The sequence below is a fragment of the Salarias fasciatus genome, chromosome 11, assembly GCF_902148845.1.
Source record: "Salarias fasciatus chromosome 11, fSalaFa1.1, whole genome shotgun sequence".
Taxonomy (NCBI): Eukaryota; Metazoa; Chordata; class Actinopteri; order Blenniiformes; family Blenniidae; genus Salarias; species Salarias fasciatus.
Window position 1 is genome coordinate 18835998 of NC_043755.1, and position 70508 is coordinate 18906505.

The 70508-nt window shown below is 44.0% G+C and overlaps 4 protein-coding genes across 10 annotated transcripts in view; all 4 read right to left on the bottom strand.

The window, feature by feature from the left end:
- Positions 1-12366: 12366 nt before the first annotated feature.
- faxcb (failed axon connections homolog, metaxin like GST domain containing b) lies at positions 12367-25092 on the bottom strand. The gene is made up of 6 exons (XM_030103418.1): positions 24631-25092; positions 20877-21012; positions 20170-20366; positions 15670-15887; positions 14127-14243; positions 12367-13353 (listed from the first exon to the last, which is right to left on the bottom strand). Exons 1-6 carry the CDS (start codon positions 24888-24890, stop codon positions 13022-13024), a joined length of 1260 nt encoding a protein of 419 aa, XP_029959278.1. The 5' UTR covers positions 24891-25092; the 3' UTR covers positions 12367-13021.
- Positions 25093-28575: 3483 nt separating this feature from the next.
- Positions 28576-37788, bottom strand: coq3 (coenzyme Q3 methyltransferase). 2 transcript variants are annotated; one of them, XM_030102688.1, is made up of 7 exons: positions 37533-37788; positions 34379-34516; positions 31975-32074; positions 31216-31320; positions 30042-30305; positions 29281-29440; positions 28576-29047 (listed from the first exon to the last, which is right to left on the bottom strand). In XM_030102688.1, exons 1-7 carry the CDS (start codon positions 37709-37711, stop codon positions 28875-28877), a joined length of 1119 nt encoding a protein of 372 aa, XP_029958548.1. In that variant the 5' UTR covers positions 37712-37788; the 3' UTR covers positions 28576-28874. The 2 variants fall into 2 exon arrangements, with proteins under 2 accessions (XP_029958548.1, XP_029958549.1); XM_030102689.1 differs by lacking the exon at positions 31216-31320.
- A 2696-nt stretch (positions 37789-40484) lies between these two features.
- pnisr (PNN-interacting serine/arginine-rich protein) lies at positions 40485-47302 on the bottom strand. 3 transcript variants are annotated; one of them, XM_030102102.1, is made up of 12 exons: positions 47182-47302; positions 46573-46681; positions 46311-46487; positions 45963-46201; positions 45434-45599; positions 44223-44413; positions 43993-44133; positions 43799-43898; positions 43119-43172; positions 42532-42726; positions 41346-42438; positions 40485-40835 (listed from the first exon to the last, which is right to left on the bottom strand). In XM_030102102.1, exons 2-12 carry the CDS (start codon positions 46658-46660, stop codon positions 40802-40804), a joined length of 2478 nt encoding a protein of 825 aa, XP_029957962.1. In that variant the 5' UTR covers positions 46661-46681; positions 47182-47302; the 3' UTR covers positions 40485-40801. The 3 variants fall into 3 exon arrangements, with proteins under 3 accessions (XP_029957962.1, XP_029957961.1, XP_029957963.1); XM_030102101.1 differs by having other exon boundaries at positions 41346-42441; XM_030102103.1 differs by lacking the exons at positions 40485-40835; positions 41346-42438; positions 42532-42726; ... (1 more) ...; positions 43799-43898; positions 43993-44133 and having other exon boundaries at positions 44278-44413; positions 46027-46201.
- Positions 47303-51831: 4529 nt separating this feature from the next.
- The window catches only part of usp45 (ubiquitin specific peptidase 45), a 30623-nt gene continuing 11946 nt past the window's right edge, over positions 51832-70508 (bottom strand). For 2 of the 4 annotated variants that reach the window (XM_030102390.1, XM_030102391.1), the window contains exons 6-18: positions 69891-70042; positions 68007-68102; positions 67668-67798; positions 61209-61296; positions 59058-59139; positions 58614-58705; positions 57887-57943; positions 57523-57636; positions 56252-56924; positions 55053-55150; positions 54874-54960; positions 54540-54684; positions 51832-54356 (exon numbers count right to left, since the gene is read on the bottom strand). In XM_030102390.1, the coding sequence (XP_029958250.1) occupies positions 54226-54356; positions 54540-54684; positions 54874-54960; positions 55053-55150; positions 56252-56924; positions 57523-57636; positions 57887-57943; positions 58614-58705; positions 59058-59139; positions 61209-61296; positions 67668-67798; positions 68007-68102; positions 69891-70042 (1946 nt within the window). In that variant the 3' untranslated portion in view covers positions 51832-54225. The remainder of the gene's footprint in view (positions 54357-54539; positions 54685-54873; positions 54961-55052; positions 55151-56251; positions 56925-57522; positions 57637-57886; positions 57944-58613; positions 58706-59057; positions 59140-61208; positions 61297-67667; positions 67799-68006; positions 68103-69890; positions 70043-70508) is intronic. The other 2 variants (XM_030102392.1, XM_030102393.1) reach the window with 2 other exon arrangements.

Consider the following 70508-nt stretch of genomic DNA (forward strand, 5'->3'; position numbering starts at 1 on the left):
GCCGGAGCTAATAAGTGTGTAACATGATAGAAAAGAAAATTAGTTCATAGCTGTCATCTTCTTGATGAAGAGGCAATCAAAATCAAAGTGAATCATTCTGTGAGGAGGATTGTGTTTTGGAATTCAAACGGGCAATGCTTCAATATGACAAATCAGCCAGTGTGCTGCATGTTGATTGATTCCGTCCATGAAAACCTAATAGATTTAGCCCTCTGTGAATTTGGCTCTCATTAACCTCGCAGCGTTTTCATACCAGAATGTATTGGAGCCATTTTATCCACCACTCAAAGGCAATTCAGTGGGTGATAAATCCTTTGGCTTATCTGGCTGCAGGTGACAGCACAGCAGAGCACTCAGGCAGACTGGGGCACAAACACACACACACACACGCACACACAGACACACACATACAGAAATGCATGCACACATATTCACATTTCAGATAAACACAAACACACACTCTCTGCTGAGTAACACACACACACACACACACACACACACACACACACACACACACACACACACACACACACACACACCATTTTCTTGAAGGGGTCAACACGGTGACCCAGGAGCGGAAAAAGCCTGCGAACCAACCGGAACCGAAGACATGCTCCTCGACCTGCGCGGCCAGCCGCGGCAGGAAAATCTTCCTCTCGGCTCCCAGAAAAGAAGAGGAGGAGGAGGATGAAGAAGAAGAAAGAGGAGGAGGAGGAGGAGAGGAGGGAGAGGAAAAAAAAAAAGCAGAATTCAATTACACAGTCGAAACCCACTCCTTGCCCTCCGGGAGTGATATCAGCACCATTTAAAAGTCTGATTACTCACAAAACCAATAACATTTTGACTCCTTGGTAATGGACCAGTAGATTAGAAAATTTAGATTACATTTAACTGCCTGTAGATTCTCATTAAAACGCCACCAACTAGTTAGAAACAATAGGTAATTAAGAGTGTAATGAAGCGCACTAGCGTTAGCGCACGCCGGCTGTATGCTACTCTAGTGGGACCCAGCCTTACTTTGCACTTATCCTGCAGCAAAGCCATACCAGCGTCTCATTTGGGCAATACCACATATTTAATTAGATTAATGAATTTCGGTGGCGTCTCCACGGGGTTGGTTGTGCTCCTTGCGGTGACAGTATAACAACAGATTATATATTAGGGGAGGCCTGCGAGCTGCAGGCAGGCCGGCGCAGGTTGGTCCCCCGACAGAGGTGCGACGTGTGACAGTTTGGGTGGAACCTGTCTCAGGTTTACTCCTGCTAAATTGTCAAATGCAAATAATCATAAGTAAACGTGCTGCATGAGCAGGCACAAACTCTTATCCAAAACTCCAGATTTGATTTCACAAAGTGAGGCCTATTGAATTAAACATGATTGATTGTAACATGGGGGAACACAAACAAGAGGCGAGAAAGCCCAGGGTGATAAATGGCTTAGCGCTTTAAGCTAGTCTCTGGCTGGAGCCGGCCACAAGTAAATGCTTCGACACAAAGTAAAGACTGGAGGAAATGAAACGGGGCGCGGGTCTCTGAGGCCGATAAGAACTTGTTTGAATTACCGGGGAAACGTCTGGGCATCATGCAGAAGGAAAAAGCAACAGTAACTTTTTACAACGTGATGCAACATGCTAATGCTACATGTAAAGCTAGTTATTCAAAGGGTATATTAGAGCAGGCCTGCTAATTGGGTTCATTCAATGGCTAAACAACATTCAGTGATGATCATGAAGCTAGAAAAATGAAATAATATTCAAAAAGTGTGGAACAGTTTGAAATGCTGTCACATGTTGCCCAATTAATGAGTCCTGTCACTTGGGCGTTTGAGACAGATAGATTTGATCTTATTTTCCTCAAATCAAAACACAGTACGTCATTACATTGGACCTGGTTTTGCCTGATCAGCACATGCATACATTATATCACTTTACCTGAAAATAGTTGAGTTTGTGCTAGATGTAATATTTCTGACATAAAAAAAAAAAAAATCCACATATTTAATGGAAGATGACTTTACACTCCTAAAACACACAATCCTCTCAGTTTCCATCAGTCAACAATGCACCATGTGGGAAGAAGCCATGAGCTGGAGCAGGCTAATGAGTGCGATGCATCACACGTGGCGGAGATAAAGTTTCAGTTTAAATAAACTGTGCAATGAAAATGTGAATGAGAGCTCAGTTGTCTGCAAAACATGCTACAATGTACGAAAAAAAAACTAAATACAGAATATTTTCAAATTAAAAATATGTTGCTTCTTTAATCAAACACTGATATGTGATTAAAATGTGATTTATTCATTACAAAGCTCTTAATGACATGACTTTTTACTGGAGTCCACCATTAGTTTTAGGTTTTATTTTAGTTTAAGTGTTAGCTTGACATCTAAAGCTTAAAATATTTAAAAATTTGTCAACTTATGACATTCTTGAACTTGTATGACATTTTTACTTCAATCACAACATAAATATATGCTATTACTGGAACATTTTACCAAAAGAGAAAGCTGTAAGTAATCAGATTATATACAGCAAAGGTTTGCTGCTGACCAGAGCATCAGATATGATGTTTCTTTTAAGCCAATAGCTTCAGTTTCACAGTATAACTTCATTTAAATTTCAACACACTGCCTCTGAGTGATACTTACTGACAACACCATGTAAAGTAGTACTTCAACTCAGTTGTGTTTCTGTGCACTCCTGAGCGTCTCTGTAGCTTTTCTTCTGTAGTATCACACTGCCCTCTATAGGTGTGCACCCTGCCTGCACTGGCCTCAGCACAGAGCTGTGCATCCCCCTCATAAAGCCTCCCCAGCTGTTTCCTCAGCACTCTGCAGACCCACGACTCCCAAAAAAATTACATTTCACCCACAAGCCGTTTCGCAACATTTTCCCCGGCTGAGCCGTATTCAGTGTCTACTGTAGACGACTCACTGTAATATAACTTTTGCTCTGGTTCTCGATGACAGGCACAGATGTTGCTCTCTCTGTGTGTATAGACACAAGCTGCATGCGAATCACACGGGGAATATGCCTGGAAAACACATACAAACTCGCACACCTCCAACCTGGCAAAGTGTTTGTGCTTGTAAACACTTGAATAATTGAGCCAGATTCAAACACACCGTCTCTATGAGAGGAGGAGGAGGAGGAGGGGGAGGAGGAAGAGGAGGAGGAGGAGGAGGAGGAGGAAGGAGAGCAGATGGCCCAGTGCAGATAGACTCGGAGACTGGGAGCGAGGAGTGTTCTCTGAAGGACGAGGTCTTGTATTGTTGTGGCTGCAAGGGCCGCTCTGTCACACGGCGTACCAGGGGTCCCCAAAGAGCCGGGGTCTTATGGTGTCAGTGTCCCCCCAGTCCTCATCCCCCAGCCCTGGCCTATTGTGATTCCTGTTTTTTAATTTCTCAAACGCAATCAAGTGTGACACAAACTGTTTACCTAGCGTGTCTGCCACGACCAGGAAGAGAAAAGGAGAGGAGAAGAGAGGGGGGGGGGTGCAGGCACACAAGCCAGGATCTCGGCACAAAATAATCCTCCATAATACCAGAGAGTTTAAAGAGGCTTTGCCAACACCTCCCCGAATCCCCCCTCCACCTCTCTTTGCTCTTATGAAAAAAGGAGGGGGAGATAAAGAGGGGAAAAAGCAAGGGAAAAAAAAACACACATCAGAAGAAAGCTGTTAAATTCGCCCCTCAGTCTCGTTTGGGATTGCTAATTATTGTTTTTAGACCCCAACAATTGGGGTATTAGGGCATAAGCGGCTGGAGATAACATCCAGAGGAAGGCAAGGGGAGGGAAAGGGGAGAACAGGGAAGAGGTGCACAGGGGAGGCAGATAATGGGTTGACAGAAGGGGAGCTATGATAGGGTCTGCTCCATGACGGCGTCTCTGTCTCTGCGCTGCAACACGCCGCAGTATCAGGACTTTTCACACACTCACTGTGTCTCCAAGGAGGCTGAAAAGTGGAGGAAAAAGTTCCTGATGTTTGACGATTCATCATGAAGGTGAACAAAAGTTACCACGTTCTCAGCCGACAAAGAAGCTGCGAAAGATAATACGGCATTAAAATTCTATTTAGGAATTTTAGTGAGGCTGAGCGGCTAAAACAATCATGTTGGCATCAGTGATGTTTGATTGTGTGTAAAGTTTCAGGGATTCATCACATCCTGACACACTTCATCAAACTGCACACAGAATCAAACCTGGAATCAAACCTGTGACTTTCCCATTGTGAGTGGAGTGTGCAAACCACTACACGTTGCTATTGACAGTACATCAATATTTTGTTAGATTTTTTTTTTTAATTCTCTGGTAGTTCAGGACTTCGGCTGTGTGTAGTGGTAAGAACTCTTACCTCACAGTAAGCTATTCATGGTTCAAGTCTGCATGTTGTCCCTGTGCATGTAAGGGTTCTCTCACTGTTTGCTCCCACAGCCTCAAAACATGTGTATGAGTTAAACTGGTGACCCTGAGACAAAATCAGGATTTCTGCAGTTGATTTAGAAGCAACTAGTCCAGAGATGTGACCTTTGCCCCCTGAACCTCAGCAGACAAGTGAAAACACAGCAGAAGATTGAATGTGAACATGTGTGTAATCCTCTGTCTTCATCTCAGGTTCTCTTAAATGTCCTCTATACCTTTACTCTCATTTAGTCCAAAGAATCTAACTCTTGTCTGCTTAAAAAAAAAAAAAAAAGTGTCTCATATTAACTTACTAAACACAGAGAGGCCAACAAACAGTTTCTGACAGCTGGTAAACACTGAGCAGAGCTTCGATTATATTAGATTTGTATTCCCCTGGCAATGGAGACAGGACTTCAGATAAAGACTAACAACGCTTTGTGTTGATCTGCTGCATGTGTAAATAGTAAGTGTTGAGACATTTAAAATGCAGGGTTAAACCACAGCATCGGAGCTCTGCTGATGCCTGTAATGTTTACTGTGGTGGGAGACACACACGGCAGGTCAATTAGCTGCACAGATCTGCTTCTAATTGTTTAAACAAGGCCAGTTCAACTCCGTTTGTTGAACTTTATCCCATTACAGCAGGAAGATGGTGATCGAGCTATATGCCCGTCGTCACCAGAGGCGAGGCTTCAGCCTCGGGGTTGGGGAGGAGCCGGCAGGCGGCTATACGCTAATCCAGGACTGGTGTAGGCAACGTTAATTCAACAATGACCAGGCCTCTGGGAAATGTCCCCATGCTGCTGACAGTCCCTGGTAGTCACATACAAGCATGTTAACTGATCTCACACACACACACACACACACACACACACACACACACACACACACACACACACACACACACACACACACACACACACACACACACACACACACAATAGCTGACTTTAGGGATGCATTAAATGTTTTCCTCTGGCAGAGAAACTGTTGGCAGGATGCATCCCCCCGCAATGAGAGAGAAAAAAAAAATCTCTTTTTTTCTTCTTTTTTTTTTCGTCTGTATGGTATCATCTTGACTGCGAGTTTATTCTGAGTAGGTGTAAGCACAGGGCTTCAGCGTTTGGCTGATTAACACTGCCAGCAAGTTACACAGTACTTCAGAGCAGCTGTTTACTCACCAGTGTCAAGGAAACTTTGCAAATCCAGCATCAAACTTGACTTCTTCTGCCGCCTTAAGCTAACTCCAGTTTTCGACTGTTTTAAGACTGTTTACTACTAAAACCTGAAGTGGTTTCTTGCACAGAGCAGGACAGTGTGGTGAGATGGGTAAATCACTGTTTCATCCCACCAAGGCCAGCACCTCCTGCTTCTTCCTCCATGGGTTCAATCAATACCAAAATATCAGTATTTCCAATACCATGTGTTTGTTTTTGGATGTTTACATTGCAGTTACTATATAAATGTGTTGTTTTCTATGAAAGTCACAAGTTCTCTGGTGATTCAGGTCCAGTTTCCTGCTGGCTGGTGTAAACACTTCTTCCCAGGATGATTATTGGTGTTAATGCAGCTGTATCAATATCCCACTCATGCAGTGCTATCAGAGCAGCTCAACCTAAACGAAAGAAAGATGTTTATCCTCAATAATAAATCAGTTTAGTCAAATTTCTAGGCCAAGGCACTTTTAAAAGTAAATACTGATGTAACTTCATACCTTTTAGTACATTAGATATTAGAAATGAATGTGGAAACACAAATCTGAGACATTAATTATGAAAGCATCAACACAAATGTCCCATCACCCCTCTGTGAGCCATTTTCACCACAATAAATTCATTATAAAACTGATTTATGCTGATGACATATAGTTCTCTGGTGAGATTTTCAAAACGTCAAGATGCCCTGCAGACTAACTTTTTGTAAGATTCTCACTTTTCTTCCAGCTGTGTTCATGCTTTATTGGACACTCATTGAAATAATCTTAACTTTGACCTTGCTCCTACTTTAGAGACTAAATGACTCACATTTCTTGTGTGTTAACTTGAAATGTTATAAAACTACAGGAAGATTTGTCAAAGGGAACATATTAATTACTCAACATACTGGATGCTGCAGTTTGACAATACAGCATGTTATATGTGAAAAAGTAAAAGAATATTAATTTGGCCTATGCTTGAAAAGGGACTTATTGTAAGTTGCATGAGTTTTATATATACAGGGCATATAATTTATAGAAATTCTGCATGAGCTGTATTTATGGTAATAAATGCATTATAATGCATATTGATTACATTTCACAATAATTTTCAGTTGTGCCTTTTAGCTTTCCATTCAGATTGTTTGGATCGATAGACAAAACAGCACAAGATCATCATCAGGATGGTAAAGAAACACTCACATGAAGTATGCATGAAAACACAATAAATATTGGAAAAGCATGAGTCCTAAAAGGCAGGTGATGGCTTGCGCTCCACAGGAGAAAAGAAAGCATCCTGGAAACAGCTCTCACACACTCTCTCTCACACACACACACACACTGGAACACACTCACACATTGGCTTCCATCCTGAGAACGGTCAGGCCAGCCAAAGTCATCTGGAAGCTTCCACATGCCAATGAATAAATAAAGCTGTAATTAGTAAAGAAAACAGCGCCACCTGTTGGCGTCCCACCCCTGTGAACTTAGACTATTATGTGGAGCTGTGGGAAACACCTGAGCCTGCACAGGCTCGGTGTTAAAGAGCTGGCACACGTGCGCGATGCGTGGGTGTGTGCGGGGAAGGGTTTTCTCGGTGTGGACCACCCGTGTAACCATGTGTGCCGCGGTGCTTCCATTTGTAAAGAGGCTTACCGAGCATATGTGTTGGTATTGTGCGAGCGTGCGCGTGTCTGTGTGCTCGCTCGTGCACATGTGTGCATGTGAAGGGGTCCAACTGCATGTCCTGGGGCCCACCTGGCAGCGCTGTGCAGATTCTGGGGGTCTGAGCAGCTGGCCTGGGGGCTGGAGACGGTGTTCGGTTGTGATGGGGGGGGGAAGGTTCTGAGGGGGTCTTCCATGGCCCACCCGTCCCACCAGACCCAGACAGTGGGAGGCAGATGGACAGGCCACAGCCACTGCCAGAGGGCCAGAGGGGCCACGGGGGCCGAGGGACAGGGCCAGCCAAGACTAACTGAACTGAATCAGTGAGAAAAGAAACAAAAACAGATGAAATACACACAAATTACAAAACTTAATGTGTTAAACTTATTGGAACATATTTGAATAGAGGGCCTGAACATGGTAAATATGAGCTCCTTCCAGTAACTGACAAGTCATCTCTTCTGAGCTGGTGCATCGTCGATAAATCAGACTTTTTTCCTTCATGGTTTTTTGACATCATGCAACTGTGCCAGCATACACAGAGGGAGAACATCAAGTGTGTAGGATTATCTTTATGAATGAGTGACAGAACAACGGGAAAAGCAGGTGCGCATCACTTAATTGGCACCTGAAATGGACGTGTTGGAGTTGCAATCTTTTTATGTACGACACACACGGATGCTTCAAAAAAAAAAACATACATCCCCAGTCATCAAGTCTCTTTCAAACCTGCAGAGGAGACCATCTCCGAAACAGCAGCATGCAGTCTTCAAAGGAGGCTGATTCAAGAGAAATATGCATGAGTGTACGATGGATACAGTTTGGTGCGGCGGTGCACCATGGGTTGCTGGTGGTGTGGGAGGTAGCCACCGGCTCCTGTAGGCCAGAGAGCCACAGATGCTCCACTGTTTGTGTGTTGACTCTCTGTAATTTGTTTGCTCTAATTTGTTTTGCCGTGCCAGGGGAGTTCCGATTTTAATTTTGCTCTGTGTGTGTTTACCCCTCTTTGTGGATCGCTGATCTGTTAAGCACAGCGAGCGAGGGAGAGGGAGAGACAGTCAGTGCAGAGGGTGGGCTGCTCGCGGAGCCAAATTAAAAAAGGAGCAGTGCAGATTGTTTTAAGCTCTGGCAGCCCCTTCAGGCCCAAAGGCCTCGCTCGCAGCCCGCACCTGCTCCGTCCCCGGGGAACCTGGTTCCTGATCCGTGGCCCTCGCATCTCCTCCCCGGGCCCCTAGCCCAGCCGCTCCATCCCCTCCTTCTTCTCTCCGACTCCTTTCTCCCTCTCTTCAGTCGACTCGTTCTCCCCCTTTCTGCTCAACTCTTTCCTTTCCAAAAGCTCCCGATGCTCCTCTCCTCTCTCCCCCTCCCCAGTGACTCCCCCACTATCCCTTCACTCCACAGTCCTGGCCTCTTCACCCCTTCTCTCCTCTCCACCACCTGCTCCTTTCCTCCTCTTCCTTATCCCTCGCTCTCCTTTTTAGCTCCTGGTTACTTCCCCTTCTTGCCCTGGCTCAACTTTCTCTTTTCACCCCATTTATTTGGATAGGTTTTTTGTTGTTGCATCAGTCTCCTCAATAACTTTTCTTCTTCTGCTCCTCTCTTAAAGCTGCTGGCAGACTCAAATGAAGCCCCCTCTCTGCACTGGAATGATATGGAGGTTTTAGCCTGATTTATAAAAAAATAATAACGAAAAACAAACAGCAACTACTCACTGAAAGTAGTCAAATATGTCAATAAAAAAGATATTAAATGCTTTGTATGCCCACCCAACTGCATCTGATTGACCGCAGTGTTCACCTTATTGGTTTGAAATGATATTGATCAGTGTGTGAAGGTTCTCTCCACCTTATGGTAAAAAGGAAATGAAAGTAACTTAAGCAAGAAAGAAAAGCAGGACAGAACTTGTCTGGTACATGAATTTACATGTACTGTAACGTAATGATTTTAGATGCTGTTTTAAATCCAACTTGTGAGAAATGTGATTCTTTACAGGATCACATTCAAACAACGCAGCTTCATTTTATAAAGCTCATACTGTCCATTTAAAAGATTCAAAAGGTTCATGTGTGCCTCAGTCTGAGTGTAGTTTGAATAATCTGGATCTGGCTGGAATAATGGAGCTACATATCACAGAGTCTGTCTCTGGGTTAAAGAGACACGTTAAATAGATCAGGTCAAATGATGAATCAAGGTGTTTTAAACAGTCCCAGGTTTAGCTTGAAGAGTATCACTGTTCTTTCAAAAATTCTTTCCTTTTTAAAAAACTCAGTTCTGAGTCCCAGTTATATCTTAAAAACAAAAACAGAAGCAACTTAAGCTGCTAGAGGAGTCGCAGTGCCTCCAACAGTCCAGATCAGAACCTAAATAGTGTAGTTTTTAGAGTGTGGGGATTGTCAGATGTGTGTTTTAAAGAGTCCTGGTGTCATTGAAAAAATCAAGGTGGAGTTTAAAGACTTCAAGTCCGTAAGTTAAAGTTTCAATGTTTTAAAGAGTCTAGATGTGCTTTGAAAAGTCATGTGTTAAGTGTCCAACTGTTCGACTTTAAGAGCCGTGGGTCGTGTTTAGAGACTCCAGGTGTGTTTTTTTTTCAACATTTAACTCTTGAAGAAATCATTTTTCCAGAAGTAATTCATTTGTAGAATTAATTCAGTTCCATCTCATGTCACTCTTTGAAGCCACCTGATTCCACCTTTGTGTTGACTCACAGGTAGGAAACACTGAACTGGTAACAACAGTGTGTTTAAAATTGTCACAGCTATTCTTTATTGAAATCATCCATTCACTCCAGTTTGCATGACTGCACAGCCGTAGGTAGTTTCATCAGTCAGTCAGCTCTACTCACAGAATGCTCCACTTTTGGTCACACACACACACAATATTTACATTACACCAGATATGACATGGTTCCAATAACAAGACATCTAGTTTGAATATGGCTTTGTTAAAGCAGTCCGACTGTAGAAGACGTCCCGACCTCTGGAAAGCAGGCGAACCCGGCACGGGGAGGGTCGGACGGGGATGAGAACCACATGAGGACATAATGGATCATGGTTGTTCTTACCGAGTCCCAGTATTCGAGTCATGATGTGGCCTTTGGTCACTACCCACGCTTCTTTCTTCATTCGTTCCCTCCTCAACAAAGCAAAAAGTAACACCAACATTCATCTATAAAACCGTACAGAAACATACAGATAGTTTGGGTTTGCATTATCTGGGTTTTTACTCTGTCATCACATTATGGTAAAGGTTTATAGATTAACATTTGTAGCACGCATACCATTTAAAGCAACGGTTTATTTAGCTAGATGAGTGCTGAAAAACAGATTTTAGATACAACACTGCTGTTGGGAGAGTTATCTCTTGAACCATAAAAAAGAATAGGTTAATTTCATATGATAAGCTTGTGCAGTTTTTGTCGCTCCTTGTAAATTCAAACACAATTCATGTAGTTGCTAAAGATGAAAGAGGAAAAAATGCACCACAGAATTTTGCGAAATTTCAACATAAACCAAGTCGAGAGCTAAAAGATGCAAACACACTCAGTCAGACTAATGAAAATGGTTTCTTCGTGCAGCGATTTTAGAGCACAGCTGAATAGATCAGCAATTATTTGAAAACCAATTTATGCAGATGAACATATCAGAAAATGTGTGATTGTGCTTCCCTGGTTTTTAAATGCAATGATGAATCAGCACTTTGTCACAAATATGATAAAGCAAAAGAGATTCACTTAATAAATGACTCAGGGGTAAAAAGGTAATACATCAGTGTCACGCATCACTGTGTTTTAGATTTGATCGTGTCTTATTTTAATCCGACAGGATCAAGAAAATGTAGAATAAAGCTGCTGTCTTTATAGATTGATGGGTTGTTTAAAAGAAGATGCTGATTTAGCTTTAAATAGTTCTCCAGAAGCTTCTCTGTTTGCTTGAATCTGCACACTTTGTCTCCCCTTTAATGTCGATTCAGTAGCGTTTTGGAAACAATCACATCTCCTGTCAACACGCTGGCGTGCTGCATTCAAGCTCCTTTGAAGGATTTAGTCGTCATTTGATGACATTTCTTTTGACATTCTCAACAGTTTTTCCCGGAGCTACTTTTCAGTGATGAAACAGGCGAGATGAAACCTGTTGACAATGAGCTCCCTGGGTTATTCCGAGCAGCAGGAAGAGAAGAAAATTCAGCACGAGAGCCACAAAAGTAAAATCCTTTTCCTCAGCACTGTTTCAAAGTAAGGATTTTAAACCCAGAGAAATGAAAACAAAACTATCTGTAGGCTTTAATCCCCCTGGCAAGAAAATGTACGGTATTTTGTAATTTCTGCGAATGGACCCTGTAAGTCTCACCTACTCTATATGTACCACCATCTCTTTTTTTGTCTTTCTTCCCCGCAGCCATCACATTTTTTATTAGGAGCTCTTCCACCGAGCTCGGCCAACAAAAGCAAACAGCAGACATTTCAGTCCGACTTTCTAATCTACTCAACACATTTAGCCGGAGTCATTTCTATTTGATTTGGTATTCTGACTCAGTCCGCAAAGACTTTTTCATCAACTGCTTCGCTGATGACATTCACACCCTGAAACATTCACATCCAGCACGAGCAGCACGGCGTCTGCCTCCCGCCTCCCCCCGCTCACACGAGGTGAAAAGAAACTTCCACTAGTGCAAAATCAACGTCGCTCTTTGAGAGCAGTAAGGAAACAAAGAATAACCAAACATACATGTATGTTTGTCACATACAAATAATAGAATGGCACTGTTAAGAAATTACATTAAGAAAAAGAAAAAAAAACTGTGGTTGAGTGTCTCCACCCATGATTTTTAATATTCTGAACACTAAGGCTGATTTGCTCACACACACACACACACACACACACACACACTACTACAGTGCGTGTAGTTCACCAGTGACCTTGACATGAGGAGGATGGATGCAGACTCCATCTAGTGGCCACATGTAGGAACTGCAGCTCTTCAAAAAAGAAAAGAAAAGGAAAACATTGTAGAAAAACAAACAAAAAAAAAATGCTGAACTGAATTTCTAGAAAGTCCAAGTTCGACATGAACAAAGTGCACGTGGATAACTGGTTAGTGGAGAGAATTAAAAGATGATGACCAGTAAATAAAACAGGCACAAATCTGCTCATCTTTCCTTCTGGTTTCTGCTCGAGCACATTGAGGGTCAACACATCTCCACACAGTTTCCCCACACAGATCAACACAGAGGAATTTGACATGGGGATCGATCTCGGGTACGAGCTGGCACACGCGGAGTCATGTGCGCTTCCTTCCTCGCCACACGGATGGTTACCAGCAGAGGCACAGCAGCTGTTCCTTTTTAGCCACATGATCAGTCTCCACCTGTTTGAGCGGGTTTGTGCGTTGTGACACATGGCAGAGTGGTGATTAGTTGCATCATTTCATAGCAAGCGAAGTGCCACCTGTCTCGTTCGCAGAGCGCCTCCGCCGCCGTCGCCTCGTCTCACGAGACGGTTGCGCTTTCCTTTGCGGGTTGACCTCTCTCACACCGGCGAGACAGATAAGGCAAAGAGGAACCGCCGAGGGGGGGGACAGTCCGGACGTCACGGGAGGGGGACACAAAGCGTCTGTGTTAGTCTGAGGTTCGGTTTGAGTCATCTGCATATAAACACCCGGTCTGTCCGTGAGGAGAGTGTCAGGATGCGGCTGGAGGAGTTTCTCCAGCTGTCCGGACGGGTTGTTCCTGCTCCAGTCTCAGCCCATCAGCCAATCGCGGGTCAGACCTCCAGGTCCGGCATTAACTCCTCTTTGAGCTGAGTGTCATTGTCCGAGCCCGTGCCCACGTCCGAGTCGAAGAGCGAGGGGTCGGACTGGGGCGAGTGCGTGTGCGCGGCGGAGTGGCAGCTGCCGCCGTCGCTGTCGTCCAGCGTGTCAGTCCTGGAGAAGAGGCCAAAGTCCAGCAGGCCGGTGGGGGAGCCGGCGCCCGCCCTGCTGCTGCTGCTGCTCTCGCTGTCCCCGTCGTAGAACAGGTCCTCCACCTCTACGAACCACTCGGGCCAGAACTTCCTCCGCATCCGCTCGCAGAACATGGCCAGGTTGATGAGCTCTCCTGAGGAGACAGCATCACACACAGCAGCTTCACAGAGAGGAACCGCAGCAGGAGGCATCTCTCATTTCACTTTTAGTCCTTTGTGCTTTTCCTCACAGGCTGTTTGATCACAAGTTATGCTTCAAAACACTGAATCTTCATTTCTACCTCTAGAAGCTCTGATAATGCTCTCTGAAGACATAAAAGAACAAAGTATTGCATTTTAGAAGGAGGCTGAGCAGCCAAACGTCAAAGCCTGTGAGCTCCACTGCAGTGGGACATCACTGCCACCTAGTGGCCAGCAGCAAAGCATACACCACAGCAAGTGTTAATTCATGTTTTTAGATTTTACTATGGGGGAGTTTCACCAGACTTGTGAGAGACCCCTCTCCTCTTCAGGAGACAGAAAGTGGCTTCATCATAGTGAGGATTTTGTGTCTCTCTGTGGTCTTTTTGTTTCCCTCTCCAGCTGTTATATGCATTTTATTGTGTTTTCACGTCTTCTTCATTTCATTATCAACACTTTTCTGTTTTGTTTTGTGCTTTTTTTGAGATAGTGGGAGTCACAGTCACCTTGTTGTTGTTTTCTGGTCACTTTTAGATCACTTTTGTGGATGTTTTGTATCATTTCTCTCTCTCTGACTCTTGGACCGGCTGTATATTTGTCCAGTGAAGAGACTCACTGATGCCTCCATGAGTTCAGTGGAACAAAACTTGTTCAACACATCAGCAAGCTACATAATATTTTGGAGTTAACCATTAGAGTGAGGAGACTACTGAGCAGATGGCCTCACCTTTGATGAGCTGTTCTGGTCGAGTTCCCGGCAGAGTCCACATGGCCTGAGCCAGATGTCCAAACACGGTGGCGTCTAACGTTGACATCTTAGAGCCCATGAAGTATTTCTTATCCCCTGCAGGAGAGAAGAAGCACAACAAGGTTTACATGGAGAAATTTCACAGCCTCAACAGCAACAAATAAACACGAGCAATGATTTCAAAATCATTGTAATTGCTTATCTAATTCACTGGGAATATTTTAGTGAATGCTTCTTTTATAGAAGGTACCTAAAAAAATACAAGCTTTTCTCATCGGTTTTCCTGTTATTGTGTGGCTACCCGTTTAGAGAATAAACGCTGATTCTGTTGATTTAAAAAGAATTATCTACATGTAGCGTCCTTTGAAAGTTAAGAACACTGATGAACCATGACGCTAAATAAAAAGAAAAGAAGTAAAATAGTGCATATATACGTATATTTATTAATAATTAACATGTAACATCAGTGAAGAGTAAAAACAGGAAAGGAATAAATAAGCTGAGACTTCTCTTTGTTTTTTGAAGCAGGTACACTGTAATTTGCTTGTTTAAAAAATATTAAAGGCTTAATTAAAACAAAAAAAAAAGATTTGAAACCCATTTCATTTGGTTCCTAAAGCAGCCTACAGGCATTTGGAAACCGCATCTCTCTGTGTTTGATGTGGACCTGGATTTCACTTTAACCAATTACATTGTCCTAGGATTTGCAATATTTAGTTATATTTTTAATGGTTTTATTCATATTGGTTTAAAAATTCATTTTGCTATATAGTATGCTCCCATCACTGCTGAACGACAGTTTAGTGTAACGGAAATCAAAGTCCTGTCACAGTCAAATGCCTGTCTGAAAACATAGTTTAAACGTGAGAGCAGAATAGAAAACGTCTTTTTTCCTCCATAATTTATTTCCAATCATTTGGTGTGCTCCTTTTTTGTCTGGCTTTTTAATCCATTTTTCATTCTGTGTTTTATTTTGCCCGAGAGAAGAATATGAGTCAAAACTCTTGTATAATCCAGGAAAAAAAGGCAAAGCAGTACACTCAGGCCGAAAAGAGATGGGATTTCCTGCGACCTCAGATGACACACTTCATAATGTGCTCCCATCATGCTGAAGCTGTTCAAAGCTGCGCCTCTGCTAACCGCTCCAGGTCTTTAAACCCTCCATCACGGCACATTCAGGAGGAGACGCAGAGGAAGACTGATGCTTTCACTCTGGAAGCTGCTTTCCATTTTACAACATGTGGTCGTTTGCTGTCATAACACAAACAGATCGATGCAAAGTGCTCTCGTTTTTCTTCCGTCTCGAGCATCCGATGCCGTTTCCTGGGCGTCTCACTTCCCGAACGTTCTCCGGCTTCAATCATTTCTGTCTGCGCCTCAGTAAAAATTTCACTTCAGAACAGGTGGCTGTGGAGCTTTTTTTTTTTTTCTACAGACACATAAACACATGAATCTGAGTCCTGCTGCCCGTCAGTAAGGTGTGTGTGTGTGTGTGTGTGTGTGTGTGTGCAGGTCTGCTCACCCAGCAGAGTGGCCAGCGTCCTCATGTCCTTCTCCATCAGCGCGTACACCTCCTCCTTGGAGAAGCGTCCGATGCCGTGGCCGTACATCTCCCTGCGCACCATGCTGCCGTTCAGGTGGCTCAGCAGCCACTTCAGCGTGTCGCTCAGCGGGCCGCTCATCGCCAGCAGCTTCTGGGTCTCCTCCAGGTTGTCCACCCACTGGCAGTAAGCTATCGTCCTGACGGGAGCACACCGACGAGGACAGTTTAACATACAGTTACTCTGTTCTCGTTCCTTCTGCCTTTGTTTATTTATTCCTTTGGATTATTAAAATCTTCCATTTATTCTCTCCTGGTTTAAAATTTTAACTTGAAAAACATTTAGAAACCACATCTAAACTATTGCAATGTCATATGGTGCAACACGTATCCTACCTACTTACAGAAATTACAAGTTATACAAAAGAAGGTTAAACGTGTTCTATCATGGGCAGAGTTTAATGCTCCCTCTGATCCTCTCTTCTATAGGTTTAAGCTTCTGAAACTCTCAGAGATTAACACTCTTCACAATGCTGCACTCATGTATACTGTGGTTTATAAACTAAACCTTAGACTTTGTCAACTCATTCCTCTGAGGCCTCTCAGTCATGAACGTCATACGAGGAGAAAACAGCTTGTAAGAGGGAAAAAGCGAAAGCTGAAGTGTACCAGTTTCACTGTTACATGTAAGGGTCCTGAAATCTGGAATGAGCTCGATAAATCCATCAAAGAATCCACAAGCCTACATCTATTTAAAAAGAAACTAAAAGCAGAATTACTTCAGAAATATGTGTGATCCAAACCCCAGGTGGCTGATGAACTTCATTATACTGTCTAAAGCCCTATAATAATATTGTGTTTATTGAGATGCTGTCTTAATATTGTAAATATAATAATATTGTAAATTTAAGGAATACTGAAAAGAATATACATTAACTGTAATATACATGAATTGTAATTATAAATTGTCTGATGTGTGAGTTTGTATGCAAGGTTTGTGCGTTATTTTTTTGCTTTTTTCTTTCCTTTTCTTCTCTTTTTTTCCTTTTTTTCTAGTGGATGTGGGATTCAATTTGTGCGATTCATAAACGTGAACGGGTAGATTTAATAAGTTCTTCGAACTTCTCCCTGCTCCTTTTTGAGCACAGTTCAAATACTACTGTACTACTACTACTATAAATGGACAATTGATGCTATTATTGTTGCTCACATAAAGAGATTGATTGATCGATTGATTGAAACAGTTTTGACGTCTTTCAACTTGTGCAAATAATGATCACATAAAACTGATCACACAATCGTATTTAAAGAGACAAGCAGACGAGCTGAGCACTGTTTCCAGAGCCATGCACTCATACGTAAACACTATTTTTGAGTTTGTGGGAGAGAAACGGTCTCTTACTTATGCTATTCATGCACACTTGCACCTTAATTATATTAAATATAATTACAATAAACCTCTATCATTGTACTGGAGCAGTGCTGTGTAACACGATGTTTCACCTCCCATCAATATGTGTAATAAAACAGATGTCTATAACTCATCACTTAAAAACATGGGGGGTGACTGATGCAGAGTCGCGTCAACAGGACCATTAATCACAGCTTCATGCAGCCTCCTGCCAGAAAAGCTTTATGTCTATGAACAATTAACCTCATCCTAATCAATAAAAGTGCAGCCACCTCTTCCGTCCATCCATCAGCTGCACTGCCGGCACGCAGCATCATACATTTAGTCCCTGATACCTTGTTTGGAGTTTTTTAGGTCTCCCTCGCAGAGAAATAGCACAAAAAAAATAGAGAGAGGTGACCACGTGTGCACATTTGATGCAGATTTGGATTAAAAGCCGCTGAACAAAAACACCCACTCTCTTCTTGCTGCATTGCGCCACCTCCTTTAAATCAATCCCAGCTACGAAACAAGGTATAGATTCCCCTCTAGCTTGGAAGAAAAAGGAGATCTGTGCAGATTCTTCAGCTGCCCTGACGTCAAGCGGAGATTTGCGCCCGGACAGATCCTGCGTGTGTTTGTGTGCAAACAAGCCTGAGTCAAAGCCTCACAATCCCACTCCCACTTATCTGTAATTCCCATTGTGTGACCAGCACCGATTTAATAAAGTAAACCAATAACAGTCTGCTGTTTTAAGTGGATTCCCCTCGTTCATAAAGAGAATGGAAAGGAGCAGCTCTCCCTGCCGGCCGGCACAGCCGTCCTCCTCCCTGCTCTGTTGTTTTTCCTGTTGCGTGTACAGGCTAACCAGATTAAGCTGCTACATCCTTACACATTTGCACTTTCCTCACAGCAGCCCTCAGCAGACTGCGCTGCTCCCTTTCAGTCCAGCTGAAATCCTGATGTCATGTCGGGGCTGATGGGAGCTGACCCACAGGCTGCAATAACAGGAAAAAAAAACCTTCTCCTGGATTACTGTGCCGGACCGCTGGCTCCCTGGAAATTGGATAAAAGCGTGTGGCCTGTGTTACATCTGTCCTATTGTATTAGATGATGTCCCAGGAGGATATCCTGTTGTTTGCACATTTCCAGGGGACACACACACTCACACACAGTGGTGCAGCGGTTAGGATTCCAGCATCAGGGCATGACATCCCCTGGTCTCTCTGTTCTACCTTTCTTTCTTTAAGATCATGTCTCCTCCCACGGTCCACAAACACGTGTTTGTAGCTAATGAAAGCCTTAAAAAATCATCCTTCAGTGGGAATGTGAGAACGTGGGATTAAAGAAATAAATACATAAACTTCAAAACTGTCATTTTGAATTTGCACAGCATAAATGCACTGAAATAACATCAGATTTGCAAAATTTGATGCCATGCTGGAGTGATGGTCTCTCTGTATTTGTCCTGTGATTCGACTTGTGTCTTCACAGTCAGCAGGGATCTGCTCCAGCACTTTAAGCAGCAGTATAAAGGATTTCCAGATTGTAGCTTTAAATAAAGCCTCGAGCCAGGACGACACAGGGGAAACTCAGTTCTTTTAGGCTTCTCGTCCTCTGAACAGGAAGCATGAGCATCAAATTAAATCCTCCTCTGTTTTCACTGAGCTGCAGAAGGAAATAATCAATTTGTGTTTTATCTCCATGCTTCAAATCTGAATCCTTTAAGTTCCTAAAGCCCGATTTAGCTTTCTCCCCATCACATTTTTTTATTTGTCACTATTAGATGTCATGTAAACCAGTTCGTTTTTCTCTAGTTTGACATTAGTCAGTCACTCCATAGTTGAGAGGTTTCATCTCCTACAGCAGCCCGACGCTAAACACAGGTTTATCATTAGAGCAGTATCTAGTATCTACTTTCATTAGCATAATAAAGTGATGAATGAGTTTGAAAAGATGCTCATCATTTTACTGAACTGCCGTGTTGTGCTAAAAAAAACCCTGCACTTTTATTAAATTGACTGTTGACATAAAAATATTGATCCATGCATGTATTAGAGGGATTATTGACAATATAATCTTCTTTGTGATAAATAAATATTTCAAAAGCCTTTTCAGACAGCAGTGGTCAGAAAGTATTACGGCTCATAAAACACAGCTGTCGGCAGCTCTTTGGAATGGGTATATCAATCAGCAGTGCGACTGTGTGTGTGTGTGTGTGTGTGTGTGTGTGTTGCTGATGCCTTCGTCTCACCACACAGACAGCGCCTCGCTGCCCCCCTGCCCTTCCCCGGCATAAATAATTCAATCAATAGGTCTATATGTAGGTCCGACCGTGGCGCGGGGAGGATGGAGCAGCAGAGGGAGGGAGAAAGTGGGTTACATGATTGACCTCTGCTGCTTTAAAGAAATCCATCGCAGCTCCTCGTGTACCACCGTGAGCTTGCGATCATCTTTCCTCGCGGCTAAAATCACTTCAAAGACTACAAAGCCAGAGTCGACTTGAAAGTGTGTCCTAACCATGTTAAATGGCGGACAATAGGCTGCATCCCTCTGGATCACACGGGGTTACATCAGTGTGTGAGCGAGGGGAGAAAGGACAGAGAAAGATGGATGGAGCTTTTAGGTAATGGAAAACACTGTGGGCCGGTCTGGGTGTGGGAGGAGTGGTGGAAACGATTTCCTAGCAGCAGCAGCAGCAGCAGCAGCAGCATGTTTCTCGCCCGGAGACACTGAAGTGACTCACCACTCAGAAAGATGGCAACACGGCAGAGGAGCAGTTGTGGAGAGGACAGTGTCAGCCTGAGCCGCAGGACTACATATTTACATAATGTGTGAATAAAACAGTAAAAATAGACTGAAGACTGTAAACCTTCCTTTTGGTTGGGTATTATTGTTTTTTTCTGTTAAAGGAATCAGCGGTACGTGGATCCATAATGTGGATTTATGTATGTATTTTACACGGAGATATTTTTCTTCACCGTCAAACACAATATGAAATAAAGAATATCTTCAATATTCTATTTAAAGCAGCTGCTATCTGAAAGGCTTTTTAATACCGATCGTGCAGGTTTACATGAGGGCCCTTTTACCAGTAGAGGTGCTCTTCGACCATCTTGGTGACGGCTCGGGACACGGCCCTCTCCTGCGGGGTGAGGTTTCTGTTCAGGTTGACCCCGAGCTTCTCCTCCAGGAAGTCCACGATGAACTCAGAGCCCGACGCCTGCTCGTGGTTGTACTCGATCCAGGGCATCTTTCCCTGCGGCGACAGCCTCCCATCAAAGTAGTTCTGCAACGGGAAGAAGGGGAACAGAAGTTCAGTAAATTGCATCCAAAGTATGTTACAGAATAAAGAGTTACTGTCACGATGCTACTGTTGGCCTCCAATGTTGGTCACGAAATTAGAAACATAACTAGTTTAAGTTTAAAAAGTAACTCGGGCACTATTTCACTAAACTCCTGTTTACAGGAGTCGACGTGTCTCATTTAAATAACTCATTCAGTCCTGGGAGTTCGATTAACTTTACTGGACACTGACATTTCCTTCCTTAGCATAAACTGTCTCCAGCAGTTCACAAATCTAGTTTAATTTACAAGTTTGAACCACTTGAATCTCAGCTGTCACCTACAAATTACTCAACTCTGAAAGCAAAGATGCGATGTCTTTAGAAAACATTCGATCCCAAATAAGAAATGTTTTCCATCCCTGGGAAGATCATTACTGAACTGAATAAATTAGGGAGAAATTGTGAGTGACCACTGAAAGAGACTCAAGTTTCATTCAGACAGCTGTTCTCACCTGATAGGGCAGGTCCACCATGCGCAGGTACGTCTCGATCTTGAGGCAGAAGGGTGAGAGGCTGGGCACGCCGTTCTTTGGCCTGGAGAACTGATGGAGGATGATGGCGTCTTTAGAGTCCAACTCCTGCTCCTTCCTACAGGCACAACGAGCACAGACAAACATTCTGTTAAAAAAAAAAAAAAAACAAACAAACTGTGCTGTCGCAGCTCGAATACAGGGCAGATGGAAGGTTTTCAAACCCTTTCCAAGTTTTCCACAGTTTATGTTTTACAGTTATTTTTACATGGGTAGTTTTATCCTCGCTGGGATGCACATAATCCTCATCTGTAACAACATAAAACAAGTTTTTGCAGTTCTCCTGAAGTAACCATTAATGGAAGTGTTTAAGTCTGTTTATCAAGATCAGATGATGTTAATTCGGTGAATCAGTACGCTGAGGAAATTAAATTCCTGTCAAAGGTGCAGGACCGATTGCGTCTGAGGTCAAGAGCTGTTTAGTGGGTCAGCCGGTGCTGCGAGGTCAAACCAGAACTAATAGGCCTCATGAGGGGAAGCATGTCACACCTGTGGGTTGATATCACCTGGTGACTCAGCAGTAAGTACCTTTGTCCCTGAGCTCTGGAGTTTTAATGAGTACAGCCCACTAACAAGCACCTTTTTTTGTCTACAGTGACTCATTTGGGTCATTAACTCTCAAAGTGTTTGTTTTGTGCAGAAAGTACAGACCCAGATTTTATGATGCTCAGCTATTTAAGCAGTTTTGTATCTTTTGTAATAGATCATTTTATTTTAAATTGACAATTTTCTGCTTTCCTCCCACGATTTCTTCAAAAGTATTTTTATCATACAAACTGCAGCTGTTTTTGAGGATTATTGTCCTTTGATGTGAGGAGGAGCAGAGCGACTTCAGAGTTTAGTATCAGAGAAAATTAACGATCCTCTTCCTCGGCTTCATCTGAGAGGCATCGGCCGCTCCTCTTTGAACTGAAATTGTTGACTAAATGAGTCATCACGCTGCTCCAGTGTTAAGGTGGACATTTCCCATCACACCGCCCTGCACGCCTGCTGTCTAATAACACTTAATGATAAAGTAGTGCACTCTCATAAAAGGGGTTTTCAGTGTGTTCTCCTATTATTACCACCAGGCCAAAGATATACTTAGTGGTGAGGCTACAAAGAAGGCTAACATACCTATCCAATAAGCACATAAAACTGCATAAAAATGCCCTGATTGGATCACTTAACATCTCTTTCTCTCGCCATTAAGTGATCAAACAGCTAAAAAGAATTTGGATTTGAGATGTTAATGGGGTTTTCATCATTTCCAAGGAAAATACAGTTTGATCAGTTCAACTGAATGATTTATCCCAAAATAACATGAACAATCAATACAGTAGTTTGGCTAACTCTACTGTAGACTGATATTCTTTAAAAAAAAAAAAAAAAAAAAAAAAAAAAAACAGCTTAACAGCCAAATATGTTAAATGTGACACACAATCGATTTTTTTTTTCCTTTTTTACAATTACATTTTTACAAATTAGAGTCAAATTATTTCATTTCGTTGTGAATAAAAATGTTTTTCGGATACAGATATACTTTGAGTTGCACTGACAGTCTGTCCAGGGTGTAACCTGGCTTTGCTAAAGTTAGCTGGCATCAGCTCCAGTGACCCTGGAGAGGACAAAGCCATACAGAAGATGGATAGAGGGACACTTCAAGAAAGGCAATAACAATGAATTGTGTAATGTATTCAAAGCTCATATTTTAACTGGGTCTGATAAAATACAAGTTTGCTGCCTTATTAGAATTACACAGCACAGTGGCCGCTCATTTTAGATTAACAATGACTTCTTCAAGACTGTTAAGGGTTCATACTTCATTAACTGAATCTCGAACTTGTAAGGAGGTTCACAGTAAAGCCAAGCTTTACCGCTAAATTTCTAATTATGCAGCGATTCAGTGATCATTCTGATTCAGAGAGACACTCAGGCAGACTCAGCTGCAGTGGAGAAGTGGGTGAAGGCTTCCTGTGTATACACAGAGCCAAGTACATTCACTGAAGGTACCTGTATTGAGCAACATGCAAACTGATTTAAAGCACCAGGGATTGTTTTTTTCTTTTTACGAAACGGATTAGAAATATGCTATTACACACAAAAATATGTTCAGAGTCAGTAAACGATGAATGCAGTTCTCACTCTCTTTACTCCTGTTTTTTTTTCCCAACACAACTCATTTTACAGCATTTCAAACATTTTAAACACTCAAAGTGAATTACACATGATGACAAACATTCAGAGATTTTGTGGAGTTTCAATTAAGGCTGACCTAAAAACAGATTATACCATTTAAAATATAAATATATCTGTCTAGAGATGAAGCCAGCACAAATACAAGCAATATAATTGTATATGAGATAACACACTTAAGGTTCTAATGACATCTTCATGCATTTTGCTTGTTCTGTCTGTGCATGTATTGTTGTTCTCTGAAAACTCTGGATTTTCCCCAAGGTCCAAAATTATGTGCCAGAGGTCTAATGATGTCAGACGATATGTGTGTGATTGTCTCAATGAGCTGAGACCTGTCCGAAGTGACTCAAAGACTGGCTCCAGCTCTTTCTGACCTTAACCTGGATAAAGTCATACAGAAGAAGGATTGATGGGGATTGGTTTTGAAACAATCATTAGCAATAAAAATGCAGAAGCTGAGGTTAAAAAAAACAACTACATAAAGAAAGTCTTTGGATGCTTGAGGTTTTCTTGTTTATGTTAAAGGAAATGTTTTCCCAGCACTACATTTCCATTTACCGACCCACGGTGGAGACTGAGCCTGCTGTGTCGCTGTCCACTGTCTCGTGGTGCTGAAATCGCTCCAGCGCTAACGGGGCAGTCTGCAGAGAAACTCATTCATTCCCCTGACTCCAGCTGACCTGTCCTGCACCCCATCCATGCCTCTCACACCCAGCTGGTCAGACTGAGGAGACACTTAAAGCCGGGGTGGCTCTCAGGGAGGACACAGGGAGGCTAAAAGCAGACTACTAGCAGGAGTGGCTGCCAGTGCCAGCAACACATCACATGGCACGAACAGATGATGCCGGCAGGCTGCGGGTCCAGCCTCAGCAGCCTGCACGTGATTCAGCACACACACACACACACACACACACACACACACACACACACACACACACACACACACACACACACACACACACACACGAAATGCAAGGTTACGCAGCTTATCATGGAGGAGGGGGAGGGAGTCCAGGCAGAAACTACCAGGCCACTGTGACAGGATGTATTTACTGCTCCCAAAAATAATCCCTTCCATTGACAGGCGCGTGCACCCGGCAATAGTTAATCAGTTTTACGTCGCATCTCATTCATCCGCTTCCATCAGAGGGGAAATCTGAGCCCCGGCTGTGTGGCTCCTTGCAGTTGTTGTGTATTAAAGTTCATTAAAGGTCGGACTGGCGCTGCTGCGCCAGGGGAGCGCTCAATTTACGCACGCTCAGGTGCCGGCGGAGCTGGCACACGAGCGGACGCGTGACTCGTTTAATTATAAATTTATTTTTTTTATATCTCCGCCTACTGTCGTGTCCTTGGAGGAGGGAAAACAGGGTGAAAACACGGCACCCCGCAGAGAAAACCCTGTGTCCATTTGTGAGTCTGGATAACATCTGCAGGTGTGGTCAGGAAATGAAACCCGCAGTTTCGGAGTGTAAATAAAAACAAAGCGCGTGCTTCCTACCTGATGGCGAGCAGCTCGTGCAGCAGGTAGGCTGCGGCGGCCAGCAGGGCCCCGCCGGTGATGTACAGGGTCTTCTTCCACCAGGAGTCCGAGCCCAGAATCGACATGATGCCGCCGTAGTCCTGCAGGGGAAAGGCGATGATGTAGCCATACAGCGAGTGCTGCTGCTCGGAGCCGCACAGCCCGAGGGGCAGGCTGTGGTTCCGCCCGAGCTCCACCACGCACGGCCGCGAAGAGGCGAAGCCGGCCGCCCAGTACATCCTCCCCAGCCCCCGCGGTTACAGCCGCCCCGCGTCCGCCCTGCCGCAGTCCCCGTCGGGCTTCATGGTCTACGGCATGGCGGCGGTGTGGACGCTACTTCCCCAGGACGGCAGAAGGGGTAAACATCCTGACTCAGCCCTCCCCGGGAAGACGATGCTCAACACTCAGCTCGCTTCCCCTGTGCGGGGGCCCGAGATCACAGTCAAGCCAGCCGGAAGCACCACACAGCAACTTCCGGTTACACACGTTCAAAATAAGTGTCAAAAGTGGTTTCTTGTGTATTACTTCACATTGTATAGGTTATATAAGAATTAACTTCACTCATACTTTATAAATGGCCATTCACTCTAAACACGGGTGTCTACCACTGTGTGATTCAAACTTGGGATCCCACGGTAGACAGATCACCACTGAGAGTCCCTGTCCAAGACCCATGACCCCCATCTGCCCCCCATCTAACCCCCTGAATTCAGAATGAAGGAATTTCTCCAAGGAACATAAAGTATGATGAGTTCAGTTAGCTTGATTTCAGTCCTCTCAAGTATTGTGGGAGCCTCACTCATGCAGTTATATTTTCTATTAGTTATATTTGATAAGATTCGATTAGGGCCGCACGTTGGCGCAGTGGTTAGCACTCTTGCCTCACAGCAAGAAGGTCCTGGGTTCAAATACCGGCCGGGGCTCGGGGCCTTTCTGTGTGGAGTTTGCATGTTCTCCCCGTGTGTGCGTGGGTTCTCTCCGGGTTCTCCGGCTTCCTCCCACGGTCCAAAAACATGCACGTCAGGTTAATTGATCACCCTAAAATTGCCCCTAGGTGTGAATGTGTGCGTGAATGATTGTATGTCTCTATATGTCAGCCCTGCGACAGACTGGCGACCTGTCCAGGGTGTACCCTGCCTTCGCCCACAGCAGCTGGGATCGGCTCCAGCCACCCGCGACCCCGAAAGGGAGAAGCGGCAGAAAATGAATGAATGAATGATGAATGAAAAGATTCGATTAAAGGCTCATCATCCTGGCAAGAAAGGGCATTGCATGTTTAAAGAGGCCAATCACAAAATTTGAGTAGTGCTAGTTTTGTACACTGGAAGGCAATAATGACCTGGGTTAGTGCCTCAGCTCAGGGATTCATCATGCCTTGGGGTCATGTTTAACTAAAGTGGCTAAAGATACGTTTAAACACGTAACATCACAAGTAGTTCATTTATTTGCACATGTGATGTTAACTACAAGTGAATAAATACGATCGTCTCCAAGTGTCTTACGGAGGAAATATATGTCTGTGGCTGGAAATAGGGATGAGTCAGAGTGAGTCCCAACCACCTTCGGTGTGTCTCAAGATGTTTCTGCAATTTAAGGCTATATCAATAGAGAACTTCAAGGTGTTCAACTGCGGACACACTTGATGGTAGACCGACACCATCTTGTAGTTGGAAATGGTACTGCAAAACAGGACAGGCTGACCTTAGACATTCACTTCAACAGACATCCCAGCAGTGTAAGAGAACTGTTGATAAGATCAAGACTGCTTTACTTTTGTGACCAAGTATAGAAAAAAATACAATGTGCCTTTAAAGTATTCTGTTTATGTCTGTTTCCATCCAGCAGTTAAGAGGGAGCCACTTACAGCGCCTGTGGTAAAACTTTGGTGTTTCAAAACGTCTTCTTCCATCAAACACTCTGATCTCAAACTGAATCTTCAGAGTGGACAAATAAACTTTTTAAAGAAAAGAGCAGCATAATTCAAAATAAACATGGGTTGGATTAGACATTCAGTTTTTCTCCGCTAGGTTTCTCCTGAAGGTCTCAGAGCTCAGAAAAGTTCAGCAGCTGAACCAAAACACCAGGGGATTAAACCAGACAAGCTTCAGTCTGTGACAGACAGACAGGTGTAAAATACCTACAGCAAATCTGGATACTCAGGCTACTATTGTGTGTTTTCCATGCTTAATTATTGTAATAACTGTGCCACAAAAAAAGCAATGCAATTACATATATGTTTAACAAACTCCCCATTCTCCTGTCAGAGAAAATATTTGGCAAAACGTGTTTAATAATATTGGGTACTTATGCATATGTTGTCATTTTTCACAAACTGTAAAAGGAAATAACCAATAAAAAAACTGAGTCAACACAGTGGCACACTCATTTCAGTATTATTACACCTTTTTTAGTTTAAACAGTTCAGCATATCCTACTCAGTAAATGATACTGCTATTACCATGTCTTATTTTCAAGGCACGTTGAGGCGGTTTCCTGTGCGTACGTGTTAATCTGTGGTGTTTTGACGCAGGCCGCCTATTGTGTGACTCCAGTGGAGGAGACGGCCACCCCACCCCGCCCTGACGAGCCCCTTCAGCCCAGTGGAAGCTGCACCTCACCGTTTATTGCACAGCTGATTGGCCAACAACATGAAGACACGCACTTCTGACAGTCAGACAATATTAAAGTGTATGATTACAACAACACAGCCCAGCAGTGACAGCTTGACACACTTTTACTTTCTTACTATAAAGCAACTGAACAGATTTGAGCAAAAAAAGATTGAGATTTGGTCATTTTTAAAATAAAGTTGAATGAGATGAAACACACAGATCTGAACACACACTACCTTAATAATGTGGAATAATTAAGGAGCCGATGGGAGACAGGATTCTACTCACTCTGGGACAACTTCTGAAGTGGAGGAAGACGTTCATCTTGACGCACGGGTCCTGCAGGTGAGTCTGGGATGTGTTTGTGGGGCATGCCGGGAGCTGGACGCAAACAACCTGAAGGCAGGCAGAAAAGAAAAGATCCCGCGTGACCCGACTCCAGGTCAGTGACAGCTGCGGTGTTTAAGGCGATGTCCCGGTGCGCCTTTAATCTCCATCCCGGCGATGCGCGCCGAGGACACGGCCGCAGCCAAGTGGCGCGCGCTCCTGCTGCACGCGGGAGCGTGCATTACGCCAAGGTGGTTTGTTATTGTACAGCTGGAGCAGCGTGGGAACATTTCAGTCCCTGGCAGGAGCTGAGCAGCAGTGAAACGGATTCAGTCACGTTCCCGATATAACAGAAAGTGCAGGTGGAGATCATCAATCCCATCCAGGAGGTTGTTTAATATCTGAGAGCACAGACCTCTGGAGTGTATTCAAACTGCTGCTGCTGCAAAGGAAATGTGACTTATGCACACATTTATCAACCATGTTATTTAAGAGCATCATGCAAGCATGACTTATTCCCGCCACAGGGAGAGATCTGCATTATATAACATTTCCACATGAGACCCATTATAATCCCAGAGGAAGGGAGCGCCCCCTCCTCTGTCAACTCGTAAGGCTTTAGCTTCTAAAAATGGAAAGGCTGCATATTTTTTGGCCTGCAACAAAGGTGACAAAACACTTACATTTTTGTAGATGTAGCCTATAAATGAAACTCAATCAGGATGATAAACTGAATATTTGGAATTATAATGCTTCTTAAAAGAAAATATTTTTCTATATTTGTACTAAAACAAGTTTCAAGAATTTCAGATTACTTCACTGTGTAATTATGATATCCTATTAAAAAGACAACCAATCTTCTGAACGAATTTTTGGAGATATTGCATATTTTTTTGGAACTACGACATGATTAAGATCATAAAGAATAAACCACCGACAGGAAATTTTCCAGTTTAAATTATCACAAAATACAAAATATTGCATTGCATACATTTATTTTTTTATCATTCTTGAAATGCTGAAGCATGGTGGAGCAGCTCAACACACAATAAAAGGAGGAACAGCTGCTTTGCACATGAAATCAAACATCAAATTGGTTCAACCTTCTGTTTCACTGCAGCAGCACAGTGTGGTCTCATTGTGAGCGCGGTTGGCCGACAATGGCACATCTGTCTCTTCCCTCCAATAAGCGGGGATGTTACGTCACATCTGTCCGGTGGGATGTCAGGCCTCGATCCTTCACAGTATGTTTTGATTCTCCGCCTTGTTCTTCGATGCGGTGTTTCAGCCGTGCGTGGCTGCAGCGTGAGTCTGCGGGTCGAAGCCGCTGTGGTCGATTTCGTCGGCCACTTTGACAGCGTGCAGAGCGTAGTTGATGGCAGTGCTGTTGGTCCAGGACCAGGCTCCTGACACCGGGTTGTACAGCATTCCTTTGACAGACTCTACCGAGAAACCATCTGTCGAAATGATACGGGGAACAACACAAACGCTTCATTAATTTGAATGGTTTTATACAGAAAAAAAGTACATATATTCTTATTGGCATGTGCTGCAAATGCACTTTGTGACTGTGATCAACTGAATATATTTTTTTTTAATAACACTGAATTTCACGTGAACAAACTTGCAAACTGGAAAGAAAAGAAAAAAAGTGTGACATTCTCCCAGTGTCGCTCTCAGTGGGGCTTACTGGACTCCAGGAGGCGCTCCAGATCCACTGGGCTGATGAACTTCTCCCAGTCGTGCGTCCCTCTGGGAACGAGGCGCAGCAGCTGCTCGGCCGCCACGATCCCCAAAGCGTACGACAGGTTGGTTTTGTTTATTGTCGTGATGAAGAGCGAGCCACCCGGCTGCAGACAGAAACACACAAAAGCCGCAGTTTGACTTGATTTCTAACTGCTGGGTAAACAGCGGATGTCATTCCTTACAGGTAGACACAGGTGAGACGTGCCAAGTTACCGGGTATTTATAGACTGGATTTATAGAGTCTGGAGGACAGAAGCCAGTGCATGAGACCGAAAGTAACCAGCCTCCAGGTTAAACTCGATCAAGCACGTGAACAGGAGGAGGAGGAGAGTGAAAGAGACAGCAGAGTGCAGCTCACAATGAATCCAGCAATGCAAGAATTGACATTGAAGCATCTCTGTCTACAGACCCTGAAGCAATGCACTGAGTGTTTTCAGCAAAAAAGAAAACAGAGAGCAAGAGAGATTTAGGAAAAAGGGCAGATAGTCCAGTCTTGCTAAATGGAGAAGCCTTAAATGGAGATCAGTCTTTCTTTGTTCCGTTCTTGACTGCTTTGACCCACTGACCTTTCTGCTAACCGTCAGTTTTTGAAGCTCAGCGTTCAATGAAGTCTCTCAACATTCAGAGCAAACTGCATATTAAATCAGGATGTGCTCAGATGAACATGGAGGCACGTGCGCTGCGTGAACGCCGCGCGGGACGCACCTTCAGCACGTGGCTGCAGCAGAAAGCAAACGTTTCCAGGTCGGCCAGATGCTCCACCACCTCGGACGCCACCACGGCATCGAACCGGGCCGATTCCTGCTCCTCCTCGCCGACTTCTCTCCCAGAGAGCTGCTCCAGGGTGCAGGCCTGGTAGGACACCCGCTCTCGGAGGTCCGGGTCGTGGGAGGAATGTAGCTGCGCCGTGCGGATGCTGTCCTCCACTGGATCGATGCCCAGCACGCTGGCTCCCAGGCGGCCCAGCGGCTGGACAGGAGAGGGAAGACAGGAGGGGAAAAGTATTTATATTCTGTCTGAAATTTTATTAGTGACTCTGTAATGACAATTAAGTGAGTGAATGTAAACAAGTTGAGTGTTATTTTTATTTATATGTATGTTTAATAATAAATTAATGGCACAATGCAGCTCAAAGTGCTTCATTTTCAGCTTTAAAAGCAGATAAGAACAAGAGAAGAAACCAGACAATATACAAAATATACCGAACAACTTAAAGTTGAGTTCAAAATGATTAAAATAAAACGGTAAGATTAAATATAAAAGACAACAGTTTAAGAGGAGGCTAGCTCAAATAAAAAGGCTTAAAGCTGGCTTTACAAGTTAACAGATGACAGCTGAAAAATATGAAGTGGTAAAGAAGTCCATGTTTTTGGTGCATAAAAGCAGAAAATAACTTCACCGCTCCGTTTATGGTTCATACTAGGAACATTTAATAATCTAAATGTGTAGTTTTTTTATATTTTCTGTTGGGCAGAAAGATGTTAATTCATAAAGTGCTTCATGAACAACAAAAAAGAAAGAAATCTAGTCCAATAGAAACAGGTGGCCAGTGTGGAGATGCTCAAACAAGCATTATATGTTCCCTCATTTTTGTGTAAGTGAGGACTCGAGCTGCAGAATTATGAACCAGCTAAAGTCTCTTTATGGACTGATGTGTCTCTCCTCTGTCCTCACCTTGGCCACAATCTTCAAAGATTCATGCTGAACAAGAGTTTTAGTTTATCCTCACTTTAATCCAGCCATGTCCTGTAAAGTTCCATTTGCAATCACTGAACTGTACTACTGCCTACTTTGTAATAAATGTGGAAACACTAAGTTAAAGTATTTTAGCCAATGAGCAGCTGAATAATACAGTGATTAATTTTGCTAAATAACCCACTTTCAAGCAGTGGCCTGAATTTCCCTGGTACACACACAGGTAGAAATGGACTGTCGTCCTCTCAGTCGTGTCTCTTGTGTTCAAAACACGTGCATCTCTTGACATCTGAAAATAGACATAATATGCACTCAATAAAGGTTAAGTGAACTATATTGCCCTCTTCTGGACAATAACTAAACCTCTGAGTGAGAACAGAGAGCTGCTGGCTCCCCCGAGGCTGAGATCAGCCCTCTCACAGCTGATCCCCTCTGATGGAAGGACTTACAGCGACAAGACACCCAGACACACAAAAACATCCACAATCTCAGCAGACACTTTTGAGCATTTTGTGTTGTGTGCATCCGTGTCCAAATACGACAACCTGTGTGACAGAGCTCTGCAGATACGGGACCTGATTTTGTCTTCCCAGATCACAGAAGAGAGCTGGTAGATCCTCAGCTCAGATGAAAGCTCTGTCCTGGCTGCCCGGCTAACAAACACATAAACAACTGTAAACGACCCACTGTCCCGTCCACCACACTGCGACCAGTCACGTCAAGAGGAAGCCAGAACCGGACTGACGTCCAAATGTGCCCTCTGAATATGAAGACCGCCACTGAGAGCACATATTTACAAACTTGCATCGCAGGGAAAAAAAAAAGGATTTGATGATACTTGAAAAGTGGCATTGCAATTGTAAAGCATCGGGGACACTGTGTGTGTGAGAGAGTGAGAGTGTGTGTGTGTGTGTGTGTTTTAGCTTGAGCTGGTTCTTTTTACCTCTGTGAGCAGGCCTCCTCCACAGCCGACATCCAGGATCCTCAGTCCAGTCAGAGGCTTCCCGGGGTGACACGCTCGGTGCACGTTCAGCAAATTATCCCTTCAACGGTTAAAACACACACAAAAAAAGAAAATCACATTCTTTCCACCTCCACATATTCGAAATTCTCTAAAACCACAACCTCACATTCACAATGAAAGTGCTGTGAGCACATGTGAGGCCGCGGCTGAGCAGAAACCGACGTACACACCATCCGCTGTCACCCTGCTCCACAGTCCGCCCCGAGCAACAGTGTCAGCCAGCTAACGACCACGAGTTACCCTCTGCTCCCTCCTCCCTCCTTCACACGCAGTCTGACAGCTGTCTGCCCCGGGCGGCCGACATGCAGAGCAGGCCGAGGATCTGCGTATGCATCACCCTCATTAAAGCTCCGCCGGGCCGCTCGGCCGCTCGTGCATCCATCGCACTGCATCAGCAGCACGTCGCCACGGCGCAAGAAGAGGCAGACAAGAGCCACACAACTAAACACTGTGTGTGTGTGTGTGTGTTCAGTCAGCACTCACAAAAAAAAATCTGTGTAAAATCGAGACAAAAAACAGCAATGATGTGAAAATATAAAAATAATATTAGAATTTCAATGTTACAAATTCTGTATTTGATGTCAAAAGATCATAAAAAAATAGAAATTACAAGAGGAAAAAGCTGAAAATGAAAAAAAATGCTTTAAATGTATTTTAATTTGTATTATTTTTATGGTGCCATATACATCTCTAGGATTACAGATACAAGAATATTTAAATTGTAGGAGTTTCCAACAATTTCATTATTGCAGTGAAGACTCCATGATGATGAGCAATATTTTCAGGTTTGGCAGCAGCATGCTGCCGATATATTCTTCACAAGTTAAGCTGAATTTTGCACTGGCCTGCAGTAACAGAGTCTGGAAGCTTTGCTGGCCAGCGTACAGTTCATTCATACCTGTAAATGATGCGACGCCGAAGGAGGCCAATAAATCTACCAAGACCGGAAAAGACATTTCACCAATGTGTTTGTAAGCAGAATGTCTTTTCCTTTTTTTTGTCTTTAATTCAGAGACGTTGTGCATCTTAAACTGTACAATGATCAGCATTAGAGCAACGAGGCACTAACCACGGTTATAGGCCTACAATTAGAATTTACACCTGCATGAAGTCCCTTCACTTATCAATGCCACACAAAACTGGACAACAAAGTCAGTTTTTTTCTTCTTCTTTTTTTTTTTATTACTACATTCTCCCACAGAAACCAATCAACATGTTCATAAAAGATTGTTACTTTATTTTGGAATGTGTGGTTTGGTGGTATTTCTGAGCACTTTCATTTATACTGATCATATTTCCATTTAGTAGATTTCCAGTTCATTCTCCAATTCTCATTTACACAGAAATTCCTGAAGGGCCGAATAGCTCTATGAAAACTGAATTTTTAAATCTCAAATCTCACACAGCCTCCCTACTTTTAAATGAGTGATGGTTCACAGTGTGTTTAATCAGCTCAGTGTGAAGATTTCTTCAAGCCATTTAACGGAACTCATTTGTTTCTGTTGTGAAATTCAGTTTAATATTATCTGTTGCATTAGAGTCAAAGGTGTGAACACATGATAGACCACTGAACAATCCTCAACTTGCCACACATGAAAAAAACATGACGCTTTTATGAATGTTTAAGTATAATTTAGTCCACTGATCACAGATTTTAGCTGCCAGATGGTTCACTGAAAGGTAATAAAAGTGAATTCTGCAGGCTGAAAGAGACTCGGATTTAAACAGAGACTCGGAGTTGAACCATCCCAGAGTGTAAAACATCCAGCAGCCGCAGCGGTGCTGCCGCATCCCATTTAGATTCCCCCCCCGAGGGCGGAGACTTATCAGGCAAATCAGCCACACTCAGCCACACAGGCAGGGAGGCTGTCAGGCTGTCACCATACACACACATCATCATCACCACCGCTGCCACGAGGCCCTCCGAGAGCGAGGCCCTCGGCTTTAAGGCTACCGTCATGATCGCGGCAGAGGGCTCCGACAGCAGATCTTATCAATCAAAACAGCCCGAGCCAGACCCCGCATCAAGCACATATGTGGCGCCGGAGCAGCTCCGACGCTACTGGCTGGGAACGTGCCGATGGTTGGAGCAACTCTGTCACTTGAAATTTCTGTAACATTTATGCATCCCTGGCGTGTTTCTCTCTTTTTTTTTTTTGCTGCAATCAAATGCCACAAAGCGGGACCTCCGTGGGTTATATGCTGACACGATTCATCGGCGCCTCTGCTAATCAGTCAGCGCCGCTGACAGCGGCTCAGACGTGACATGTTGGCATTAAAGAAACAGCAAGTATAGAAATGCACATTATGGACCAATGCATACCGTACGAACGGCACCCTCAGGTCATTCATGGCGTGAAGAGCTGCAAATTCCCCCCGTTCGTCCCACCACTTGCTGGCCAACGCCTGGAACCGCTTCACCTCATCTGGATCCACTGTGGACTGAGAGGCTGACCGAGCACTGCCCAACATAAAAAAACAAAAACAAAAACATGAACATAAAAAGAACTGGAAACAAACAAGTGAAACAATTATTTAATCATGACCAAATTCTCAATGGAATTATTTAACACCATATTAAGTAATCTTTACAATTCTCTTGAAGGGGAAAATAACTCGTTTACTTATTCAGTTTAAACCAAGCTGCTGGTTTACGAAGTCATGAATCTCATTCAATAGTTTTAGGGATTTTTAGTGCGTCTTCCTCTTGGAGGAGCCAGAGAGCTGCAAGAGGAGAAGCACAGCAGCATGAAATCTCAGAGGGTCATAGGGATGCTCATCTTCCTAGCATGAGTTTTAATTTTGAATTTTAAGATGAAATCATGGGAAAAAAACAGGGGAATAAAAGAATCAGTTTATTAAAGCTGCAAGCAGCCTTGAATGCGTCCTCGCTACTTGCAGGACTCTGACTGAGGCTGTCGGTTGTCATGTGTGCCTCAGGGCCGGACTCCTATCAAATGTCTGAAATTTGAGGACGGGCCGGTTATGTGGGCCTGTAATGTAGTTCCTGTTTGCAGCAGGTGGTAGAATGGAAGAGTGTCCATATTGTCGCTTGGCTGTCAGCAGGTCTGGACTGTGATGCAGTGTATAACGTTTGATGGGGATCGGATCACGTTCAGGTTCATACACTGCACTCCCGCTTTCACGGTGAAACGTCAAACTTTGTGAATATCTGAAGGCTTTGCTCTGGCTGTACCACAGAACTTTCATAACTTCTGTTCACCAATCCCTTTTGTATCAACTGGCCAACTTCACTCTCGGAACCTTAACCCTATTTCCTGTTTCCAGCAGGTGATCAGGTGAGCTCCCTCCAAGAGGAATTTTGAAATTTGGGTCCAAATTGGCCAAAATCTATTATAATGTTCGATATGTGTACCTCAGACTTTTTTTTTTTTTTTTTTTTTTACATATATGCCAAATTTCACAGCTCTAGTGTAGGCGAGCCGTGATACCAGGGCTTGATTTTCTCAAATTTGCAGTTGGTGCTGTTGAGTCATTCTGCCAATCCCATGTGTATTTCCCCCAAAATATCCAATTTTTTGCATGTGCAAAGTTTTGTACATTTTGGAGCATGTCTAAGTCGTCAAAAAAATACCCAAAAAAATTAATAAACAAAAGCTTAACTGTCACAAAGAATTTTTTCAATATTTCTGAGCAATTCCACAAGGTTCCCTAAATATTGTGTCACAACAGACACTTTCAGAACTGAATGTATTGTAAATGTAATGAATCTAAATTTAGAGTTTTTAGAGAAATACAAGTGAAACAGCTATGACAGTTAATTTACATTTATTTAATTTATATTAAAAGCATCTAAATAGCACAAGCTGGGTTTTATAATGTTTATAAATCCCAAATGCAGTGTGTTAAGCTCTGTTAGACAGTCCTGGAGTAACACAGTCCTGCTTTAAACCTTCTTTTACTCATATGGTTTCATTATTCTTGTAGGCAAGTCCTTTCGGGGAAGAAAGTTTCCTAAGGATTTGGAAGGAACAAATATGAATGTCAGTAATGCTTGATGGTGTCACGCTATCAATATAGAGATGAAACATTTACATTTGAACATTTTAATCATTTAAAAACACTGAAACAAAATCTCTTGTGGAAGTTAATAAGCGTAGCTTCAGTGCTGTGGTTTGACCTAAATCCAGACTGAAAATCATAAAAGCAATTTTCCTCTGCCACAAAAGTTTAGAGAGATCAATGCTGAACTGAAGAATTAAAGTGCTGAATGACATTTATGTGAGCAGTTACACATCTAGAGTTTCAGTGTAACTGGATCTCAGTGCTGCTTTCTACACAGATAAGAACGCACTGGCACTGCATTAAACTGAATTAAATCTCACTTGCAAGATGGGGACTATTTATCAATAGGTAATTATGAATTTAAGCATATGAAAACATATTCTTGTAAACTTGGCATTCCTGAAGGCGCCATCTTTGGACTCTTACATTTAAAATCTACATGCACCATCTGGCTGAGATCATGGAATATTACAACATCTCCCATTATAAACACACAGATGACACAGCTCTATATACCAGTATCAGTGAATGGTCACAGGTTTTTATTCCTGCTGAGCAAGAGCATAAATAAAACTGATTGGATGTATCAGAACTTTGTACGACTTAATCCAGAAAAAAGAGGTAAAGGCTAAAAATCAGCACTCATCCTGGCTCCATGTCACTATGTCAAATCAAGCCAGGAATTGGGGCGTAATTGTGGACCTGAAATTCTAAAACCACATTCAGACAATAACAAGATGAGTTTACTACCACCTGAAAAGCACTGGAAGAACTAAAGGACTTCTGAAGGAACTGGATTCAGAGAAAGTGTTGCTGTATTTATTTTTAGCAGGCTGGATCATTGTAATGGTGTGTTTACAGGTCTCGGTAAGATAAAAAAAAATCAGTTGGAGAGCTGCAGCTCATCCAGAGTCCTCACCAAAAGAAAGAGGGTGGAGCACACAACACCTGGGCTTCAATCTCTGCACTGGCTGCCTGTATGTCAAAGAATCCTCCTCAAAATCTTACTTCTGGCCAAAAAGCTTTGAAAGGTCTTGGGCCTAAATATATGTAGGATTTACTTTTAGAATATGAAACCTCCAGACCTCTGAGTCCCTCAGGAAGAATCTTAACCGTTTCAATCACAAGTGCTTTAATTTCTGCACTCCTCACCTGTGGAACAATTCCCTGAACACCTGAGGACTGCTGACAAGCGCACTTCTTTTAAATCAGCTCTTAAAACATCTATTTTCTCAAGATCTCCAATAAACAATAGATTTGTACCCATTTTGTGAATTTCCCTGTGCCTAAATTGTGCTTTATAAACAAACTTGCATGGTCCTTCAAGCTCAATCTACTCAATATGTGCGCGAACGTCCATTAAAAGAGCAGGTATTATCCGTCTACTGGGGCATGATTTCATTTCATTTCATGAAAGTTAAGTCCTATGATAGTTCTTCTGTCATATCTACCAGGTTTGACGGTGCGGAGCCCGGTGCTCGCTCCCCGGAGCGGCGCCCCTCTGCAGCCGCCGTGTGCGCTCCTCACGCACCGCAGTCCAGCTGAAGCCGCTCCGTCCCGACCCGCAGACAGAGCTCCGCTTCCGGCTGCACAGCCCCAGCATGGCCCGGCCGAACTTACTGGAGAACATGCTGGCGACCTGTACGGTGCCTGTCAGGTGTCAAGGTCCTCACTCGACCCAAACAATCCCCAGCCTCCTCCTCCTCTTCTTCTTCTCTCAGTTAAATGTATCACTTCTTCTTCGGCTGTGAGATACCAGCCGCTCTCCAGCGAACTTTTACATTACTGCCATCTACTGGACGGTGCTGGTCATTGTTCTTCAACTGAGCGCTTGAGCAGGGGTAAAATTGACCACCAGCACCCGTGCCTAGGTGGATTCTACCCTAAAGTAATATTGAATGTTTGCATCAGTTGCTATGAAAACAACTTCAGAAACTTCGAAAAAATAAAGTAACACCAAGAGTTGACAGAACAGCTGGAAGATGGAGACAATTCACTTGTGATGATAAAAGGGTGACAGAATAACATTTGAAATACTTCTGTTAATCAAAAATTTGAACAGGTTTCAAGGAATATTGCATTAAACTGCATTGTGAATGCATTGTTGCATGTTGGACAAAAGGTTTGATGGAATATGTAACCTAGGTACCCTGACAGACAGTTCAATTGTTCCATTTCCTTGCTTAATTATTTGCAGACAAGAATGACTGAATGGCACTTGGACATGACACCAAAAAAAAGAAAGAAAAAAAACTGTCTTCCTTAATGTGAATACAGTTCTGATGATCAAACAGCTTTTTATTTAGATTTTATTAGACTTTATTTAGATTTTAAAAAATGAGCTTATATGGTATGTAATATCGAGATATGAAGCTTGGGCCATGTGCAAAAAGAAATGGCAAGAATCTTAAGTTTCCTCTTCCCTGCAGGTATAGCTCATGAAAGTATTACAATTTATTTGCCCTGCAGTGGCTGTTCTTCTCTCTGATGAAGCCACCACAGCACTAGTAGGCAGGGCGGATCGAGCAGCAGCCTCATCCATCCTCATCCATCCACAGGCTGCTTCATCAGCCACCGGAAGCTGCCACAATCAGCGCAAAGCCCTGCTGGGACGCAGCCGCTGCTCCAACTTCCTTGTTTGGATTGGCATCCCTGCATCCAGGGGAGGGCAGGAGACATGGGCAAGGGTAAAGACCTGAGCGACGACGTCAAAAACCAAATCGTCGCGGCCAGGAAGCTGGGTCGCAGTCTGTCCGAGACGGCGCGGCTCGCGGGCTGTTCCCGGGCGGCGGTGGCCAGGATCTACCAGCAGTGGTCCAGGGATGGGAAGATCGGCAGCCGCCGCCAAGGGGTGGGCCGGCCGAGGCTCATCGACAAGCGGGGGCTGCGGAGGCTGTCCCGGCTGGTGCAGAACAACAGCACGGCCACGGTGGCGCAGGTAGCGCAGCACTTCAACGACGGCTACGGGAAGAACGTGTCGGAGCACACGGTGCATCGCGCGCTGCTGCGCATGGGGCTGCGGAGCCGCAGGTCAGCCGCCCTGCCCGCCCTGACGCCCGCCCACTGGCAGAAGCGGCTGCAGTGGGCCCGGGAGCACCGCGGCTGGTCCCCGGAGGACTGGAAGAAGGTGGCGTGGTCCGGCGCGTCCCGCTTTCTGTTGCATCGAGCGGACGGGGGCGTGCGCGTGCGTCGCGAGTCCGCGCAGGATATGGCACCGGCGTGCACCGTGGAGAGGAGGAAAGCCGACGAGGACAGCGTGACGCTCTGGGCCATGTTCAGCTGGGAGACGCTGGGATGCTGCCTCTGCCTGGCGGACGGCGCGGCCCCCGCCGCCTTCCTCAACGTCGCCGCTGACCACGTCCACCCCTTCATGTCGGCGGTGTTCCCCGACGGAGGGGGCATCTTCCAGCAGGACGCCGCCCCCTGCCCCACCGTCCGGGACTGGTTCGACGAGCACGCGGACGAGTTTAAAGTGCTGGCCTGGCCTCCCAACTCCTCGGACCTCAATCCCATCAGTCACCTGTGGGACGTGCTGGAGGAGCACGTGCAGTCGGTAACGGATCCGCCCCGCGACGTGGAGGAGCTGAAGGACCTGCTGGTCAGGTCTTGGTATCTGACCGCGGTGGACTCCTTCAGGGGGGCGGTGGAGGCCATGCCCGCGCGCATCGCCGCTCTTTTAGAGGTGGGCGGGGTCCCGGCCGGTCCCGATGGTTTGGCGCAAAGACATTCAATCACAGCGGACTGCAGATCTGCTAAAGACGAGACTGTAGGCGCTGAGGCCGAGTGGTTGGCGAACTACGCCTTCAGTTTGTGCCAAAGTAGCTTATTAGCAGGGGCGTATGGAGAGGATCTGGACTTGGGGGCCCAAAACGAAGCCGGGTTGGTGTGGGGTGGCCACGGCTCTGCAAATACTAATACTGTGTGATCAAATATGTAACTAAAGATGCTGAGTGCAGGATCAGGTTATTGCACAAGTGACTTCAGTTTAGTAGACATTACAGTCACTCTGACAACCACTCCATTGAGATAAAATCTTGGTGCCTTTGCAACAAAATTAAAAAAAAAAAATCCTATTTCTTATCGGGGAGCATACAGTGTATTGTTTAACAAGCTGCTAAATACTATAATTTGTGGGAATAAATCTGCTAATCAGTGATCATTTCTACTGCACCTTTTATTATTAACTGAGCTGTGTTGAAGATTGTTCTGGCACTTGAAACTGAACTATCAGAACTGTAATGATTGCCTACTATTGCAGTTTTTAATTTTTCTAGAATATTCTAATAACCCCCATTCCACCTCATGGTATGATGGAAATTATTGGACCCACAGATATAATAGATTTTTCTATTACTATGTCCATGTTGTACGGTGTTTATTTAATGGCATTAAGACCAAAGACATGGAGAGTGAAGAGAGACAAATTTTATTGGACATTTACAATAATGTTTGGAAAAATGTGAATCCTGTTAAGTTTTAAAATGGAACAACTTGCCTTTTTAGTGTCTCAATAAATTTTGCAAAATGATACCAATGAAAGCTCCTACCATTCGAAATGTGTCGTTTGCCAGTCACACTTTAAAAAGAACATATTTACAATGAAAGAAATGTATGACGGGAGGGTTTCACCTACACAACTGCCTCTACAATGAGACAAGGCTGCTCAACTCATGGAATTTAAAATGGTAAAATGCACAGATCAGGGTGTTAACTGTGCTCCTCAGCGTCTGCTACGACGGGAGGGGGACGTAGACCTGAAAGAGAGGCGTGGAGACGACATTAATACTGCACCAAGCACACTTTCCACACACACACTACAGAATACAGGCATGCAAAACAGCCCGCCCCACCATACATGCTGCCAAAAGCATTTAATAGCGTTTAACAGCACTAAAATGTTAGGTTCTGTCAATTCTAGAAAGGAAATCTATCCTGCAGAGAAGAGTGCAAAGCCACATGAGCATTTCTACAGCTTTTTTCCAACTAAGTCACATTTAATTAAAGGTGCTAAGAGAGGATTAGATGAGGCAACACTGCTAAAATGTAAACTCAGTTAAATTAGGCACATCGGAAATTTGCATTTGACAGATAAAGTGGTTACGACAGATTAACACTCTTTATTGTATCAGAGTTGGCACAGGTAAGCACGTGGCTGCATTTGACAGTTTTACTCGGGACATCAATTCAAAGGACTCCAGAGAAATCACATTAATACAAATGAGAAAATACATTAGGTATAAAAAGAGGAATAAAACGAATACTACCTTGATCGCGACTTAGACTTGTGTTTGCGGCTTGCCTTCTTACCAGACTTGTGAGATTTTTCCACCGACCTTGAGCGACTACGTTTGGATTTTTTAGACTTCTTTTCCTTGCTAACTTCAGGGGAGGGGGATCTACTGGAGTCAGAGTCTGAGTGTCTCTTGCTAGCTTTGGCAGAGCCCTTCTTGCTGGCTTTGCTGTCTTGCCGAGAGCGTTTGTCACTATGAGAGTCTGTGCATGAGTCGCTATCTTTCCTTTTCTTTGATTTGCCATTCTCCTCTGCAACTGCAGAGCTGCCTTTCTCCCTTTCTTTCTCTTTGGCCTTGGGCTTTTCTTTCTTTTTGTCCATTTCTTTGTCCCTGTCCTTGTCTTTATCCTTCTTTTTCTTGTCCTTTTCATGGCTGCGACTCCTGTCCCTTCTCCGCTCTCTGTCTTTGCTGGAGGCTTTCTGCTTGTGTTTGCTGCTGCGACTGTGGCTGCCGTCCCTGCGCTCCCTGCTCCTTTTCCTCTCCTTGTCCCGGTCTCTGTCTCTGCTGCGACTGCGGCTGTCTCTGCCCCGGCCTCGCCCCCTGTCTCTCTCTCTGGATCTAGACCTGCTTCTGCGGCTCCTGCGGTCTCTGGAGTCGCTGCGGTCTTTCTTGTGGCGGCTGGGCCGCTCCGCGCTGCCCCTCCTCCTGTCCCTGACCTTCTCGCCGCGGTGCCTGTGGGAGCTGTGGCTGCGGCTGCGCCGCCGGGCCTTGTGGGAAGAAGAGCGGCTACGCCTCCTTTTCCTTCGCGGCGAGGAAGATCGCGAGGAGCTGCGGGATGACGCCGAGGAGGACGAGGAGGAGGACGAAGAGCGGCTGCTGCTGTGGCTGGAGGTGGAGCGGGAGCTGCTGCTGTGGCCGTTGGCAGGGGAGTCGCTGGCTCCTCTGGCCGGCCGCTCCTTCCCTCGGCCTGAGTGCTTCACCTCGCTACCCTCTCTCTCACTACGGGACCTACGCCTCTCTGCTGAGGGCTCTGCCTCCCTCTCCTTGACTTCCTGCTTGTGTGCATTTTCTAACTGGCTGTCTTCGTATTCTCCCCTTTCCCTGCTCAACCTCTCCTTTGCCATCTCTTCTGTAAAACACAGAGAAAACAGATTAAAAAAAAAAACAGTGGCGTCAGTTAAGAGAACACACTACACAACTTTGCATTTTCAGCTCTCACCTCGTGCGAGCAGAGCCTCCTGAGCTTGTTTTTCTTGCAGCTGCTGCATCTCCCGCTCCTTCCTGCGGAACGCGTCCTGCTTCTCCCGGATGCGGTGGCGCAGCTCTTCCTCGTCTGTGTCGGAGGACTCGGATCCTCGAACGCTGCGGCCATCCTCATCCTCACTCTCATCTGAACCATAGTCACCGAGCCCGCCTGCCACAACAGATCCCCCGCTTGTTGAGTGTTGGGAGGGCGGCAAGCTTCATTCCAGCACTCAGGTTTCAATTATGAAACCACTCAATCCAAACCCAAGGTCTCACAGGAAAGGCACTTAACCTGCATAGTTTAGTATTTCCCACTATGAAGCCTTTTGAAATCAAAATGCATACATACAGCTCTGCAACAGTTTAAACACTCATGGAAATGCTTTACATCTGATTGCATGCTTCCAGTATCAAAGCCAGAGGCCACTTGTGTCTAAGCCACGTGGGTGCTGAGTCTTGTGTAAACAGCTTTCCCCGCAATCCTAATATCGCCTCGTCATGATCTAAAAATAAAGCCCATGTTCCTTCCCTCCCCCCAGTGACAGAAAAGGGGATACTCACTGAGACCAGTCAGAGAAGCCAGTGCACTTGACTGTGCCAGCTGTTTTGCAGGAGCTTTGATTCACATCAACAACAGGAACAACATGTTAAAACACATACTGCCATTTTCTCAAAGGTAAGAGAGCCGCTAGAAGGGGGTCACAGATCAAGCACGATTCACAAGAGCTGCCGTTGGTAACAAAAGTAAAAATAAATAAATAAATAAATAAAATAAAATAAAAAAAATGGAGAAGAGAGAGAGGGTTAAACAAACAAACGGCTGTCACACAATCCAAGTCAAACAGTCGAACAGGACGGAAAGAACCAATCTGTACTAATGCACAGTCACTTCAGTGGAGGAAGTCACTTGGGTTTAAAGGTGCGTGCTGGTCACAGTCAGTGCTGAGACTTCATTCAGTCATACAGCTTTTCAGCCAGACCTTCAATACCAGGGTGAAGAGGTTTCCAAATACTGTTAATGACAGACATCGCTCTGCTCTCTCCATCTGATGCATTAGCAGAGAATGGTTGAAAATGCATGTCAAACATATTCCCATGTTTGCTGCCAAATCGCCCTTTTAGAGGGCGTGAGTCATTTAAAGAGGTTGGATTTGACCAATTTGATTCTGTCCATACTTTAAACATATCGTCGTGGTGACGAGCAGGGATGATGTATAAACCAAAGAAAGACAAGAGCAGACCTCGAGTGGCTTTTCTATGAGTCTCTCTGGCTACGTGCAGGATTTCTTCATTCGTCACCTCGAGAAGAATCTCCGTCAGGAGAGTTTTGGTGATGACCATCTGAAAAGACAAGGAAAACGCATGACCGTGGCATCAACCGCTCCTATTGGAGACGTTTGCTTTCAGTTTACGTAACAATCCTAATCAAACTGACCAGCTGGAACTCTTTCTCCTCCTCGGTCATTTCAGGCTCGCTGTCTTCTGCAGGAGGCGAGGGACTGCGGCCAGAGAACTCCTTCTTTATGGAAACCTTCTCCTCCTCTTCATTATCATCATTCCCCTCATCATCACTGTCCTGGTGGAGACAGAGGCAGCAGCATAAATACAGTGAAAAACAGCGGTGTTGGGTTATCCTGTAGTCCAAGTCAGAAATGGGTTACTTACAAATTTACTCTTGCGGGGTAAACGCGGCCCGTCACCAGGTTCGTCAGCCTCGTGATCTTTGATGTCGTCTTTTGTCATTTCTGAGCGCTCCTTCTCCATTCGCTCGCGCTCCAGCTTCTTCTGCTTCTCCCTGTCCATCTTTTCAAGACCCTCCCGGATCCAAGCGGGCAGTGTTCGTCTTTTGACGGCATCTGAAGACGAAATTCAGGGTCAGGATGAGTCGGGCTGATAGCTAAACTTTATTTTCAGCACTTCTGAAAACTTCAACGCTGTTGTTTACAAGTGTAAATTGATGTTTTGAATCTGTTTTATTTTCTGTGCAAAACATTTGAATAAAGAAGAGGCTTGAAAATTGACCCTGTGAACTGAAGTATGCAAGCTTGATCTTATTAATGATGATTTCAGCAAAAAAACGCTGAGCTGTGTTCTTGCGAGGTCAGCTGCACTACATTCAAGTTTTACAGGACCTTTTAAAATTAAAATACTGTTCAAAAAGCAGACATAAAAAGCCTGTTTATCACTCCAGGAGGTTGAATAATTGTTGAAAACAACAAGTAAGCGTTAGACCTTTTTACCCAGATGTATGGACATATAAACGGTTTATGATTAGGATGTAAATACCAATTTTCTGGGTGCACTTCATGCTTTGTGCCTTGTGGAGCTGCTGAAATGCCTGAATGAAGTTTTAAATTAATGAAGAGAAAAAGTATTCATTTGAAATGAATGCTCAGGTAAGTAACGCTGGATAACACAACACATAATAAATTATATATGAAATGAACAAGTGAGTTAAAACACCATTACTATTTAGTCAAAATGGTGGGTAAAAATGTGCAAGTGTGAGGAAACTGAGTCAGGGCATCTGTAAAACCTGCAGCTCCTGCAGGGTATTCCTGCTCCGCTTGGCTGGCTACCTAACAGAAATAGCCACTGCTGTTTGTGCAGGTTAAGCAATACCCCGCAGGGGATCTCCAGGTGGGGGGGGGGCTTTGTTAATCTCTCACTGACATGTATTACCCATCTGAAAGTATCAGCACATCAAACACACCCTCTTGAGAATTACGCAGACAAGCATGCTTCAAAAATTGTCCAAGAATGAAATTACAGACTCAGACTCTGGATACCGTGCGTTTGCTGGGTTGAGCTACAAGAATACACAAAAACATAAAGCATAAGATCTCATAAGAAGCTCGGTTCAGTTCCTGACTCACCTAATGGAGCTGGGGTCTCGGGCTTGACAGGGAGCTGGATGGGGGATCTGGGCCGGTCTCTGAACCCAGGGGTTCTGGTATCCCGTCTGTTCTGAGGAGGACCCTGCCAGTACGGGGGGTGGAAGCCAGCAGGTGCCGGGGGGTTGAAGGTTGAAGCTGCTCCATGCTGCGAAGAGAAAAGAGACATTGAAAATGAAAAAGGTAGTTCCAACTACTGTCTTCTTCTTTTAGAAGACTGAGTTGTTACTTTAATCTTTGCTAGAACAAGTTGACTTAGATTCATCCAGCACTTGTGACTGGGACTTAAAAAAAAAAAAAGTTGAAAAAGTATTCAAAATAAAGCTTAAAAGAAATAATACCAAACCATGCTGGATCCTCAACAAGCCAACACTTTTCACTGCAAGCAATGATTGATACACCTAGAGGCTTGGAGCCGGCACAGTTTCTATGAATGGCGCCTTCTGGTTTTACTTGGCTGTTACATTTAAACCAAAACGGTTCAACAGTTTCTACTGTAGCATCTGCATACCTGATAATCAAACTGGTTCATGGCCATGGGGGCCATGGCGTAGCTGTCGGGCTGTGCCCCATACCCATGGCTGTTCTGGGGGTAAACCCCGCGGTGGGTCTCAGAGTTGAACTCCACGCTGTCCTGGCTGTTGCTGTCCTCACTGGGGTTCACCACTTCCATTGGTCCCGACCCTGGAGGATTCCATGTCTGATCAGGGGGTGGTGGAGGAGGAGGGGGCTGGCCATGAATCCCCCACTCTATTGATGACATAATATCGAATGAAGAAAAAAAATAAAAAATGGAATGGAGGAAGTGGGGAAATGTGTATGAATCCTAAGCCAGCTGAGATTCTTTTCTCCACTTTACCTGGCTGCCACATTCTGCCAAATGCTGAGTCACCCTGGAAGGTACCGTGATTGCTCTGTCCAACAGGTTCAACACTGGGGATGTCCTGTCCATTGGGCTGTATGCTCGGCGGCTCTACTCCCGTTGATTCTTTCTGGGCTATCCATGCCTGTGCCAGGGCAGCCCAGTCTACTTGACCTTAAAAAACATTACAGACAGACATGAAGTAAACATTTCACCTTCCATTTGAGGCGTTTCTGCTTCATGTGCATCCCTCACTCACCGGGATCCTGCTGGTGCTGGAAGGACTGCATCCACTGCTGCTGGCTCAGAGGCCACTGCGGCCAGGGCTGCCCTCCCTGGTCCCACATCACTCCTCTCCGGAGTCACACCTGAAACATCCACAGCAGGGAGTCAGCTGCGAGCCTCTCACTGACATTACATGAACTGGCCGCGTCTTTGAGTAGTACGTTTATCTTTAAATCAACCCACTGAAAACGGCATCAGCTTTTGATGTAATTGCTAATTTTAGCACACCTATCCGGCTACCGTGTTAGCGATCCCGGCTAACTGGGCATCATATCCCTCTAACTAGTCAACGCAGACACTGTGGGGCGCGGAGGTGTTGTGAAACGTGAAACGGAGATGAATTTAATGTCGGTTAATTCAGGGAGTCCTGCAGCTGTCTGGAGGTCCTGCGTTGAGGAGCTGAGGAAACTCACCCGAGCTAACAGAAGCTAATGTTAGCCACGCTAACTTTGAGGGCTAGCAGAGAGAAATACAGTAAATCCCAACCTCCAGACACGACTTGTCTTTGCAGTAAGGTTATGTTTTTACGGGGAGGTGTGAGGGAAAATCACGTGCACACTGCTTGATGTAACATAACTCCCACCTTTTAGCAGACACTTTCCTCTCCGGCGATGCGGCTTCGATTCAAAATGGCGGCGCTGGGGAACCGTTCGGAGGAAGTGTTCGCCGAGGCTGAGCTGCATTCAGGGACTGTCGGGACTTTATCCATACGGAGTTTCAGTGGATAGCTGTGAATTCAGTTTGCGGAAAAACAAAATATCCATTCCCCCGAAGGCTGGAATAAGACCGAGACAACAACATTAGATGTGCGAACTGTCCTTGTCCAATTCGCAGAAACTTGCTGTATGTCCACCTCCGCGGGCGATTTGCACTGCCCAAGGAAATCAGCCAGTCCTACTAAAATGTGGACTTGTACGAGGAGCCCGCGAATGCAGCACATTGGACAGCCCAGATGCTGTGATGTGAGATGAAACAGAAAAGTGAAAGATGCAGTTCATAAAAGTTACATGGATGCATATTTCTTCAAAGCAGCCAGTGTGATAATCTTGAAGTCTTATTAAATAAAAATACTCCTTCTGTGTCATGCTTTAACTGATCAACAGTTTTCATTGAGGTGAAATCTACTGGTTCATCATCTCAAATTTGATTATTTTCTTTATTCCAATTTTAGCCTCAGCATCTGTGTAGCTATATAGTTTAAAGTTGCTATGGGCCAATTGGTAGAGCAAGTCATCTCCCAATCGACGACAAACAAGTTTATCTCGATGCATGGGAGCAATTAAATGGATGAATGTAACTGATCATGTAAAAATTACATAAGCAGTGTTGAAATGCACCATATAAGTAAAGTAAATTGTTTTATCTGGAGATATTTTTGGAGGGAAACCTCACACAGCATCGTCCACACTACTTTTTTTTTTTTTTTTACACCAGGTCTGAATTCTTGGTTGAAGTTTGAAGAGAGACAGACAATAACACATGCTGACATATTTAGGGTCCTCAATTGGTCTCAAACTGATATTTTTGGGCTCTGAAAGGAAACCAGACTCCTTGGAGAACACCTGTGCATAGGGAGAACATGCAAACTCCATCAGAAAAATGCCCAAAATCCAACTCAGACTTGAACTTGTGACCTTCTTGCTTCTTTTTCTCTATACTAACCCTTAAATCACTGTGCCGTTACATGGAGGTGAATGTGATTCACTCATTCAAAATGACCGCCGCTTTTCAGGTTAAGAACTTGGCAAATTTCCTCTCCTACACAAACACACAGATTCCTCTCATCAAGTTTGCTAGGAGCCGAGAAAAAAAGAGAGCTTCCATCAGTTTCTTCATGAAACACTCTCAAAATATTGTCTGGTCAGTCATCTATTAAGGCTGAAAATGATGGTACTCCTCTATCTGGCTGTGGTCAATAAATGCGAACACCAACATGAACAAAGATGCGGATTTTATGAGTGTAAGAATTCTATGGACTTCATTTGATTATCAGAGAGAAAATCAAGATGTTTTTTTTGCATAGTCAGGATATGCATCAGCTGATGTTCCAGTTTTTTTTAGGTGCAACATGTTGTGCGTCAAGCTACACCAGCATTATTTCACTTTTTTTCACGATTTCTCTTTGTGCAAAGACACAAATTGATGCTGAGCAATTTAGAGGTGACGCAGTACTGAAGACATCCTCCAGAAGAGGCGGAGGATGCAATTATTGTTTGAAACACTTAACTTATTACTCCACGTTATTCGACCCCTCTCCGCTTTCATATCGACTCCCTGTTCGTTTTCTTCAATGCTTACATAAAGTCATTCTGATGACATTTGAGATTGTTTTCATGAACACAAAAATGACCATCATCCCATACCCAAGTGTGGAAAAAAAAAGTTGATCTTACAGCACTGAGTTATTGGATTTTTGGTCTTCGGCAAAAAATGTGAACTGGTCATCGGAAAGTGAAACAGAGAATATAGAGGCTTTAGACGCTGAGAATTACTGTCCTTCCTTCTAAAGTGCCTTCAGCATTGTCAGTCGTGACGGTTTGTGCCAAAAACTGCATGATCCAACCCAGCAGTCAGTTTGTGTCACGCCTTTTCAAAACGTTATTAATGGTGTGTAACAGGGGGTTAGTCTGAACATCACGGCTTGTAGTACAAATGCTTCTGTTCATCTTTTTTCAGATGACACTCATAATTGTGCCGTTTCTCTGGCTTTTCAGCAATTACAGCAAGTGTTCAATGTCATTCAGTCACAGCCAGAGGAACTCAGGCTTCTGTCAAACGCAGATAAATCTAAGGTCGCTGCTCAACAAAAAGAAAGTGCCTGCTCCTGTAGCTTTTATTGTGACCTCAGAGGTTTCCTGCATTGAGGTTGTGTCCTTTTACAAATATCTGACTGTTACGGCTGATGAAAACTTGACCTTTAAAGTTCATGTTGATTATCTTTTGAAATTAGGTTTCTTCTTTGGAAATAAATTAAGTTTTCCTTTCATTACTAAGAAATGGCATGTTGCTGCAAGCTTTGTCCCTTTTTTCCAGTAAAGTGACATTTTATTTTGAATGCCTCACCAATAATCTTTATTAGGCTCAGCTCCTCACAGCGACTGAAGATTTCTAACTTCTTACCCATCATTGCACTTTCAATACTATCATTAAACACACCTTTACATTGGCTCAACCTCATCTATAAATCCTTTTTTTGGCATGTTATCCCCACATTTGTCCACCTGTAATGTTTCTTAAACACACTCATCACAGCCAACCGAGCTGAAAATCTCCAATTTGATCCCAACTGTGATTACAATGTCAGACTGGAAAATTTCAAGAAAACATATGAAGGCTCACATACACGAGTGTTCTTGTATTTTGATTTTAATAGTCTTTAACTTTATCTAAATTTGTGTCTGTGATTTAAATACAAAAAAACCCCAGAAAACTCTTATTAAAAGCAATATACTGTATACATTCTTGGTTAATCAGTGGTTATGTTACCTAGGTCTCTGGTTTCAAACGCAGCAATAATCACCTGCAGCTAAAAGCATCAGACGGGCGATATCAGAGGACGTGATACTGAAACATTCTTATTAATAAAAGGCAACAGGACTTGGTAATGGTATATTTGAATGTTTTACTGCTTTCACTGACACCTGTTTTAGGGTGCAGCACACTGTGACATATCAGAGTTAAAAAGCAGTTTAACAGCCTGGTTGAAAAGTCACTCCCAATTCTTATGATGAGAAATCCAACATTTCCACAAAGAATAACTAATGTGGGTATTTGGAATGTTATTTTTCCGCTCATTAACATCTCCAACATGTATTGATGGATGTATGATAATCTTCTCTGGTCACACTGGTTGAACATGAAACAGGCCTGAATCTCAGGCCACACTGCGCTCTGGATCATAATCCAGCTGGGCACTTAAAAAAAAAAAACACATTTAATGAAAGAAAAGTTTAAATATGTGCGCTTCAATTGCAATTACTCTGACTCTTTTATTCAAACTGCCCACCATTAGTCTGGGAATGTTTATCAGACCTACCTCCCTATTTCATTTAATTCACACACAATGGACATGGGGCCTTCATTACAAATGAGGTGCATCTGCCCACTTCGCTTGTTTTATTCATCAACCATAAACATTAACAGACGTCCTTCCCAGAAGAACTCAAACAAGAGAATCTGTGACAGAAACATAGATGTTTTTGGCCTGAAATGAGAGCAGAGGCTGCGCTCAATGATGGTCCACTACTACAAATTGATGAGACTGACTGAAGTGAACCAGCTGCTGCTTTTCTATTAACACATAATTACATGGTTTGGTGATGTCCCGCTTGTGTGGCTGCTCTGCACCGCACAGCCAGATTCCCTCAAAATATGTCTGACATATATTTCTAACACATGCGTGCTTTAATAAATGACACGCAGGTGTGGTGCGTTCATGTGATACCTCGGCGTTGTGATGCGAATGCACTCTGAAGCCGGGGGGCCCCGAGGCATCAGCAGTCTCGGCGTGTGGACGTTCGCACGAGAAAACGTGGCGTTTTGGGGGGCGAGGACGTAGGTGAGGCTGATGGCAGCTTGCATGGTGAGAGCAGGGAGGAATGTAACCTCCGCTGCTGGTAGATGAGCGCTTCAGCAGCAACCTATTAGTTTCTTACAGCTGTCAGCCATACGGGGGGGGAAGGGTGCCTTTCATTAAGTGAGATTAAATCACAGCGAATGCTGCAGCAGCATGTCCTCCAGCCAAGAGCCCCCCCCCCCCCTCCCCTCCGTTCACCCACAACCTTAAAAATAGAGAAATACATTTCAGAAAAGATTTGCTCTCCTTGTTGGTGGCGGCCTGACAACCTGTTTTAAAACGCCGCAGCGGCACGGCCGGGGTGTCGCGGCGTGCGGCGGCGTGCGGACGTGTGAGGCGATGTTTCTGGACGTTGCCCTTTTCCCAGATCCCACACCCACCTCTCCTTCACCAGCTCGCGACATGTTCTGGAGCAGTCCCGCTTCGCACCCGTCAGGCCCGATAACGGGCCCGGATGGGCTGAGTGCGGCGAGGCGGGATCGGCGGTGACAGCCGAGAGGGACGCTTGACGGCATCTCGCTTCGGGGAGAGAAACGGCGTGACACCGGCAGCACGACGGGCGGAAAAAAGAACTTGGGATCCATCGTGATCTGTCTTCTGCTCGTGCTGATGCACGGTGCAACATTGGAAAAAGAAGAGTAACAAAGTTTAACGGTTTATAAATTAGATTTATTTTTGATACAATATGTTTTAGACTCATTCCAAATTCGGATTAACCCAGTTTAAATGTCAATTTCCTGGAACAAAAAACAGTTTTGAAGGAAAAAAAAAAAACAAAAAAAAACCCTGCACGCCAGAAGCACCATGACTTTGTATTGTGTCTAGTATATACAATTCCATATACTCACTATAGTTTTTGCTTACAGTAAGTTATACTGTACATAAATAATCATCCATTTCCTCTTTACATTTGACTCTGCACATATTTTCTTCTCACCATGCACACATTTCTGAAGCAGAGGCACTGAATTTGTCTCCTTTCCAAAAGAAAATAATAAACCTCTTGAATCTGATGCATATGTCGAACACTTTTCTTTCTACCGTTTTGGCAACAAGCAGAAAATGAAAACTGTTTCATCGAGAATGTGATCGCACAAAAAAAGATGAAACGCTTGTTAGATGTAGACATTTAAGGAAGAGGCAATACATTCATCATAACATTGACCCATGCAAAAAAAAAAAAGTTCTTCTCCTCAGGCTGAAAACCTTTTAACTTTTTCAACAATTCATCTTTTAATCAACCGCAGAATAGAAGAGAAAAAAAAAAGCCCTCTGACTTGTCATCCAACAGCTCAATGGGACATCTGCAACTTCATGGTAAACACACTGAAGGCAAAGAAGGTGCTTTAGTTGAATTGATCAACATCAAATACGCTTGTTTGTTTGTGCGGCGACGCTTGAGAACTCTGCGGCTGGCCTCGACAGAAGACTCGCTAAAGAAACTCTGAATGACGTAAACTCTGCTCGGACTCGTCTTTGGCAAAATGCAGCTCGCTGATAGTCGGACACTGATACATTCTGGTGTGAGGAAAACAACCCGATCCACGGAGGCTGTAAAGTAAGTGTTGTGCTACTCCTGAAAGGTGCCATGTGCAGCGCTGCCCATCAGGACTGTGACGGCTGAGGAGGATTATCGGAGAGGCTCTGAGCCAACGCTTCTCTACAAGCTGCAGCTTTTTAGTGCAAGACAGCAACATCTGAAGTCACACTCCCACTGAACTTGAGTCCTTTTCTTAAAAAGATTCTTAATAATAGTTGTACAACTTTATGTATATATGTTTTTCTCCTAAACGTGATTGTACCAAACAAGCAGTGTCCAAAATCTTCAGCGTGTTATTTGCTTAGATGTTGATATACAGAACCTTTAAAGATGTGGCAGCAGATTAATAAGTTTCACTAAAAACAAAATGTTGCAAAAGGAAGAATGTTTAATTTCTTGCCAATTCAATTCTTTTTAAATATACTACTGTGAAATTAGCTTTCTTGTACATATTTGTAGGCTTCCACTCTGTCCAACACTGATGCTCCCTTTGCACTGACATCTCCCAAAAATGTCATTGTAATACTTCAGTTGAGTCTTTTTTGTTTAGCACACATTAAGGAAAAGAAAAAAATAATAATGGTGCAAGGAGGGAACAAATCCCAAAGGGCTTGTACAATGGTTCCACCCCTGTAAACTGTTGTAAATGTGAAATGGACAGGGGATCTGCTTACATTTGATTTTAATTATGGTAGAAATGAACTTTTCATTGCATCCTAGTTTTTTGTTTTTTGAGAATCGTCTGTACGAGAACTTCAGAGTTTTTTCATAATTGCAGAGGAGTTGTACTCTTTAGAAATTCTACTAGTTTCTAATGATACGAGTATTATAACTGTTTTGTACTTAAGTGTCGGGATATCAGAGAAATATCATTTTTGAGCTGAATACTTTGCACACTATCTGTTGAGCACGGTGACATTATCCTGTCAGTGGGCTTCAGCTGTTTTCACACAGCACGCCCAGATCTGAAGCAGCAGCCACTCACAGATGTGAAAACGCTACACACGGCACCTTTAAACTACATTCGCCGGTCTCTCACTCGTACTACGTGCGCACAAATTGCACACTAACGCACACGCAGTTCCAAACACACACACACACACACACACACAAGATTGACATCAATTCATTGCTGAGTGCAGCTTTAACATGCAATAAATCTGCTCGTTTCCAGTTGTGGCAAACTCCCTCATGCATTTTACATCTCAGGCCTGTGACCGAGGTCGAGATGGATCCGTTCAATGACGCTCTCCTCCTGACCTCTTCTTAAAGGGTAGGATGTTCAAAACAGAAACCAGAACTTTAAACAGAAAACCGAAAATCTGTTCATCCTTTATATTTCTAAGATTATTTTAAAGTTTCAATTTAAGTAAGATGAATGAGCAAAGTGTGAAGCGCTTCCCTTTGCTCGTCTCTGCCGACTCGCGGACGCAGGAAGAGGAAGAGGCTTTGGCAATAATCAATACGGCGAAACGAATGGATGTGGGGGAAAAACACTTTGACTGGTCACATTAGAGCATTTCCTCGTAGAAGAGCAGGTATGCCTGAGAGTTGAGTACCCGGGACTCTGGTACCGTCTGAACCGTGGTGTCACTGACGTAAACCCACTGGCCCTGGGAGCTGCTGCTGGCGTCCTTCGCACCTGAAAACACACACACACAATGTGAAGAAGGAGGACATGAGGAGAAAATGAGGAGATGTGTTCTCTAAAATCGGTGAAGGTTACAGTCCTGTAGTGTGTGCCATCCTTAAGAAAGAACACGACGGCTTCCATTCACACTGTGCTTTGGGGAGGGCGTCTTCAAGAAAAGCCACTAAATCTGACCTGGCTGGTTCTTGTGGTGCTGTTCCGTTCTCCTCTGAGGGACTCGCACTTTCACGTAAGCCGTGTAGTGTCCGCCACGCATCGAACCGCTGTGCTCAACGATCCCGTACAGACTGTAAAGGACACGTTCACCGGCCGCCAGGTTCTAGAGGACAATGGGATGAAAGTAAAAAGAGAAATGAAGGGAAAAACATGCAAATCTTTAAAAAAAAAAAAAATCCTGTAATAAAGCATCAGTGAAATACGAAAATGTCAGATATGATTTTAAAATGTCCTCAACTGACTGTGAAACTTGTGCTTTAGTGTATTTTCTCTGTGAGTGATATAGTGATACCTTGCAGGATGCAGAACAGAACGGAGCCAGATCCAGGACTAGAGGAAAATCAACATGGCGGTTCACCTTTCGTAGGTTCATCCCAGCCTGGCGTGAGCAAAAACATGACAACAACTCATTTTTGGGATTGTAAATTATAATAGAATAATAAATAAATGAGAAAGTATGCGGTTGCCTACCTGGTGGAAGCGTTTGAGATGCAACGTGATGACAGGAGGCAGCTGAGAAATCAGCATCTGCTTCCTGGCGCTGGTATAAATCTTTTCCACCTTCTTATCTGTTGAAACAACAAAAAATGCAGAGAATTATCTGGTTAACATGGCAAAACGTGAACTCTGCTTTGCCACAAAGACAACAACTTTTCTTCATCTATAACTAACAGGACCGTGCAGACTGGTGTGTGGTCAGAGAAACCGGAAGCCGCAAAAAACATTGTTGGCTCTTCTGTCAGACACACGCAGATCATCTGTCTGATGTGTGGAAACTTGTGCTGCTGCTGACGAACTCTGCAGCACAGTGTTGCATGATGGACAAGACTAACCCAAACTGCCAACTGTGAAACCTGTAGGGAATTATGCATTTATAAAGAAGATACATTTTTAGCACAGTATCTATTTAAGAGTTTTCTAAATAGAACCTCGGCTCTAGAAATAGAACTCATTAGAAGTCTGGTGGAAATAAAAGACATTATTCCTGATTCTCTGTCGGTTTGGGAGAAAACTGCTGCCCTTTTAAAGGTCATGTTGTTTAGCCTTGCAGTTCTGTACAAAACGGCTGGCGGACGTTATTGAGCAAGTGATGGAATAAAAGGCAGAGAACAACATGTCTGGGTCATGAGTAGTAGTATATAATCCAAAATAATGTGCAGGAGTGACATTAGACAAGATATTTGATCTAAGTTTGTTATATCAGTATTGCAGCATAACAAAATGTGAAAAAAGTCAAGCCCTATGAGCACTTTCTAGATGTACGGTACAATTGGAGGGATGAACAGGTGAGCTGATTTGGTGACGTAAATTCTTCTTAGACACAGGATCAATTAAATCCCAGTCTCATATTTAAAACCATATGAAAAAGAGATGGCGAGGCTTCTCATGTGCTACTTATTGTTGGTTGATGTTTAAGGCAAAGAGAATAAATGTTCGTCTTGCAAATGTTCTTCTGGGCTCAGGCGGCTCCGTCACCAGTCACCATACAGCTCTGTAAATGTTCAAACGTGAATATTACTTATCTAATTTTCATTGATATTTTAGCTTCTCTTCTACCCTTTTCCCACTGAGCCATACAGTTCAGATAAAGAACCAGTCACCTTTCTGACCTGCAGAGTCATTTTAAAGTTGTTTTATCGGGGAAAAACGTAACCAGGACGCTGCTTTACCTGCGGAGCCGCTCTTGCGCAGCTGCTTCTGCCGCCGCTCGGTGCAGCTCTCACAGAGCAGCTTGTTGTTGCCCATCAGCAGCTCCACGGAGGTGAACTGGTGCAGGCAGGACTGGATGGAGCACTCTTTGGAGCTGGGCGTGTAGCTGTGCGACAGCGCCTGGAAGGCTCCCTGGTGGTGCTGATGGTGGAGGTTATCTCTGGCGTGCGCGTCTCCCTGATCCTCGGGGAGACAGTGCGCGGAGGCCGAGCTGTCCCCCGAAGTGAAGCCCAGGTTGACTTTGTAAACCGCCGTCACCAGCTGCTCCACGGCGCCGCCTTGCCTGGCGGAGGAGGACGAGGAGGGCGATGGGGAGGAGGCCGAGGCGGGCGTCGGGGACGGGGTGAGGGTGGAGGTGGAGGACGGCGTGGAGGCGTGCCCGTGGCTGTGGCTGGAGGAGGAGGTGCGTGGCGCCCACTCGCTCTCGGAGGCCTCGCTGTCTGCGTCGTTGCTGCTGTCCTGAGCCGCCGAGTCTCTCTCGCTGCCGTCGGACAGGCTGCCGGCGGCCGCCATCTTGCACACCGAGACGCCACGGGCCGATCCGCCGGCTACCGCCTCCTCGTCCGGCCGCTCCACGCCACAGCCTGCTCCTTTCTCCTCCACGGAACTGGACGACCTCCTGCTCTGCTGCTTCTGTGGGAAACCACAGAAACAGCAGTTTTCATTTTGTCAAAGCATTCCAGGAGGAATGACACTTTCAAACATGTTTTAACAAACATATTGATGAAAGCATGTCTGAAATGATAATAAAAGTGAATTTAGAAGCCCCGTCTTGATATTTGTGATCATTCCACAGCACCAAACTGAAAGATGCTTTTCATAAATAGAAAAACTAGTACTACAGCTTTGCAACCAAAAAAAAACAAAACGTCTGGAATGTGTCACTAGGAAAAAGGATTAACTGCAATATAGTAAACAATTTGTGAAAAATGTAAAATGTGAGATATGCCACATACTTTCATCTAGTGTGCCACATGCCAGAAACTGCCATAGCTTTGTGTTTCCATTGGTAAACCTACAGCACCGAACACTGAACCTGAAGGTGACATAATTCTGACAACCAAATCCGATAACTATTTCTCCACAGAAATACAACTATTACTATCAAATAAACTCTGCCACATAATTTATTTCACAGCATTATACCCACAACGGAAACCTGCAAATATCCACAAATTAAGAGAATTGTTTCTCTGCCACAGAAGCTCCAGAACTATCGCAGAACTCTCACCTGGCCGCTCAGCTTCCTGGTGTTTCTGTTGACAGCAGAAAGAGCCTGCTCGTTGTGAGCATCCTGCTCCCGGCAGACCTTCCCCAGCCTCGCAGGGTTGGAAGGTTTTGAAGTCTGAAAAGGAAAGAGGAACAGAACAAAGCATCATTAGTGGACTCAGAAAAGCCTTACACCTTAATCTGCTTAAAACCTTGAAATCACCAGTAGAACGCAGCTTGCCATAATCACATATTGACAACGTTTGTGTAGTTTTAACAAATCTATACAGTGGCTGCAGTCACACTTTTGCATATTATGAAGACTATACTATTGGCATAAACAGAGATCCTTCTACTTCACAATGGTTTATTTTATAGCTGCTCACCCTCTCCTCTATAATGGGCAAAGAGATGTCGATGAAGGCTTCCTTTACAGTGGAGATCTGAAAGAAGAACCACATACAGGTCAGTGTCATAATATGCATCTTCACCTCTTCCACAATACTCAAAATTATGTTCAGTTCTGCAGCTGATTTTCAGCAATTCGAAGAGAAGCGGTCTGCTTCTCTCTTTTTATCCCTTGCTGCTGCACACCTGGTGCTTTCTTCCTTCAAGGATTTTCTTCAGCTTGCAGTGTGGCGTCTGCTTTGTTAACCACAAACCGAGTGTCCACATTTTACTGCAAATGCCTCCCGTAAACAGTTGGTGTTTGAGCTGGTCCTTGAAGTGCTTTTTGTTTTTTCTAGGGACTTTGCTGGCTTATGTTTTCAGCAGAAGAGCATCCTTTTGTTAAGAATATCAATCAGAAATGTTCCCTGGCTGTCACAGTGGCTGAAGAAAAAAACCTTGACTTCGGGTCAGAAACAAATGATGACATTTTCGGACTGTAATGAAAAAAACGGCGTGCTGCTGGAGACCGTGCGGACTTCTATTATGCTCTCCACAGGAGCAGTTCAGTGCAATAAGCTGGAACAAGAAAAGTGAGGAGGATTTCAAAACAGATTGGAAATTGGTTACACGTGTATTAAATTTCTGTCATTCCTGGCCGGACGGACAAAGTGCCTGGTTCCAATGCCGATGACTCAGATATTCTGACATTCCTCTCCCACTTACATGCTCGCACTCCTCACACATAATTGTGTTGGTCAGCTCGCCCACGAAGATGCAGTCAACAAAGTTCATCTTCACGCCTTCCTTTCCATAAGCTGGAGAGACAAAGAGGCAGTTAGTGTTGCTAGGTTAATGAACAAAGATGTGATTTAAAAATATAGAAATGAAGTGGTTTCAAGACACGAGTTCATCTGGAAGTTAAAAAAAAAAGGAACATCTAAGAGCAGAAAGAGCACAGATGAGAGTCTTTGTTGGAAATGGTGCTGCAACAATAGGAGGAAATTACTGAGTGTGAAAGAGAAAAAAAACAAGCAAAAAGTAATTAAAAGGAGATCAGTTTATTAGAGTCATCTCACAAAGAGAGCACACCGAGCTGCATTCCCCCAAACCACCACTAGATGGGACTATTGATCTTGCATATCGGGCCAGCGCTGTATCCACGCGTACCTTTGACTTGGCGTTTGGTCTCCTCATCTGCTGTCTTCTCGGTGGGATTATTGAAGGCCTTCAGAATGCCCGCTTTGACCCTCTGCCAACACAGAACAGCACAGCTCAGTGCTACACCGATAATAATGAACGCACATTAATTATACGAATTGCGTACTTTGAATTCATTGTGGTGTCTTGAGATAACTCTTTCATACACCCATTATAGAGATATCACAATCTAGCCTGCAGCTCAGTTTGACAGGTACACCCATTATCAGCATCATTAGTGTAAAATAATTATTGTGCTTGTCCAAAAATGTTAACATGTAAATGTGTTCATTAACTCGCAGTGTGTGTGTGTGAGTGTGTGTGTGTGTGTGTGTGTGTGTGTGTATGTGTGAGTGAGCTCTAATCGGAGGTGACGTGGTCAGTGACTGTGTTGGTGAAAGAGCTGTGAAGAGGCACAGCCACAGTAAACAGCCAATCAATAGATAATTGGCCGTGGTCTATGTCTGAGTCGAGACCAGTCACCCCCAACCCCCCCCCCCCTGCTGACCCCAGACCCACGCACTGGACTGGCTATTTAGGTCATAAAGCCCCGTTAATCCCAGCATGGCCAGTCTGCACCCCAAACCCAGTCAAACTGGGCTGTAGCCCTCCTACTAATTAATTACCAGTAACCCTCCACAAGCCCCCTTCTCCTCCCCCCGCCCTCTGTCTCGCTATCCTCCCGAAAATACCAGGGTGCACTGTCCCACATGGGAGGGCCCACAGGGAGAGAGGAAGGGGAGGGGGGAGTCAGGGAGCGTTACCAAAGCTGCTGGTAGAAGGGTGCAGGGGTGGAAACTAAAATGAAGACGGGGCGAAGAAGGACAGTCCATGCCCTGAGAGAGTAATACCTACTGCCTCGGCTAATTGGTGATAATTGACCAGGGCCAGAATTAGCATATTCAGATCTCTGATACTAATGGCCGATCAACACAAACACTTAGGGCCTCTAAAAGGTTGGTGACACACACTGGAAAAAAAAAAGAAAAAAAAGCACTGCTTTCTCGCTGAGATACGCACAAGATCTTTTGTATATTTGCTGCACTGTTTGTATAGAAATGAACAGTGGGGAGATCACTTTTGGTCTTGGTAAAAAAAAAAAAAAAAATGAAATTGGCAAGTTTTGTTAGTTGTAAGAATAGATTTAAAAAAAATAATTCACAATTTTTCTCTTGTTGGCAAAGTTTGTCCAGAATTTGTTCCTAAATGAACACATGTTCTGCATCATAGCAGTAACATGAGCTACAATGCCACTGTATCTCTGAATATTCTGTATAAATGAGTTTCAGACAGAAAGAATAGAGCAGGCCTTCCCCCCTCCCTCTTTACCTCCTTGATTAGATTGGGAGACAGGCTGACGAGTGTGTGCGTGTGTGTTTGTGTGTATGTGGGGGGGTTGGGGGGGGCGGTGGGCGACCCTCGCTCACAATGGGACGGCCCTGGAGCTCATTCAGCAGCTGTGGGTTTCCCAAGATCGCACAATGATGCCGGTCGTGCCACTTGCAAGTCCCCTAAGTGGCACAACTGTCGGCGTTCACAAGTTTGAATGGGGAGCCGCAGAGCCCAGCCTGTGGCCCCTCCCGGGCCCCGGGCTGACCATTAAACACACCCGCTAACTTCCCCTCCTTGGGTTCACATATCCACTGGTGGGGCCAAGGGGCCGGCTCGGCCCTTAAAAGAGCTGCTGTGGGGTCTCCTAATTGCCCTGTGAAGAACCGAGGACGAGGGAGGTGGGTGGGTGGGGGCTTCTTTACTCGAAAAAAAAAACCCCACAGCATCACAAGGTTTTGAAAACAAGAAAACTGGCAAACAAGCACAGGTGGCAAGTCCTCTGAGCAAAAGGAAAACATGGAAAGTCTACACCGGGGGTCGTCTCAGCCTGATGCCACAACTCTGGAGCATGAGGACAATGAAAGCACTTATTTAAGAGTTTTATGATAAATATCTCAATTCCATCACCTACAAAGAAGATCTACACGAAAACCAGAAGCATAAAGACTACTTAGTGTGTGTTTGTCTGGACCTTGGACTTTTCCGTCAAGCAATTAGAAAACTTGCAAAACACAAAAGAGAAACCCTCAACAAGAATGCAACGTGTGCGCACGACGTATGTAAGCTCACTTTTGTCTCCTCCACGCGTATGGAGTCCAGGAGGTAGTGGAGAAGCTCCTGGCTGTCTTGCTGTTGGTAGCCCTTGAACCGCGGAGCTCTGAAAGAGGGGACACATTTAAAAAAAAAAAAAAAAAACACCAATGAAAAGTCAAGAACAATACGGTGACAGAAAGTCATGAAAGGGAAGGGAATGAGAATAGTCACATAACATTAAGATAGAAGTCACAGTAATTTCTCCCAAGAAATAAATCAAGCACATAATGGAAGAAGAAAACCAGCACACACAAAGCAAGCAGAATCTATAGAGAAGCATTGCAAAGAAGAAATTACAATTTGTCTTTGTCAAGGTTGTGATGTGACTTTATTATTATTATTAATGTTTTTTATCATTATTATTTTTGCTGTTTTCTATCTGTAAAATCTGAACTGACAATGTAGCTTTGTGGTACATACACTATGTACCATAGTGAGATATCCCATCTTTTATCACTGACGAAGCCGCGTGATTACACACAAGCATGATACTCGCCTGTAGACCTGCAGGAACACTACACTGTTGGAGATAAAATAGTGATGATCAATGCATTATGTATTCTGTATAAAATAACATTTACAGTGCTCAAAAATGAAAAAGCAAACACAATGTGTTATAAGAGCTCAGTCAAAGATAAAGCAAACCTATATTTGGTTTATAGAGCTTTAGTTTGCAGCTTTATTAACTCCTGGGTTATTCTCTTAGAAAAACAGGGTGGGTCTCCACCTTGGACGTTAATGCCAGAGCTGTTAGAGGGGAGTCTCTCCTTGGGTATGACCCCTGTCTGCACACAGGGGCAGATGTGCGGACAGATGCCGGGGGCAGATGGGCAGTGGCGGCTGGAGCCGTTTGCAACCTGTTGGGCCGAGTCAGCCACATGACCAAAGGACAGGTTGGTCCGAGAGGCAAAAACACACAAGGAGAGGCCTCACTCTGAGAGTGAGCGAAGTTATGGGACAAATGCTGGTGATATAGGAGGACGGGAAGCGATGTGGAGGTGGTGGTGAGTCAACTCCTGTGATACATGTGCACATACATGCCTTTAAAGTCTTCATGCATGAGCAGACCTGAGGCCACTTCAAGGACAGTTTTCTTCGAGGTTGATCTCAGCTGACTATAGGTTCATTTCCACTAGGATGAGGTTAAAGCATCTGCTACAGGGATGTTACTGGAGGAAGCAGCGGAATGGCTCAAAAATCCACTCGACATCGGAGCTCTTTTTTATGTCCATCACACTATTGAAAGCACCCTGGACTGGGTCACAAGACATAATCATAAAAATGAGTGTTTTCAAACCAATCAGTGTAAAAACAATCTTGTTTCTAGCTTTTGGTTAAAAAGTCATTCAAATTATTATTGTCTTAAGTAATACTTAAAATTTATTCAACAAAGTCAAATACAGACATGTGGCTGGAAAATGGCCGTCCATGGCTGGAGGACAAAAGGGCCAACCACCTGCCTCCAACACAGGTCCTGACCAGTAGGTCTGGAGGAGCCCAAAGTCACCCTCACACCCTTCCCATCATCGCTGTCTGCTGTGACCTTAACGTGTGGACACATGGGGATGGATGGGCAGGAGGGCGAAAATACACATATGCCATTAATTCGCCCTTCTGTTGAGAGAGCAGCATAGGAATGTCTCCATTTTGTTTTGACAAGTCGTGTATCAGTCAACCAGGAAAGAGAAGAGGACGATATCCAATTCGAAAATCGAGGGATGGGAAATGGAAAATTTGTTTTTGTTTTTTTCTTAAAAAGGGTAAAAAAAAAAAAAAAAAAAAAAAAACACACAGCGACAAGGAGAAAAAAATGTATGTGGCTGGGATGAGTGGGAATGAGGAGGTCTGGAAGCTCATCCCAGTGGAGAGAAGCAGAAGGGCCCTGTAGCGCTGCTCTCAATCTGGACGACGCAAACAGCTGCGGTGCTAACACAATTAACAGCCGGATGAGTTAGTACCAGACACAAGGCCACACAAGCTCCCCCCGCAAAAACACACACACACACACACACACACACACACACACACACACACACACACACACACACACACACACACACACACACACACACACACACACACACACACACACACACACACACACACACACACACACACACACCATAGAAATGTGACTCAATGATCTACACAATATGCTCATAAAAATAAATAAAAATAAAATTGTATGAAATATATATTGGACATTTCGAAACATTTACAAAGACAACAACAAAAAAACTGCATCTTTCACAGATTATTCCCGTCTGGATTTATTTGAAGAGAACACTACAGGAAAACAATTCTCGTTGTCACCCAGACTTGATTTTAATGGCTACCAATTCTGTCCAAAACACCAAAACACTGTCAGACTGGGGTTCATTAGAGCTACAGAGGGAGTTTTGCATCTGTAATACAACTAAACGACTTATATAATTCATATCTTCCTCAAAAATAGCTGTGAAAATTACAATTGTTTAGCGATCATTCATATGATACATATACCATATAAAATATAAAAATATGATTGGGATTAATTTTACATTGATATACTTAGTTTTTTTCTGAACATACTTGCATATTTATAAGGATTATTTTTGTGTTTACTGAAGCGCAAGTCTAACTCTAAAATAAGCTGAGATGATGTGTAAAATGAATGTGAAATCTCTTTTTTTTATCTTGAATAAATTATGTTAATAATAACAGTTCCATCAATCAATTCACTGTTTTGGATTTTATTTTGAACAACGTCACAATCCTTTTTTTGAACTGGTGTAACAATTTTTTTTAGTGCTGATCCTACATATTTTCATATCATGAGAGTACAGACCCCCCCATATTTCCTCCTGTGGACTTTCTTTTGTATCATTTACCAGCTAAGTGAATGAGAACTTTGTTCATATTACTGGGCTTAAGCTGAAGTCTTTGTCACAAACAATGAACCACTTAATAACACCCCTTAAAGAGACGATTCACAATGAGCCTTATTCAAAAGAACATGTTTGAATTAATCAACATGTGGCCATTGTACAGGTTGCATTTCTTCCCGTTTTCAACATAAAGGAGCTATCGATTTATTTCAAGGTTTCCTACGTTCACAGGTACACCAAAGTGAATAGCTTCAAACTTCCAATCAATGGACTGCAGTCCCCAGCTCTGAATATGTGCACATGGCATTATTTTGATTATGTTTAAAGCCTCTGTGAATATCGGCTTCTTTTCTTAATGCGCGTGTACTGTACGTGTGTTTGTGTGACCTGGAAGCCGGCACTAGATGAAAACCATTGTTGTGGTGTGATACTTCTCTCAGGGATGAAAAGGCTGCTTACAAGGCTTATTTATGAACAATATTTGAGAGACGGGGAAGGGGGGAGTATGTGGACATTCATGCACAGATAGCGAGGGGAGCCGGCGTACTTTTCTCTTTTTTTTTTTTTGCAGCATAAGAAATTGTCCAGTGGCTGGGCTGAAAATTCAATCAGTCCTTGAAAGAAGCTGGTGTACATGAATGGCTGTGTGTGGCCTTTTTGTCTCGCCTATGCATTGGACGCATGCATTCACAGAACACCGAGAAAGGCTGCTCAAGTACGAGAATATAACATTGATAGTAAGTAAATGGCGTTTTTAAACTGCATTAAAGCCTGAGATTTAAATTAAAGTTGAGTTTCTCCCCCGTCTTGCCACTGACTGCCTCTGACTGGCTTTGTAGTTCACTGGTTACAAGCTGGGACCCTCCCTGGCACCAGATACACTGTGTGGTGCTGACCATCCGACATGTATGGCTTGGCAGTGGTCCGAGAACAGACCAGACCCCCTTCCTGCTGGCAGGAGCGTGAGGAGGCAGGCTGTGGGGGTACTCAGCTGGTTGAGGTCAAATCCATGTGAACACACGAGCATACACACACACGCACACACACACACACTATGCTCAATAGGGCTCCGGCAGTGCATATAAACACTCAACACGAGCCCTCAATCTGAGCCAGTAAGCTTTATTAACCTGTCTGACAACACAAACATGCTGGGAAAGACAGTCGTAGGGAAATGGAAAAGTGCTGTTAGTCCCCATAGGTCAAGGGCACACCCAACCGTCTTTGAGAGACGAGAATGGCAGGACACATTCACAGAGCGCAGTCATCGTTAAGGTCGCTACAATTGAGAAAAAAAAGAAGGGGGAAAAAAAAAAGTCCCAGTAAACAGGAGCGGTTCTTGACCTTGCCCTCTTGGCTCAAAGCTGTAGACCCGGCTGAATGTAGACGAGCTGCTGTGTGGAGGAGGCTGACAAAGAAACGTACCAAAGCCGGTGTTATTTCTGAACAAAATGCTCAAATCATGCACACACACAGAATGTGAATGTAAGAACCACTGGAATATAAAAATACCTGAGTGTGTAACAACTTCAACCATGAGAAATATTGTATTCACATAAGAAAAAAAAAGTCATACTATCAGTGTTTTTATGAATAAGATTCCCCTCCAAATGGTACCGACAGGACATACTACAGATATGATTTGGTGGTATATTTTCATATTAAATAACATGTCAGATCCATACGCTGGTGGCGTCTAGCTAGTAAAGAACAGGGGCACAACTATTCATTTCTGTGAGGGGGGTGACACAATAATAATTGCCCACTCCTTCTAAAACGTACTGATAACTTCATAATTCCACATGTTTATTACATTTTCATTGTAGGTGGTGTACAACAGCCCATTCTGAGCTGATGATGGGGTGGATTTCTTTTTTCTTGGAAGTGTGTTTAAAATCTATGGGAGGAGAAAAACAAATCAGTTTCAGTTGCATCTTGTCTTAGAAATATTGCTGCATCTGGATATTTTTCCTCTAATTACTAGTAAAATATATCACCAAAGGAATCACTGTGTTTGTGACAATCCATTTTAGAAAGCAATATAAACAAAGTTTCCTGACAGCTTGTTTTGCATTAAAAATGGCCCCTCCCTGAATATTTTCAAGACAAAAGCAAAAAAGAAGAGAAACCGTTCTCACAATGTTTGCTAGCTCATTCCAAATTTAACATTAAAATGTTTTGGTGTCAAAGTAGCTCCAATTTAAAACAGGCTGATGTTCTCATACTCAGATTTAGGCCATTGGTTTGTCACTGTGGGGACAGTGCGTCAGTGAACAATATAATGAAAAGAATGCGAGTGGCTGCAGCAGAAAGTTTATTTTACTCAATCCAGTAACTGTTGCTGATTGCGAGGTGCGTTTCATTCACTCATCAACATGGACATGCAGCTAAAAGTACAAGTAATAAGCAAAAAGTACAGTGGAACAGAGTAGAAGTCAAATTCTTTGGTTCAGAATTGTTCTGAAGAAAAAGTAAAGACCACAAATGTATTGGAGTTATTCTAATGCATGATGAATTATTTATTCTTATAAATAATAACAACAAACAATTCAGGTACCAAGGGAGGCACACACTGCATTTACTGCTAAAATGTGACGATCAAGTCACATATTTTCAAGTTTCTTCACGTCACTATCCCTAAAAACCTTTAAAAAAGTATGTCTGCTCTTGCTATTGTACATAGAACGACTTCCTGACTTCAAGGTTACGTGTGACGTAGAAGTAGTGAGTGAGGCTGCTGAAGCTGAACATCACATCTCTCCATTCAAATGCATGCCAGTGGAATAGATGAGCCCCATTTGACATTACACACGTATGACTGGCTGAAGGTGTGTGCAGTGCTTGCTGTCTGAATGCACAATTGCCTGCATGTGTGGTGCAGGCTGAGGTGGTGTCAGGTGAGGTGGCGGGCCACATACACACACTTACGCACGCACACACACACAAACACACACACAGTGGCCTGTTTGATGAGAGCGAGGTACCAGAATAACTGTCAAAGACGCACCAGAGACGTGCCCAGTCATCCAGCGTGAGATGCCCTGGTCACCCACCTGCACTACTAAACAGTGCAAACTCCCTCCTCCACACACACACACACACACACACACACACACACACACACAGCATGGACCCAACCAGCAGGGGTACCACGCTCCAACAGGAAGTGAGCCAAGCACATGGCCACCGTGAATTCACAGCAGTGGTGTGTGTCTGCCCGTCGCCCGTTAGACCTCGCTCTGGATGAAACAACGCAGGTGGTCTACAGATACCTGGCAGCTGCTCGACATTTCACAGTTTGCTATCAGGATCTTACAGCTTTAATGAATCCACAGCAAGAACAAAACACAAAAGACAAAAAAAAAGCAAAGGGGAACGAGGCCGAGGTCTAGAAAATATGTGTTGTAGCCACCTGAAAACTTATTAAATAGTAAAAAAATAACTGTACAGCACAATAGTGAGTAATTTTCTGCGGCATCCTTTAATTCCGACTCCCCAAGTACCACCATTATGGCTGACCTGAACATCGTTTATCATTAACATTTCACTATAAAGAGTTGCATCTTACTTCTGGCAGAGCTGGTTGAAGAGGATTTTGGGATTGATGGGGCCTTTCCCCGCTTCTTTCATATTCTGGAGGAAGGCAAACATGGCTGCAGTCAGAGGTTCCGGGCTGGGCAGCGCCACCGTCAAAGCAGCCTGAATAATGGAGAAAAAGAAAAGAAAAGCTTATTTTATTACCGTCTTCAGGGTTTAAAGGCATCATTAAAGGTCAGCAAAACAAACCAAGTTATTAAATATCCAGTAACTAAGGTAAGTTATTGGACATTAATAAACCCTTATAACCCTTATAAGCTGCTTCATAAAGCCCTGTGTATGTGAAATGGAGAAGTGGAGAATGTTTTACCAGATTGGTCTCAGCAGGGGGGCAGATCTTCAGCTTGTAGCCCTTCTCCTTCACCTCCTGGATGAGGTCAATGAGCATGTGGGTCTGGGACAGGTTCTGTGCAGAAAACACACCGTGTTGCTCAGAATTAGCCACCATCTTAGGCTTTGTCATTTAAGTGAAATGCATTCAGTAACAATTCTAATCATAAGAAGTGGGGAAAAGCACTAAAAATACTGTTGAACTGTTGCTGATGACACTCAAACCCCTCAGTGGAACGAACCCGGGTTCAATGTCTTGATCAAGGACACAAGACGGTGTGAGACAGGAATCTAACCTGCAAAACTGATCAGAAGCTGAGCTGTTCTGCAGCACCGGAGAAGCAGCTGATCAACCTTTAACATCAATGTAGGCATTTCATTCATCTTACTAGGGTAAAATATTTCCCATCAAACACATTTCTCAGACAAAATCTTAAAAAAGATATTCAGTTAAGTTTCTATGTGAACAGGTCTAGAGAGAAAGCACTAGTTTATTAGCTAAAATGATTTCAAAAAAGGTGAATAAGATTACCCGCATTATTTACACTGTTTAAATGAAATTAAATATATTAAAACTTATAAATTGCAAGCCCAGCATGAGTATTTGGAATTCATTATTTCTACCCCTAGCAATCACGTCAATCAGCTCATTTCAAACTCTCACACTCGCACACTCCGTTATTGTTCATCAAGGCTTGATAAGAGGAAAAGACAATAACCAAAGTGATGATATTTAACAAATATGAAAATGTATCTGCACTGAGCTTGTGGCAACTGAATGTGGTCAATTAAAAATACCCTTGTAAAATGTTGTCTCCATTTGAGTGGGATTTGGCAAAGTTGTGGTGAGTGTATTATTCTGAAAGGGGGCTTTCAAACGGTCTGTGATCTGTGAGTTTCAAATGTGGAGAAGATCCTTGGTGAGGAGATGGCTTGAAGCAGTCATTGTCCCTTCATGTTAGGGAAGCATCTTTTCCCTCTCTTTCAAGAGATATTTGTTTTGTCACATCCCGGCAATAAAGACTGTTGCTATGGAAAACGCACAATGGGGCTGGCATTGTGAACGCAGACACAGCTCGTCCTCTGACAATTATGTGTTTTCACCAGAAAGATTGCAATTTTCAAGGAGACAATACAAACAGACAGGGAGAGGGAGGGAGAAGCATGTAAAGCGCACTCACTCGAATTTCAATCAACGAGGGAGACCCTGAGGGTGATTAACAAAATGGCGGAAAAAAGCAGCTTCATTGTTGAAGAGGCATGTCAGTTTGCAGTCACCATGACATGACCAGAGAAAGACTGAGGGAGCTCTATAGCCGTGTTGTGTTGAGAACATGCTCTGCACCAACCGGGAGCCACTCGTCTGCAGGCAGGTGAATGCATCCACGCCGGCGTTGCATTTACCGCCGCGATGAATATACAACACAAAATTACCTGTATACACTCGCAGCCATTGTGCGACTGTAATCTGGTTTAGTGCAGGATCGACTGACAAGGAGGGGGAAACTCGAGGAGGACATATGTGTTCGCAGCACCAGATTACAATGAAAATTCTTGTCATTAATTAAGCTGATGCAAGGTCTCGGCAGAGAAAACGGGAACTTATAAACAGAGTGTTTGAACTGTGAGATCCACTTTAAAACGATCCGAACTTCATATATCCATCATTATTGTAAATACATTGTACACAGTCACACTGTTTACACGTTGCATTTATTACAGAAATGACATTCAATAACCCACAGATATGCACTGCACTGCACTGGCTCCGATATCAAATCAGTACAATCAGCTTATTGGAGTTTTCACTGTGCAGTAATGTCAACCCAGTAACTCAATTATGTGTGAATACAGTAATACTAACCTGCATGACAGCGTTGAAGAAGCAGGTGTTACCAAGGTTATTGATTCCTTTAACAGGGACCAGAGTGCTGTTCAGGCCTTGACTCTTGCCTCGGGGCGGGTCACAGTAATCGGATGGCTCTTCCCGCAGTTTGATGATCTTAGGCGATGCTGCCGGAACAAACAAAGCAGGTAGATGTAATTCAAGAGACGCGACACGAGCCGACAAATTCTAGCTAAATGAAGCTGTTGACAGGTTTTGAAAAATATTTAAAAAATTCCACTTTTGCACCCTAATTTGATTTTCACCAGAGGACTAATGTCAAGCCTGAAGCTGCAGCTGACACATTGTCTAGTCTGAGAATGAGTGAGGAAGTCGGCCTTGGAGCGGGATAAAATTCTGCCCGCCATTAATTTGGATTGTGGCAGAATAGTGGAAAGAGGACAGGGCTCTTAGCCTTGAAACAAGGCTGTGGCTGGGAGAAGGATGCTGGGACGGCAGCTGGAAGGAGAGCTGGGTCATTTGGGAAAGCAGATGACAGCTGTAGAAGTTTCCGCTGGTTAGTGAGGGAAGAGTGGGGCAGGAGGGGAGGGGGGATAGAGGGGGGGCCGCAGAGATGGCTCTCCAGAGCCAGCTGTT

What these genes read in the sequence shown, in the direction of transcription:
- faxcb (XM_030103418.1), bottom strand. Translation starts at nt 24,890, where the DNA reads ATGTACTGGGCGGCCGGCTTCGCCTCTTCGCGGCCGTGCGTGGTGGAG. An exon ending in GACGCTGGCCACTCTGCTGG is followed by an intron (nt 14,244 to 15,669) that starts GTGAGCAGACCT and finishes TCTCTCCTGCAG; the next exon opens with GGGATAAGAAATACTTCATG. An exon ending in ACCAGAACAGCTCATCAAAG is followed by an intron (nt 13,354 to 14,126) that starts GTGAGGCCATCT and finishes CTGTCTCCTCAG; the next exon opens with GAGAGCTCATCAACCTGGCC.
- coq3 (XM_030102688.1), bottom strand. Translation starts at nt 37,711, where the DNA reads ATGTTCTCCAGTAAGTTCGGCCGGGCCATGCTGGGGCTGTGCAGCCGG. An exon ending in CTGAGGGTGCCGTTCGTACG is followed by an intron (nt 32,075 to 34,378) that starts GTATGCATTGGT and finishes TAACCGTTGAAG; the next exon opens with GGATAATTTGCTGAACGTGC. An exon ending in GCTGCAGCCACGTGCTGAAG is followed by an intron (nt 29,441 to 30,041) that starts GTGCGTCCCGCG and finishes TTCTGTCTGCAG; the next exon opens with CCGGGTGGCTCGCTCTTCAT.
- pnisr (XM_030102101.1), bottom strand. Translation starts at nt 46,660, where the DNA reads ATGTGGGACCAGGGAGGGCAGCCCTGGCCGCAGTGGCCTCTGAGCCAG. An exon ending in CGAGACCCCAGCTCCATTAG is followed by an intron (nt 44,414 to 45,433) that starts GTGAGTCAGGAA and finishes TTTCGTCTTCAG; the next exon opens with ATGCCGTCAAAAGACGAACA. An exon ending in AGGAGAAAGAGTTCCAGCTG is followed by an intron (nt 43,899 to 43,992) that starts GTCAGTTTGATT and finishes TTGTCTTTTCAG; the next exon opens with ATGGTCATCACCAAAACTCT.